The sequence below is a fragment of the Dipodomys spectabilis genome, unplaced genomic scaffold, assembly GCF_019054845.1.
Source record: "Dipodomys spectabilis isolate Male_0828 unplaced genomic scaffold, ASM1905484v1 ptg000366l, whole genome shotgun sequence".
NCBI classification, from domain to species: Eukaryota; Metazoa; Chordata; class Mammalia; order Rodentia; family Heteromyidae; genus Dipodomys; species Dipodomys spectabilis.
In genome coordinates, this window is record NW_024871043.1 from 11589 (window position 1) to 82792 (window position 71204).

General features: G+C 50.0%; 1 protein-coding gene across 1 annotated transcript; it reads right to left on the bottom strand.

The window, feature by feature from the left end:
• Positions 1 to 5347: 5347 nt before the first annotated feature.
• On the bottom strand, positions 5348 to 54885 carry Syt17 (synaptotagmin 17). The gene is made up of 8 exons (XM_042666720.1): positions 54803 to 54885; positions 50102 to 50119; positions 49304 to 49452; positions 42006 to 42154; positions 40521 to 41158; positions 31405 to 31525; positions 30752 to 30907; positions 5348 to 7089 (listed from the first exon to the last, which is right to left on the bottom strand). The coding sequence occupies exons 1-8, from the start codon at positions 54815 to 54817 to the stop codon at positions 6893 to 6895; spliced, it is 1443 nt and encodes a 480-aa protein (XP_042522654.1). The 5' UTR covers positions 54818 to 54885; the 3' UTR covers positions 5348 to 6892.
• Between the last annotated feature and the right edge of the window lie 16319 nt (positions 54886 to 71204).

Sequence of the window (71204 nt, forward strand, 5' to 3'; positions counted from 1 at the left end):
GTTAGGTGAAAAACAGTAGCTGGTGCAAAGGAAGAGAACCAAAATAATCCTGGTCCATTCCCTGGGTCTCAGTATGATGGCTGAAGCCCTGGGTCTCAGTATGATGGCTGAAGGTTTGGTATGTCAGTTCGGGTCTCCTCTCTGCGTGGACGCACACTAGCAATTTACTGTTCCAATCTACGTGTAGTCTACCGACCAGCAGATCCACAGGCCTTGAGAGCTCATTAGAAATGTACAGTCTCAGCCTCATCCAGAGTTACAAAATCAGGAACTGTGTTTCGGTTTTTCCCTATTGGGTTGCATGCATGTTAAAGTTTACAAGACATTGCTTGACACCTTCTGTTAAGAGCCACACAGTAAGTGTTCGAGGCTTTATAGGCCATGGGATCGCTATCATTTTTGGCTTTGCCAGAGATGCAGAAATGGGCCTGACAGTGTTTCAATAAAACTTTATTTATAAGAACAGGCAGTACATCTCAAGCTTACTAGCCAGAGACTGACCACCTGCTCCACTTAACAAGCATGGATATTGAGTAATACTGTAACATACATGCATAGACACCACTCACACACACACACACACACACACACACACACACACACACGCATGCACAATATATACACAGTCAGGACTGTCACATATAAGTACTTAGAAATAATGAAATACCTCAATAATGACCATTAGGTCACCATGGAACCTTTAAAAATACTGGGTGGGCTGGGAAGGTGGCTCAGTGGTAGAGTGCTTGTCTTGCATGCATGAGGCCCTGGATTCAATTCCTCACAACCACATAAGCAGAAAAAGCTGGAAGTTGCGCTGTGGCTCAAGTGGTAGAGCACTACTCTTGAGCTGAAGAGCTGAGGGACAGTGCCCAAACCTATAGTTCAGGCCCCATGACCTACCAAAAAAAAATACTGGGTATAGCCAGGTGCCGGTTGGTACTCTACCACTTGAGTCACAGCACCACTTCTGGCTTTTTCTGAGTAGTTTATTGGAGATAAGAATCTCATAGGTACTGAGCTCGGGTGACTCATGCCTGTAATCCTAGCTATTCAGGAGGCTGAGATCTGAGGATCATGGTTCAAAGCCAGCCTGGACAAGAAAGTCCGTGAAACTCTTATCTCCAATAAACCACCAGAAAACTGGAAGTGGTGCTGTGGCTCAAGTAGTAGAGTGCTAGCCTTTCATTGAAGGGCTCAGGGAGAGTACCCAGACCCAGAGTTCAAGCCCCACGACAACAACAACAAAAAAGTCTCACAGATTTTTCTGCCTGGGCTGGCATTGAACCATGGTCCTTAGATCTCAGCCTCCGGAGTAGCTAGAATGACAGGCACCAGCCTTCAGCTGCGTCAAGCTTTTTGTTATAGTGATGCAAAGCTGACTGATACGCTACTGAAAGATTCACTGCTGCCAACCCCTAGGGCATTGTTCTCCTGTCTTACTTTTTGTTTTTCTAGGCATGAGTTTTTAGTATTTCATTACCAACCACGTTGGAATCATTTCCACAGGTATTTCTGAATGTGCAAAGGGTGGTTATCCCATTCCCAGCAGAAGAAAAGCCATCCAGAAAGGAAAGGAAAACTTCTTCCTGGTAGCGATTCCTGACTTGCTGGGAGAGAAATGCCAGTGCTCCAGAGAGCTGCTCTGGAGCAGGACCTGTCTTCTCTGCACAGGGCAGGCCAGGCTCATGGCTTCTGTCGAGTCCCAGGTTGAGGCTGGAGCCCTCAGGTCCTAGAAAGTCAGTCTAAGCTCAGAACTACAGCTGAAAAGAACCAAGGAGTTGCCAAGACATGTACAGACTTGGAAAAACCAAAGCACACATAGACCGCTGTTGCTCCCAGAAGCTTTCTCTTTGAGCTCAGGTCCCCATCAACAGGGTGTTTAAGTGACCTGTGTCTCTCTTTCCCACCTCCTCCCTCAGGAAGAGAAAGAGGAGGAAGAAGATGCTAATTATGACAAGTGGTAGCCCACCACAAGACGCCTCATGCCTGGTTTCTATAGAAACTCTAGTCCTTCTCTCACCTTTCAACACATCTCTGTGTCCCGACCAACTATTCCTGGAGATGTGGTTGGCTCTGATCTGTACCACCATTGCTCCTCTGCTCTCCCAGCGAGCGCTGCCTGATACGCGCCGGTCGGGTAATAATAGCCGCCGTGCACTGTGTGTGTGCCAAGATTTGTTCCAGCAAATCTTCACTTCCATCCTGTGGGGCTGTCACCCATTTTCCGAGGCGGCAGTACAGAGAGCAAGCTGGCCGTGCCCACTCTGAATTACAGGAATCAGAGGAGCCTTGGTTCCAGGTCTCATACGGACACCAACACCTGTGGATGCTGAAGCCCCTTAGGGAAAATGCCCTGATAGCTGCATAGAAGCCGAACACGTCCCCCAGGTGACTTACCATGCCCAAGACAGTGTCTCATACACAGCTGTTGGCCTGCATTGCTTGTAGAACACTAAGAATAGAATCTGTATGTGGGCCTGCAATCCCAAGTACTTAGGAGGCTGAGCTCTGAGGCTTGAGGTTTAAAGCAAGCCTGGGCAGGAAACTCTAGGAGACTTTTATCTCCAGGTAGCCAGCAAAAAGGTGGAAGTGGAGGTGTGACGCAAATGGTAGAGCACCAGTGTTGAATGAAAAAAACTAAGGGACAGCACCCAGGCCCTAAGTTCAAAGCTCCACACACATCTGTACATGCTTAGTACAGATGCAACTTCTCACAATTGGTTGAATCTGAGGTCACCAAGGCTAACTTTTAGTTTCCTTGGGCTGCCTTGACAAAGCGCCTGGCTGGGCAGCTTAAATCCCAGGAAGCCATTGTGTCCTTGTTCTGAATGGCGAAGGATCAACATCCAGGTGTCCTATCCAGTAGGCAGGGCTGAGGGCTCAAAGCCATGCATGTCTCTCTCCTTCACCTCTCATGGCTTCGCTTCCAATCTCTTCTTTTCTCTCCCCTCCCCTCCCTTCCCTTCCCTTAGTTCTTCCCCTTGTGCATTTCCATCTCTGTGTCCAAACTTCCCGTTGAAAATGGGCCCTGATCATCTTGGATTGGGGCCATGTTCATGACTGTCCTTCCTCCTGATTACTTTTGTTAAGGACTCTGTCTCCAAATAAGATTACATTCTGAGGTACTGAGCTAGAACTGCCGCAAATCTTTCTTGGCAGGGAAGAGGGACCCCATTCAGCCTGTACTAAGTGTAGTCTGACAGGCCTGGGCCGGTCTTCCAGATCTGCCACTTACTCACATTCAACCTCAGTGTCCTTATTTACCAATGCCAATCCTATAGGTGGCTGTGTGGGGCTTAAAGGAGATTTTGGCTCAACCAGTCTTTGGTTATTACTAAAGAGGGGAGCAGAGGTTGAGGGTCCCCTTTACTCCACTCCGGTCACTCAGTTCATCTGAGCTCACTTGTGACTGCCGTGGGCTGCCATCAGACCGTGCATGCGCAAAGCTCACCTTACCAAGCCCACATGCCTCTTTCTCTGCCCAGGGAGACTGATTGAGATGCTTGCAGATTCATCCTTCAGGGCATGCACTCCGTGTCTCCAGCCTTCAAGCCATGAAAGAAGGGGGCTGCAGGATCAAACTCCAGCTTCCCACAATGCTTTTCTTCCTTCCTTGACTTTTACTTCTGCTTCTCCCAATAAGCTATCTGCACCCAAGCCCTGCTCTCTTCAGGGTCTTATTTTGAGGGATCTGACAAGGAAATGAAGGCTTTGAGGTACTATGTGGTTGGTTCAAGGGTACCAGGTTAAGGCATGATGGGCCCAGGATTTGAACTATGGTGTTTTAAGCCAAACTACAAAGCCACATCTCTCTTCCTAATGCCTGTTGTACATCTATACTAGCTTATAGTTTTTGTCCTCCCATGCTTTTTTACCCTTTGTGCTGACATTAGGGCATGAGCTCAGGCCTGGGTGTAATCTCTGAGCTTTTTTTTTTTTGTCGGTCATGGGGCTTGAACTCTGGGCTTGGGCGCTGTCGCTCAGCTCTTCAGCTCAAGTGGAGCACTCTACCACTTGAGCTATAGCACCACTTCCGGTTTTCTGGTGGTTTATTGGAGATAGGAGTCTCACAGTCTTTCCTGCCTGGGCTGGCTTTGAACCACAATCCTCAGATCTCAGCCTCCTGAGTAGCTAGGATTACAGGCATGAGCCACCAGCGCCCGGCTTATCCCTGAACTTTTTCACTCAAGGCTAGTGCTCTATTACTTGAACCCCCAGCTCTACTTCTGGCTTTTTTGGTGGTTAACTGAGGATTAAGAGTCTCAGACTTTCTTTGCTGGTTGGCTTTGAAATGTTGGGGGCTAAGGCAAGAGAATTGTAAGGCCAAGGCCAACCTGGGCTATACAGGGAGGTGCAGGCCAGTCTGAGACCGAGCTGTCTCAAAAACAAAAACAAGAAAGACAAAACAATAACGGCAACAACAGGATGGGAAAATTTAAACTGAGATTTAATATGACTTGCTGTCTAGCAAGCACAGGTCCCTCTCCACACTCACACACACAAAATAAGTGAAAAGAACAAAGGAAAGGAAAAGAAAGGGAAGGGGAGGGGAGGGAAGATTTGGAAATAGTGGGCTGCTGGTAGGGAAAAGATGGAGTGAGAAATGAAGCTTTATGGTCTCACTGAATCCCTAGATTCAGCTATGCCTGAAGCCCAAACTGTATGCTTAAACAAGTTTGCATCAATGTTCTGTTGCTCACAACTGAAGAGACATAACCTAAACCCTTGCCTTCTCTTGCTATGGTCCTTTGACCACCAGTGGGCCAACATGACTGGGTGTCCATCTGTATTACGACAGCAGGTTACATTTTTCCAAAGGCAGTGGTGCTATATTCTATTTGTCCCACAAGCTTTTCCTAAAATGTCACTGCCTTTCCTGGATGTTCCCCCTAAGGTTCAGCAGAGGGTCGTGGTTGCTCTGACCAAGGAGATACGATAGCAATGAGTCTGTGTAACTTGTACAGACAAAGCATAGAAAGCAAGATGGATCTCTTGCTCTGGGGTTATTGTCTTTGGAACCCTGCCAACATGCTATATGCTGTGAGGTAGCCCAAACTGACAGCTGCTCCAACCACCCCATGCGAGAGGGAACAATCCTTCCCAGGGCCCCTCGTGCAGGCCCTCAGGTGCTCCAGGGTGAGGCCCTAGGTATTGTGGAGCAGAGCTGAGCCATTCCAGCTGAATCTGGCCTAAATTACTGACTCACAAAACCCACGAGTATAATAAACATGTCTGCTCTGCTTTGAGTAGCTTCTTAGGCAGCAGTGGCAAGCAGCAAAGCCTCCCCCATCTTTATGTCATGAAGAAAAAGAAGATAACACAAATGCATGGCACAAATAAATAATCTTTAATTTCAATAAATAGCTCCCTAGCACACCAGACAATACACTGTGGAGAAGGACACAGAATCATCCATCGGGAAAAGAGAGTTCTATTGTACCTACACTAAGGTCTTGGCACGTGAGACACAACTGGTTCACACACAAACACCGAACGAGCCTCAGAGTGTGATTAAGGAGGAAATCACCATGGACGGGGGTGGTGGCCATCTTAAACTGGGTGGCAAGGTTCTTGGTGGGTCGCAGCCACCGTGATTCAGTCACTAAATGTTACTGTTGCCCTATCATACCCTATATACGCGATACAAACATATACATATATTATTGTTATCCAAGGTGGAGGGGGGGTCTCTGACAGATGCGAGGACACTGGGTGAACTCTCACTGAAGGCAGAGAGAGAAGTGGGGCCCAAGGTGGAGATCCTAACTCCCCAGAGGACACACACGTTCATCTGTGATGGACACACACACACACACACACACACACACACACACACACACACACACACACACATATGAGGGCATAAACATATGCCCCCACAGGGAGCCCCTGGATTGGAATAAGCTACCACAAAGACACATTCAGTTAAGCTGGGAGAAGTTTCTAACATTGGATTATTTTTTTTTTTTTGTCACCATTTTGTTTCTCCACATAGTCTAATCTATTTAACACCGGTACTAAGGAGAAGACAAAGATACTTATACCTTTGGGGAAAGGTTTCAGGTGTGAAGACCCCCCCTGTTCAGAAGTTGCCCCATTGGCGGTGTGTTTGGGGGCATGAGGGTCCAGGCCTCCCACAGACTGGCCAGACCCTTGGTAGAGTTAGTTAGTCCTTGGACAGTTCTCTTTGGGAGGCCGCCTTTCTGTGGCCTGAGGGTTGAAAGTGCATTTTAGGACAGGGGTGTGAGCGTGAGCAGACCCTGCAAACACATCACACAGCAGAGCCCACCCAGCTCCATGACAGATGAATAGAGCTTCCAGAAAGTTCTTAGGTCTCCTTCAGTGAGGGTAGCCATTTTGTAGTCAATAGTTTCCTCAGAGATGGCGGCCATTTTGTAGTCAATGGTTTCCTCAGAGAGGAAGGCCATCTTGTGGTCAATAGTTTCCTCAGAGAGGAAGGCCATCTTGTGGTCAATAGCTTTCTCTCAGTTCTGACAAGATGCAATGTGTGTGTGTGGGGGGGCGTGTACAAAGGAGTGTCTGGTGTTTGTGAGTTTGTGTGGTTGCATATATAGGTGTATCTACTGTGTATGTACATAGGAGTGTCTGGTATGTGAATAAGAGTGAGAGGGTGTGGACACAGGAGTGTCTGATGTGTGTGGGTGTGTTTGTATGATTGTGTGTATACAGGAGTATCTGCTGTGTGTGTGTTTGTACGATTGTGAATGCGTGTACACAGGAAGGTCGGGTGTGTGTGTACACAGGAGTGTCTGGTGTGTGTTTGCAAGATCGTGTGTGTACACAGGAGAGTCTGGAGCATGACTGTACACACGGCAGTGTCTGTAATTGCACGTCTCCATTGACCAGGGAAGCTGCCCTCTCTGTGGCCTCAGGTCACCTCCAGGGAGGCCGGGGACACGCGATCACACTCGGCCCGGGACCGCAGGCTGTGCCACTGTTCCACGGCTGTGCGGTGGGTGTTCAGCATCCGCCGCCAGTGGTTGGATTCCGAGGGCCCGGATGAGTACTGGCCAATGACGATCCTTCCGATGAAGTCGTTGCTGCTCTTCACATTGTGGCCGAACACTGGGGAGGCAGGTGGAGAGGAGACGGGAGGAAGGAGGCCAGAGAGACAGAAGCTTTTAGTGTTTCTTTTCATGGTGAGAATCAGAAACCACCCCTCCCAATTCCCTCACCTCTGCCTCCCCAAGTCTTTGCAACTGCTGAATAGGGCACCTGCTGTCAATCTCTGTCTCTGTTTCTGTCTCTGTCTCTCTGTCTCTCTGTCTCTCTGTCTTTCTGTCTCTGTCTCTCTGTCTCTGTCTCTGTCTCTGTCTCTGTCTCTCTCTCTCTCTGCCAGTCCTGGAGCTTGAACTCAGGGCCTGGGCACTGTTTCTGAGCATTTCTGCTCAAGGCTGGCACTCTACCACTTGAGACACAGTTCCACTTCTGGATTTGGGATGGTTAACTGGAGCTGGCTTCACACAGAGATCCTCAGATCTCAAACTCCACAGTAGCTGACAGTTGGGGAGCTACTGGCACGTGGCCTGCCGCTGGCCCTTACCATGTCAGCCACGTTTCCTGACAGCCTCTGTCCTGCCCATGGCCGGGCCGCCCGCCACAGGCCTCACAGAGTGGGTGTCACTGCCTCCCACATGGCACACAGACAGTCCTGGTAGAACAAGGAGCCATCACTGCAGTCCAGCTCAGTGCGTCGGCCAGGGGCTCCCCGCGGTGGACGCCATGGGCTACATAATCCTCTGCTGTGCACTGGAGGATGTTTAGCAGCATCTCTGGGCTCTACCCACTAGATACTAATAGTGGGTCTTCCCTTCATATTGGACAGTGACGACTCACAAGTCTCCTAACACAGCTGACTGTCTCCTGGAAGGGGATAATGTGGCCCCATGACAGCCGCTAGGTTTAAGCTATGGGACTCTCAAGCAAACAAAGTAAACTCTCTGAGCCTCAGTTTCCTGGTTGGTTAAAGAATTTTTCTTTTCTGGTCCTGAGGAACTGGGTGCTGTCCCTGAGCTTGTGTGCTCAAAGCTAGGGCTCTACCACTCGGAGCCACTCCAGCTTTTTGGTAGTTAATTGGACATAAGAGTGTCAGAGTCTTTCCTGCCCAGGCTGGCTTTGAACCATGATCCTCAGATCTCAGCCTCCTGAGTAGCTAGGATGACAGGTGTGAGCCTCTGGTGCCTGACTTAAAGAAGATTCTTAATGAGGGAGCGTGAATAACACGGAAATGCACTGCATCCAGGGATGAAGGGAACATGAGAGTTTCACAGAAGCCACTGGATGCTGGGGGAGGGGCAGGGAAAGGGCAGCCTAGGGGGTTACTTTGACTAGCATATAATATAAACCCCCTTGGTGTAACTTGCATACACTTAAAAATAAAATAAAAGAATGTCAGGGAAGTGAAAGATGGTTGGAGGGAGAGAGGCATGGAGAAGATGCATAGGCTCCAGTACTTTATATACATGTATGGGACTAGAATAATGAAACCTGTCGAAACTGGTTTAATAAGAAGTGGGGGACAAGGAAGGGTGGTAAAAGGGGTGAGGATGACGGGATACATTGTATACATTATGAAGATAATGCAACGTGACCCTCATTGTATAATTAATACATGCCAATGAAAACCACGAGCAAAAAGAGGATTCTTAGTAGAACTTATAATCAATATAGAATACATGGTACAGCTCTCAGAAGCAGAGCCTAGTGAATGGTGAGTACACAGTAAACACTGCCATTGCAATTCTATTTTTTTTTTTTTTTTTGCCAGTACTGGGGTTTAAACTCAGGACCTGGGCACTGTCCCTGAGCTTCTTTTTGCTCAAGGCTAGCACTCTACCACCTGAGCCACAGTGCCACTTCCAGCTTTTTCTGTGATTAATTAGAGATAAAAGTCTCATGGGCTTCCTGCCCAGGGTGGCTTTGAACCACAATCTTCCAGATCTCAGCTTCCTGAGTAGTTTAGTATTACAGGCGTGAGCCACTGGCACCTGGCCTCCATTCTATATTTCAGTCTGTTGCCCTTTTATAAAAAGGAACTTCATCCTTCCTCCATTCCACGTAGCAGAGGCAAGCTTGCTGAGGGAATGGCCGCGTGCTCCCCGCCCCTGGCTGTCTGGCATGTATCTCTTCAGAAGGCTTCTCTGTTCACTCCAATGCAAGCTTTGTTTCTGTCTTTCAAGCCTAATGAGATCGTTAGCTTGATTTATCTTCCTGGGCTAGTGCAGCCTCGTTCGTTATCTATGCATGGGTAGTCTAAGCGTGCCATCTCGCTAATGGGGATGCAGGCTGCGTCGGTTATAAATGAAGGACTACAGAATGGGAAACATCACAGATTCGCCCAGCGTGAGCTGAGCAAAGGCAGGCTGGAGCCTAGGAGGGAGGCCAATTCTCAAATACAACAGCAAAAATATGCAGCACCAAACAGAGCTTGAGCGCTAACGAGACTCCTCCACTCTCCCCGGTGGGGTTCACACCAAGAATCCCAAGCGATGAAAAGAGGGGACAGAAAGAAAAGTGGAAAGCCAGGCGCTGGTGGCTCACGCCTGTAATCCTAGCTACTCAGGAGGCTGAGATCTGAGGATCGCGGTTCAAAGCCAGCCCGGGCAGGAGAGACCGTGAGACTCCTATCTCCTTTATTAATAAACCACCAGAAAACCGGAAGTGGCGCTGTAGCTCAAGTGGTAGAGCGCTCGCCTTGAGCTGAAGAGCTGAAGGACAGCGCCCAGGCCCAGAGTTCAAGCCCCACGGCCGACCAAAAAAAAAGAAAAGAAAAGAAAAGTGGAAGAAGAAACACAAGATCTCATTCCAACGCCAAAAATCAAAACCGACCGTAGGACAAATCAAACACGATGTCATCTCTCTCAAGGGTGTCTGGGAATGTGTCACCTCCACAAGGGAAAAAAATGGACCATGTATAATGTTTTGGACATTCAGTAATGTGCTCATCAGGTGCAGGTGGACCTGGAGGACATGAGGATCTGACAATAAAGGGGAATATTAACAATAGAATCTTTGCCTCATCAAGGAAATTACTGAATCAAGTTTTTTCAGTAGGTAACACTCAGAGTCTTTTGACCCATACCTAGTGCCTAATGTAAAGTGTGATCTTAACAAATGAGAGCAAGTTACCCCAGTCAGATCGGCCTTAAATCTAAAGCAAGATTAACAGCATGGGACGATTTCAGGCTCCATTTGGTTTCATTCTCTTAGGCGAAATGTGCTGTTATCTCCTCCCCACCAAAACATGATCATGAGGGATGATGACGACCAGAACTCTTGTATATGGACACGGGGCCTTTGTTATCATTGGAAAACTGGAGATTGAAAGTAGTTCGTGTGATGTTCGTGGAGGACCAAGTGGTTCAATGCTCAAAATAAAAACAACATGACTTTGCCAGGCACCAGCAGCTCACGTCTGTAATCCCAGCTCCTCGGGAGGCTGAGATCTAGAGGACTGAGGTTTCAAAGTCAGTCTGGGTAGAAGAGTCCACTAGAGTCCATCATCAAAATAACCAGCAAAAAGCAGGGCTGGGAAGGAGTGGCACAAGTAATAGAGGGCCAGCCAAGCAAGCCAGCCCAGGGATCGCAAGGTTCTGAATTCAAGCACCAGTATCACCCAAATAACAACAGAACATGACAACTTGTGACCCAGCGCCTCTACTTCTAGATGCATCCTATTGAACTGTCTGCACAAAGACATACATACAAGGTTGTTTTATATAGGCAGAGTTGGCAGAGTAGTGCCTCCAAGCCAAACCTGGCCCACCACTTCTTTTGTAAATAAAGTTTTATTAGAACACAATCAAACCCACTTGTTTACCCCAATTCTGCTTCTGTGCTACAAGGTGGGGTTTATGTCTCAGACTGCTAGGTTGTTTTAACCAAATACCAAAAGCAAAGCGACTGGTTCTAGAGTCTTGGAAGTCTAAGATCAAAGTAAATTTAGTGTCTGGTGAGGGCACTCTTTCTCATAGATGGCGTCTGCTCACTGTGTCCTCCAGGGAGGAAGAGACAAGCTAGCTCCCTGGGTCCCCATCCTGATAATGAGGGCTTTGTGGGATCACCCCACAAAGCCTCCACACCCTCAAACCACCACTTGGGGGCCTTAGGCCTACCACTTCTGATTTGGGGAGATCACAACCACTTAGACCGTAGACATAATTTCTAGAGAAACCATACAGTCCTCGAAGGCTCAAATATTTACCATCTGGCTATTCACAGAAAAGTTTGTCCGCCTGTTCTAGGGCGCACTGTTTGTAAGAAGGAAACCTTGGCACTGCCAAACCCCCCATGAGGCAGTGTGGCTGTGAGTGGCCTTCTCCCACCCCGAGGGTCATCACAGCTTCTGAGGATATCGTTCTACCTGAGCAACTCTCTGCCGGGGGCAATGCTGGCTTGTCTATGCACACAGTGTGCTTTCTGGTAGGGTGTCTTGGGCCACATCATAGTAGCTTGACCTCAGAGGGAGCTGGGGATGAGGGTCAGCCATGTCTGTGTGACTGACCCCCAGGCACCAAAGTTCAAGTGCCCATTCCCACAGTCAGCAGTACGCTTGAGTGTTGCATCTATCAATAACAGGAGAATTAGCCAGGTCACTCACGCCTATGTAATCCTAACTAGGCAGGAGGCTGAGATCTGAGGGATTGTGGTTCAAATCCAGCAGGATTTGGGCAGGAAAGTTCGTGAGACTCTTATCTCCAATTTACCACCAGAAAATCAGAAGTAAAGCTGTGGTTCAAATGGCAGAATGCTAGCCTTGCGTGAAAAGGCTCAGGTACAGCGCCCAGGCCCTGAGTTCAAGCCCCACCACTATATATATGGTAGAATTACACACTGTCCGTTTAACTCGAGTAGAGGAGGACCACAGGACCTGGTGTCTCCCAGACTCTGCCCTGAGTACCTGTTTAGTTTATTTGGACTGCTGTAACACATTACTTACCACAAACTAGGTGGGTTCTTACAGTTCTAGAGGCTGGGAAGTTAAAGGTCAAGTTGGCTAACATAGCCCATGTTAGTTTGGCCAGAGCTGTCTCTCTGTCTCTCTCTCTCTCTGCATCCAAGATGGCGCCCTCTTGCTGCAAGGCAGCTTTCTCTAAGGACATTAGCCCCATCAGGAGACTGGCGCTCCATGCCTGGTCAGCACCCAGCTCTGAACACCCTCTCCTTGGAAAGGAACAAGCATGCAGACCATGGCAGCCACCTCTCACTGGGCTGAGTTGGTACAATCAGCTGTTAGCACCAGGATCGCAGGTCTGCTGAGGCCCTTCTAGTACTGACCTGAGGGTGGAGTGCAGAATCCCGCTCACTGCAGATGCCACTAAGCAAGGCCCTTGGCTTGGCCTGCCTTCCTTTCTCCTCTCATCTTCAGCTCCTTCTTTTTTTTTGGGGGGGGGTCTAGTCATGGGGCCTGAACTCTGGGCCTGGGCACTGTCCCTCAGCTCTTCAGCTCAAGGCTAGCGCTCTACCACTTGAGCCACAGCGCCACTTCTGGCTTTTTCCTTATGTGGTGCTGAGGAATCAAACCCAGGGCCTCATGCATGCAAGGCAAGTGCTCTACCACTGAGCCACCTTCCCAGCCCCTTTCAGCTCCTTCTTGATGCTTACCTCCTTAGTAGTAGTGGGAGATACCTACACCAAGACTAGAAAGAACTAACTACATTTTGGGGAGGGGGCAGAAGGTGCTGGTGTTAGTGCTTGAATTCAAGAGCCTCTTGTTTTCACTTGGCAATTTTCACTCCAGGCTTGTGCTCTACCACTTGAGCCACAGCTATCATTCCAGACTTTTGTTGGTTAATTGGAGCTAAGAGCCTCATGGACTTTTCTTTCTGGGCTGGCTTTGAACCATGATCCTCAAATCTCAGCCTCCTACAGAGCCAGGATTATAGGTGTGAGCCACCAGCGCCCGGCTAATTACATAATTTCTGGTGTAATAATACCATGGGAATCCAATCTCACGGTTAGAAATGAGTCAAAACTACAAATATGGAATGGGGGAGGGAATTCTCTAAGACATATTGCTAGGAGACAAAAGGAACTTGTGAAAGAGTCTATGTAAACATTATCTCTTTTGTCAAAAGAAATGTTCACCTATGCAATGAAAACAATATCTGGGGAAAATATTCCCTTCGCTAAACTGTAGCTCTCTCTAAAGGAAAATTTCCAGTTTCTGTATGACATGAATGTATGCAGTTGGAACTTCTAACAAGTACATATTATTTTGGAAAAGGAAAAAAAAAATTAAGTCGCTCTTAGAGAACCTACATCTAAGTTGCCAGAAGGGAAGAAATTGAAAAGGAAGTCTAATAGTCTCTGTTCCTTATTCCAATTTGCAAAGTAACTTGGCGGGTTGAATCACTGGGCCCTGAGGAGGTGGGAGCTCTTGTGTGATTCAGCCTTTCTGATGGGAAGTGAGTGAACTGGCAGGCATCGGTGCCTGCAAATTGCTTGATAACATTAACCATGTCACCTGGCTAGTGGGTGATTCAAAAACACCCCGCACTGGAGGCAAATTAGCTGCAAAAGCAGCCAATTGCTTATATCTCTATTCCTCAGCTCCTTCTTTTTCTTTCTTTTTTTTTTTTCTTAAACTGATTTTTATTACCTTTAAGTGACTGTACTGAGCAGGTGCCATTCAACAGGGAAGTTTATGTATACAGTGGCATCTTGATCAGCGTCACGGCCCCCTCAATCTCACCCCCCTTCAATCCACCCCTTCCCTTACTTTCCTTAATTTTGAGGTATATACCATGAGTTCTCAACTGCATTCTCTCCCCTGCCCCGCCACCTCCTCCCTTCATTTGCCTACCCCTCTCCCCTTCTTCTTCACAACTAAAAAATCTTATTGTAGACATCCTCTCCCTCTTCCCCTTAAATATTCTTACTGCTTGCTCTGGGGGAATGCAGTGCAAAGAAGACATTAATATGTTATAGGATAGTAGGTATACTCTTAACTATACTCCTTAGTCATCTAGAATAAACTTCCCAACAATCTGTGTAAAACCTAGATGGTGGAAAAATAAACAAACAGATGCCAGAATCCATACACATACCACATCCATCCTTCTTAAACCCAGGTCTTATTCATGGATTTAGACACAATTGGAACACACGGCCATGGTTTGGATGTGGTTTGCCCTCAGAAAGCTGTGTGATGGGGGTGTGGTTTTCGGTGTGGAGGAATGGAGGGGGCAGTTCCTTTAAAAGGTGGAGTCTCATGGGAGGTCTTTAGGTCATTGGAGGTGCTGTTCTCTGAAGAGTTTAAGGCCCTAGTTAGGTCCTGCAGGGTGGGCTGTTATAAAAGAGTAAGACTGGTGGGGTGCTGGTAGCTCACGCCTGTCATCCTAGCTACTCAGGAAGCTGAGATCTGAGGATTACAGTCCAATGCCAGCCTGGGCAGGAAAGTCTGTGAGACTCTTATCTCCAATGAACCACCAGAAAACTGGAAGTAGAGCTGTAGCTCAGAATGGCAGAGCGGAAAAAGCTCAGGGACAGCACCCAGGCTCTGAGATCAACCCCATGACTGGCCAAAAAAAGAAAAGAAAAGAAAAAAGAGTAGAACTGACTCCTTGACCTCTCTGGCTTCTTTTTTTTTTTTTTTTGGTCAGTCCTTGGGCCTGAACTCTGGGCCTGGGCGCTGTCCCTCAGCTCTTTAGCTCAAGATTAGCACTCTACCACTTGAGCCACAGCGCCCACTACCAGCTTTTTCTGTGTATGTGGTGCTGAGGAATCGAACCCAGGGCCTCATACATGCAAGGCAAGCGCTCTACCACTGAGCCACCTTCCCAGCCCCCCTCTCTGGCTTCTTGTCCCACCATGCAATCCTTCCTGCTGTGTTGCTATCCACCACAAAGCTCTCACGAAGGCGGCCACCAAATCTCTTCTGGCTGTGAGCTAAATGAACATCTCTGTACTTTATAAAATCCCCAATCACCAGGTATTTTGTGATAGTGATGGAAATGGATTATTAGACTTGATCACCTGATTTCCCCAACTGGAGTAATTTAACACAGTGGTCTGTGATACATGAACTCAAAGAAGTGTAGTAGAAGGGCTCAATCCTTTCCTTCACAGAATGGAAAGGTGTTTAACCTGTGATCATTTATGATTATTTTGAGACTTATGACTCTCGATCTATTATTGAGAGGGCCAAAGAAGGTGTGACAAGTTTATCTCAAACACAGTCGACATTTTAAGCTTTTTTGTTTTTGTTTTGGTCATGGGTCTTGAACTCTGGGCCTGGGTGCTGTCCCTGAGCTCTTCAGCTTAAGGCGAGCACTCTACCACCTGAGCCACAGCACCACTTCCGGTTTTCTGGTGGTTAATTGGAGATAAGAGTCTCACGCATCTTCCTGCCCGGGCTGGCTTTGAACCACAATCCTCAGATCTCAGCCTCCTGAGTAGCTGGGATGACAGGCGTGAACCACCAGAGCCTGGCACTTCTTTTTTTTTAAGTTTAAGGGTAAAGTGTGTAGTAAGGGCAGTTTTACTCACATGGGAGAGATGTTTGTTGTGCCCTCTCCCCCCAGAGGTTGTAAAATAACCCCCTTCCAGAGATGTTCCTCTACTTCTTTGTCACATTGTTTTCTCTCAGGAATCAGAATGGCTCTCAGGTACCCTGGAGGCCACAATCTCAGAGACTCACTGCCCGTGGAGAGACAAGTACTGGGAAATCTAATATACACACCCCGTCCATTCTACTTTCTGTGTTTTTTGTCTGTCTGTCTGTCTGTTTGTTTGTTTGTTTTTTGGTGCCAGTCCTGGGACCTGAATTCAGAGCCTGGGTACTCCTGAGCTTTTGTGCTCTACACCCTTTAACACCACAGCTCCACTTACAGCTTTTTCTTTCTTTCTTTCTTTCTTTTTGTGGTTCATTGGACATAAGAATTTCAAGGGCTTTCCAGCCCAGGCTGGGTTTGAACCCTGATCCTCAACTCTCAGCCTCCTTAGTAGCTAGGGTGACAGGCGTGAGCCACCACTTTCTGGAGTTGGATGTCCAACTTTTCTCGAAAGAGTATTCAACCTGTTTTGCTTCTAGGATGCTAATGATCATGGCAAATAACATGAGGATGACAAAGCTGGCAAGAGAAAAGATCAATGAGAGGTACATCGTGGGCTCCCAGGTCAGACTTTGAAGGCGCAGTGGGAAGGATCGCTGCTTTACGAAGCACCTGCTATGTGTCTGGTCCAGGGCTGAGTACGCCCCATGCATCAGCGCGCTGAGCCTTCCCATGAGCTCTCTGGAGGGCTTTTCCATGCTCAGCATCACTGGTAGTAACAACCAACATTGGCAGTGGATGGAGAAACAGTGCTCCCAGAAAGTTGTGATGACCTGCCCTTGCTATAGCTAGGAAGACTGAGGTCCACCTCGCTGGACCTCATGAGGGCCCCGAAGCTGGGGGACTGCAAACCTTTCCCATACTGATACTGGCTGTTAAAAAAAAAAAAAAAGAGGCTGGGCACTAGTGGCTCACACCTGAAATCCTAGCTACTCAAGACTGAGATCTGAGGATGGAGGTTCAAAGCCAGCCGGGGCAGGAAAGTCTGTGAGACTCTAATCTCCAATTAATCACCAGAAAACCAGAAGTGGAGCTGTGGCTCAAGTGGTAGGGCGCTCGCTTTGAGCTGAAGAGCTCAGGGACAGCACCCAGGCCCAGAGTTCAAGCCCCACAACCAACCAAAAAAAAAAAAAAAAAGGGAATTTGTTCTTCCCTGTAGGAGCTCAACTCTCTGCGCTGCTAATTTCGTTTGCCAAGGCAGACGGTTCTGGAAGAGAAGCTGGATGACTTTGAATGTGGGTGTAATAAACATCACAAATTAAAAAGAAAAAAAAAAACAGGAGCAGACTCAACACCCCCCCCCTTTTTTTTTCATGCTTGGCTCACAAGATAATAATAGACTCTGATCTGTGCTCCTGGCTCCCACTGACCCCTCCCCCAACTTCGAGCCTCCTGGTAGAGCATAGAAACTTATAGATGACTCTCAGATCCTTAATACCTCCCCACGGTACCTCAAGAGTCAACTCTTGGGTGCTGGGGTGAGTTGTTCCCTGATTTCTAGAAAAGAAATACTTAAATCATCTCTGGCTGTGGCACCGTCCTTCCGGGCTCCTCACGATGGGGAGTCCCCTCACTCCATCAGGATGTTCATCTGGGGGGTGAGGACCCACACAGATGTGCAAACTGCTTCCTCCCCTACTTCCTGCAGGCAGGCTCTCTACACAACCCAGGCATCCCTTCCTCTTCCAACCAGAGTTCCCCATCCTCCTTCTCCTCCTTCACCACCTTCTCTACCTCCTCCTCCTCCTCCTCCTCAGCCTTCTCCTCTTCCTCTTCTCATCTTCTCTTCTCTTCCTTCTCCTCCTCCTTTTCTTCTTTCTTCTTCTCCTCCTCTTCTACCTCCTTCTTCTCCTCCTCCTCTTTCTCCTCTTCCTCCTCCTCTTCTTCTTCCTCTTCTTTTTTCCCTCCTCCTCCTCCTTCTCTTCCTCCTCTTCTTTCTTCTCCTCTTCTTCCTTGACTTCTCCCTCTTATCATCTTTCTGATATTCAGATTAACCCTGTCCCTGGATTACCTCCCCCTGGGCCTCACTTTCCCCATTTAAACAACTAGCAGGCGGCTGGGAAGGTGGCTCAGTGGTAGAGTGCTTGCCTTGCATGCCTGAGGCCCTGGGTTCGATTCCTCAGCACCACATAAGCAGAAAAAAACAGAAGTGGCACTGTGGCTCAAGTGGTAGAGCGCTAGCCTTGAGCTGAAGAACTGAGGGACAGTGCCCAGGCCCAGAGTTCAGGCACCATGACTGGCCCCCAAAAAAAAAAAAAAACACAACTAGCAGGCCTACATGGGCTTAGCACCCCTTCCAGCTCTGCTATTTCTTTGGTCCCCCATGACTTAAGGTGATCTTTTCCCCACTTCCCTGGCTCATTTTGTGATCCACAGCAGCTGCCCAGATGGACCATCTTCCTCCATGATTTCCCTTCCAACAGCCATAATGACAATTTATACAGCTGTATTATAATCACAAAAATCAGAGACGGTAAATCCTGTAGCTCCTCAGTACTACTGGGCATTGAGCAAAACAGTGTGTGTGTGTGTGTGTGTGTGTGTGTGTGTGTGTGTGTGTGTGTGTGTGTGTTTAAACTGAGTCCACAGCACAACCCTATGAGGAAAGATACTGTTTGTTTATATCCTCATTTTTCAGGTGGGAAACAGGTAAAGAGGTTGAGGGCCCAGCCACTGTGTGACTCTGCGTGGTCCAGTGGGAATCTAAGTTCAAAGATGAGCAACAGGCCAGGTGCTGGTGGCTCACGCCTGTAATCCTAGCTGCTCTGGAGGCTGAGATCTGAGGATCTTGGTTCAAAGCCAGCCCAGGCAGGAATGCCTGTGAGTCTCTTATCTTCAATAAACCACTCAAAAACTGAGCAGGAATGCCTGTGAGTCTCTCTCTCTTTTTTTTTTTTTTTTTTTTTGGGTCCGGTCGTGGGGCCTGAACTCTGGGCCTGGGCGCTGTCCCTCAGCTCTTCAGCTCAAGGCTAGCACTCTACCACTTGAGCCACAGCGCCACTTCCGGTTTTTTTCTTATGTGGTGCTGAGGAATCGAACCCAGGACCTCGAGCATGCAAGACAAGTGCTCTACCACTGAGCCACCTTCCCAGCCCGCCTGTGAGTCTCTTATCTCCAATAAACCACTCAAAAACTGGAAGTGGAGCTGTGGCTCAAAGTAGTAGACCACTAACCTTGAGCAAAACAGCTCAAGGGCAGTGCCCAGTCCATGAGTTCAAGCCCCACACCACTGCCAACAACAAAAAAAGATAAGCAACGGCTCCTTTCTCCTTTTCTTATCTCAGAAAGAAAAGTTCCACCCATCACCCATACCCTCTTTCCTCCAGATGAAAATGAGCCGATCAGGAGTCAAGATGCTGGCAGGCACTGATGGCTCACGCCTGCAACCCTAGCTACCTAGGAGGCTGAGATCTGAGGATCACAGTCCAAAGCCAACCCGGGCAGGAAAGTCTATGAGACTAACTCCAATTAACTACCCCAAAGCTGGAAGTGAGCTATGGCTCAAGTGGTAGAGCACCAACCAGCCTTGAATGAAAAGGCTAAGGAACAGGTCCTGAGTTCAAGTCCCAAGACCAGGGGAGGGAAGAAGGGAGAGGGAGAGAAAGACAAGGAGAAAGAGAGAGGGAGGGAGAGAGAGAGAGAGAGAGAGACAGAGACAGAGACAGAGACAGAGAGAGAGAAAGATGAAAAGCTCTTGAAATTCCTTTGGAGCAGTGGGACCACTTCATCATGCCTCTGAGTGGAGCCTGAGCCATGCGGTGCCATGCTCACCAAACAGACATATGGGCTGAAGAAGCCCTTCCAGAGCTGGATGAGTCACACCATCTCAGAGGAAGCATTTAAAGGTGTGACTGTAAAGCAATGTGCTTGTTTTTCCCCCGAGCCACTAAAATTTATACATTGGGATGAAGATGCTCTTTGCACATTTGTTTTGGAGATGTTGGCATGGCTTTGGGAGAAAATGTTCACCACTAAATGTCGCCGGCGCTAGTCACATGACACCTGTTGAAGCTAAGAGGAGACGTGAGTCACACCTTCCCACCAGGCCCCCAGCTTTACCCCGGGGAGGTTCTGTTGGGTGGTGTTGAGGGTGGGGAGGAGGATGGACGACATTTGCAAGTGTTTTTCGGAGGCTCCTCTGGTGTTGTCCTGTGTCTGCTAAGGTTTGAGGCAGAATCAAAACCTCAGCTGGAGTTGTGTGCAGTGGCTCACGCCTGTAATCCTAGCTACTCAGGATCTCGAGATCTGAGGATCTCGGCTCAAAGCCAACCCCAGCAGGAAAGTCCGTGAGACTCTTATCTCCAATGAACCACCAGAAAACCTGAAGTGGCGCTGTGGCTCAAGTGGTAGAGCGCTCGCCTTGCGCTGAAGAGCTCAGGGGCAGCACCCAGGCCCAGAGTTCAAGTCCCACAACTGATCAAAAATAAAATAAAAAGTGGTAGAGAGCTAGCCTTGAGCACAAAGAAGTCAGGGACAGCTCTCAGGCCTCGAGTTCAAGCCCTACCACCAACAATTAAAAAAAAAGACAGTCTAGTGAGGTGATATGCTTTACATGCTAACAAAAGGACAGAGATGCATGCACACACACATATATTCACATACACTCAAATATTCTCACACCCTTACACACAGTATGTATTCACTGACACACTTCACACACATCTATACATACACACACATTCATACATACATCTACACGTGCATATACACAGTGCACACACATACACATTCACACACACTCACGCTCAAACACACCCCCCACACACACACTGGCACACATTGGACCCAGGGCCCTCCTCTGGCTAGGCAAGTGCTCTACCGCTCCAGCCTCATCCCCAGCCCTTCGGCTTTTTGTTCACTTTCCTAGTTAATTACTCATGCTTTTGTCTAGAGGAGCCTTGAAAATTGACCCTCCTATCTTTGCCTCTCTAGTAGCTGGAATTATAAGCACGAGGCACTATCCTCAGTCCAGTGGTTACCTAGTGGTAGGGGAAATTTGGGATTTGTAGTTATTGTTTTACCTCTGCCCTTTTGTGGTTGTGCAGATCGATCGATCTGTCTGTCTGTCTGTCTATCTATCTATCTGATATTTAATGTCATGGAGACACCCATAATATGTAAATATTAATATGAATCATTATCTACCCTTATCGACACTTTAGTAATGATTATTAGTGCATGTATGGCGATATCCTAATAATACACAAGTTATATCTAAATAATACATGTATATGCACGCACACACACACACACACACACACAGTACTTTTTTTTTTTTTTGGGTCCGGTCGTGGGGCCTGAACTCTGGGCCTGGGCACTGTCCCTCAGCTCTTCAGCTCAAGGCGAGCGCTCTACCACTTGAGCCACAGCGCCACTTCCGGCTTTTATCTTTTTGCTTATGTGGTGCTGAGGAATCGAACCCAGGGCCTCAGGCATGCAAGGCAAGCGCTCTACCACTGAGCCACCTTCCCAGCCCACGCACAGTACTTTAAAACAATATTAAAAATCCACCAGGACCCCTTCATGTCATGACACGTGTGACACAATCCCTGGGCGGTAAGGTAGGGTGGAGTAGGGGGCTGAGTTTGAAAAGCCCTGTTTCCCTTCATGAGTGCCTCCCCCTTCTCCCCCCTCCTCTGAGGCCCCGCTGGGTGGGTGGGGGGCTTGTTTACAGAGCAGGTGTTTCTGTTTGCACATGGTGAGTCAGGGAAGGAAGTCTGTGGAGAACTCCCCAGCTGAGCGCTGTGCTCTGCCCCTGCCCTGCTTCTTCAGGCAGGTAGTACAGAGAAACAGCTGGGCATGGATGGGGCCTCTCTCAGGAGAGAGAGCGGCCCCAGACAGGCCAGGGTGGGCAGTGCCCCCTCCCCTTCTCAGCGGGGGGCTGGAGACTGCACCTCTGCACTGGCTCCAGGCCCCCTCTGTGCGGTGGGCCATGCCGGCCACTGCAGGGGGATGGAAGGAAGGGTTCATGGCATCTCTGGTCTCTCCTTGCTAGATGTTAGCAGCCCTCCTGGAGTCCTGACAACCCCAAATTTCCCTTGGGAGGCGAAATCACCCCCTCAGGGAACCACTGGTCTAACGGAGACCCGGAGACTAGCAGCGCCTCCCCCTGTAAGACCTGATCTTGAACTTAGAGCTGGGGGGAGGGGGGGCATGGCTGGCTCTGTTCTTTGCCTGCCTGGGTTCAGGTAGCTGAGGTGGCTGTGTGGCCACAGAGCCCATTCGCTGCTCTCCCTGGAAACACAGCTGGACTACATTTCCCAGGATTCCCTATGACCACATCTATGGCTTCCAGGCCTGGTCCCTGAGATCCTCCCAGAGACCCTGCAGCACTCCTGCTCTCCATCCTTCTCCCTCCCTCTCCCTCTCTCCATCCTTCTTCTTTTCTCCCTGTCTCCATCCCTCTTTCCCTGTCTCTGTTGTTCTCCCTTTTCCCCCCCTCCCATCCACCATATAGAGGCAAAACCCCACAGAGCCTGAGAAGGCCCCAGAGCCACAGGGCAGACGGTGCCTGGATCACCTGTGGAAGGCCACACACAAAACGACTCACAAAAGAGTATTGGACAGAAATAAGCTTCTCTTGGGTGAAACCACAAACACCGCAGTGGCCGAGCTATCACAGCGGCTAGCCTTTCCTTAACAAGTACAACAACTTCGGGCTTTGCACCGAGTCATTTGAATTCCTCCGTCTTGTTCTCTCTTCTGCACAACTGCATAGAAACAAATTGATTGACCAGCCCTGGTCCAAGCCTCCCAAATCCATAAATGCTCTCAAGTCAGGCACATTTTGAGCACAGAGATAATGCCACAGTGGAAAATTTGTTTTATGCAAAACAAAACAAAAAAAAAGATTTAAGGAAAGATTTACAGTGTTGTACAGAATTACCTTCAGGCTCTGTGTATAAAACATAAAGGAAGCCAGACGCTTGTAGCTCACACCTGTCAATCCCAGCTACTCAGGAGGTTGAGATCTGAGGATCCTGGTTCAAAGGCAGCCCCAGCAGGAAAGTCTGTGTGACTCTTATCTCCAATGAACCACCAGGAAACCAGAAGTGGCGCTGTGGCTCAAGTAGTAAAGCACTCGTCTTGAGCTGAAGAGCAGAGGGACAGCGCCCAGGCCCAGAGTTCAAGCCCCATGATTGACAAAATAAATAACTACATAATTAACTAAATAAATAAATAAAAATGGTATGCTTTGGTCTTTTCCAAGATAGCTCATTACGCATACGCAAATACTCCGAAGCGTGGCAAGTCTGCAATGGGAGACCAAATCTGATCCCATGAATTTTGGATGAGACCCTTAGGCTGCACCTGCTGGCACGGCGAAGCTCAGGTGAGACAGTGCTCACCCACCAAGCGTGCGGCCCTTGGGGGACCCAGCTGGTCAGGAAGGTTGGCTACAACTCTCGGAGAGACAACGAGCCAGCCTTGAATTCCTCCTCTTCCCCTGACCTTGAGCAACCACGCTCCCTAACCGGAACAAGTCATCCCTTGCCCTTACAAGCCATAAGAACAGCAGATACCTTACGGGCCCTTTGGCAGATGGGTTAGCGGACAGCTTTCTGCCTCCTGGGCCTGTTTATGGAACAGAAGAGGCCAAGGGTGTGAGGGGCTCCAACGCCCCCACTTCCTGGCCAGGGCAGGGCCCTGCTAGTAAAGACCCAGGGAAGCCCTGTGCTGTCACCCACCTGTGAATAAAGACCTTGCCCATAACTCCTTCCCCCAAAATTATTTCCATGAGGAGCCGATGACATTCTGTGCTGTTCCCAGGAGAGGCCCAAAGAAGCAGTTTTCATGTCAACTTACAAACTGGAAAAGAGAGAAGATTCCACCCACAGAGCATCTGCTGTGTGCTAAGTCTCTGCATGCACGTCATCTCTTCCAGTCCTCCGTGGCGCCAGGAGCCACATCTGTTCCCCAACGCCAAACAGCCGTGGGTAACCACTAGGTGTCTGATAAATACTTATCATCTACACTCTCAACCCGAGCCTCACCCCAGCTTCCTGCTCCAGCCTCACTGCGTAATTCACTCCCTTTGTTAACTTTCACGTGGACACTCTGGCCTTCTGTCCCTCTGAACCAAGCAAGCTCATTCCTGCCCCAGGACCCTTGGGTCTGTCATTTCCTCCTCCTAGACTATTCTGCTCCTCTTTTTTGCACAGGTAGCTCTTTCTCAGCTCATATTGCCCAATTGAAAATCATCATCTTCCCTTGATTGATTTTATTCCAGCCCCTTCTCCCCCAGTATTGGGGGCTCATATTTGTTTGGCTTGGCTTATACTCTACCATTTAAGCCGTCTCTGGGCTTGCTTTTTCTAGTTACCGAGAGATGGAATCTCACAGACTTTATCTCAGTCCCCTGAGAAGCTAGACATGAGCCACCGGTGCCCAGCAAGATTTCCATTGTATCATCCTTTCAATATAATAAAACTTCAGCACTAGCTGGGCACCGGTGGCTCAGGCCTATAATCCTAGCTACTCAGGAGGCTGAGATCTGAGGATTGTGGTTCAAAGCCAGTCGGGGCAGAAAAATCTGTAAGATTCTGATCTCCAATAAACTATTCAGAAAATGCCAGAAGTGACTCTGTGGCTCAAGTGGTAGAACACAAAGAGGCTCAGGGACAGCACCCAGGACCCGCAAAGAAGTGAGCGAGCCCTGATGTTCTTGCAGCACATCACTGATCTGAAGATAGTCATTGGAACCTTGAGTTTGTAGCCAACCAGTCGGAAGGGAGGCAGACCGGGGGACTTGAACTTGCAGCTGGTGTCTGGAAGGACGCCAGTCTTTGTTCTGCCCCTGCCTTTGGCTAAACCCCACTACATTGCCCTTCTCTGAGTTCCCATTTCTCCAGCTGGAAACAAAAAAAGCCGTCAAATAAAACATCCCTTCTACATGTATCTATTCAATGAACATGCACAGGAGGTTCATGGACACATGCCTCCCTCCCAACCCCAACTTTCTGACCTCGCTGTCTGGACAAAGGAAACAGGTAAGACGCCAAGCAACTTGTGCTCAGCCACACAGGAGCCAGGTCTGGCTGATCAGGGCGTCCCTTGGCATCCTCTGGAGTCACTAATATTTTCTAGGAAGAGGGGAAGCCTGGAGGCTGGGGATTGAGCAAGGGGCTCAGCACTCTGGTGAAGACATGGCTCCCCACTCCATACCCACACTTCCTGCTGTCTCTTCTCTTCACAGCCAAGAGTGACCAGACATGCTTGACACGCTTGAGTCTAGATCTCTCCCCAGAGGCCTCTCCCGCCTCCCACCCAGTTCCTCTCTCCCATCCCCTCCCACCACCAAGATCTACGTAGTGCATAGTCAAGGCTACAAAACTTCTCTTCTTCTGTCATCGCTCTTCTGCTATCAAGCCCATCCGGTGAGGGTCTTACTTCACTTGTGATACGTTGTCGCTTCCTAAAATGTCCACCTTACCCTTTGCCACCTTGCCATTCTTCTCAAGCAGGTTGACCTGTATTGCTGGTGATCATGCTCGAACACTTGCCCCCCTCTTTTTTCTCCCTTCCTGGTTCTTCAGAAATCCAGTCTCTTTTGGAACTGCACCTGGACACCTGAAATCCTTGTTATACGAGCCCAGGGGTCCACGTGTAGGCTGATGGGGGGGGGTCTCATCCTTCAGTGCGTCCCCTCTGCCTGCTTCCTCATGCTGTGGTGTTCCAAGGGCATGCTTCGAGGTCCTCTGGCTGGACAGTGTGTGTGTTGTGGGGGGTGGAGGGAGATCACGCTCCTCAGTCAGCCATTTACGTCCTATGAGGGGCTGGGAGGGAACTCAGGCTTCTAGTAGCTCTGGCTTGACCCATCTCTCATGCTGCCAAACCATAGGACCGTAAGAGCCCAAACCCGCCTGGCTCTCCAGCTGGGTTTGCATGTGTCATGTGTCAATTCCAGCTTCCCGGGCACTGTGCCAGCTGAGAGAGCTCTGTGGTGATGGCGGTTAGGTGAAGGAGAGAGGCTGGCAGCAGAAATCCACAGGCAGCTGGGCTGGGCTGTGAACCTCTGCGTGCCAGCCCTCCAAGTCCCCTCTCATCACCTTGATAGGAGCCAAACCAACAGCTGGGATTTTCCTAGTGGTCACTTGTGGCTGGATGGGTCCACACAGTGCTGTACCTTTAATTCCCATATGCCTGTGAACATTTGCCCAAGAGGGTACACAGAGCTCTGAGAGGTGAAGTCACTTGCTTAAGGTCCCACAGCTGATTAATGGGGAGGCCAAGATATAAACCTAAGTGGATGTGATTGCAGGCTTTGCTCCTCTTGGAGACTATCCATCATCGGTATCAGCATCGCTTCATCTAGTGGTGCCTGATCACTGATCATCGTGAGAGGCAAGCTAAGGCTAATGATCTTCAGGCTTGGGATGGGAAGCTCAGAGCAGAAGAGAAACTGTTCACCCAAGGCCGTGTACTGAAGACACACTGTAGCTTGAGCCCAACAATCCACGGTCCATGTGACCCCTAGGAGGCAGAGCTGAGGCGGGGGTCCACTAAGCCAGGCTGGGAGGGGAGGGACGGGGACCACTGGATGGCCCCAGAGAGGAGTGGGTTGCGGCAGGGATTTGGGGAGACAGGTCACAGAGCACCCCCACAGCTTCTCTCTCCCCTGAGACCAGCAGTGCTCCTCGAAATTGCTTCCCTCCTTTCTGTCTCCTGGACATGCTCGGCGTGACCTCTGCCTGCTCCCCAGGCCTCTCTCCCCCACATTTCAGGCTAGCTCTCTTCATGCCTCCCCTCCCCCAGGACTAGGGGTCTTTCCAGGGGAGCAGGTGGCTGCTTGTCTACCCTGTGGTACCGCCCTGCTCATCTCAGTCAGTGAGCAGGGTTGCTGCTCCAACTGCAGAAGGCCAAGTCATTATGGAAAACAGACCAGGTGCCTTGGCACCCGTGGCAGGGCCTGGCAGGACTCCTAAGCCAGAGTGGGTGGGCAGGCAATCACAGCGGAGCAGGCAAAGGCTGGCCAAGCCAGGCCGTGGAGGATAGCCTCTGTGGAGCTCTGAAAAATCCAGCGGCCAGGCTGCCTTCCTTCCTGTGGACTGGGGTCCAGGTGTCAGGATTTGGTGGTGGTGAAACTGGGGATTGAATTTGGGGGCCTCACGGTTGCTAAGCAGGTGCTCTACCACTTGAACCATGCCTCAGCCACCTTTGGGGCTAAGCTCTCTATACTCAGGCAGGCCTGGACTACAGATCCTCCTATTTGTGCCTCCCTGTGGCACTGGCTGAGGAGGACAGTCACAGGCCGCAGTGCCTAGTCATTCTGGGGACTCTGCGTGTGTGTGGAAGCCTGAAGCCAGCCATGTTCCCTACACCTTGCCTGGGAAAGAGCAAGCCATGCACACTTGGCTGGCTCCCTTTCTCCAGGGTTCCAGCACTGGCGATCGCCAATGGGTCCCTGGAAGCCTATGCCCAGGTCAGCTGTCAGAGCAGCTGCGGGGGTGGGGGGACGGCGGACAGGGTGGGCAGGCAGCGGGGTGCTCCTCCAGGCTGACTCCCAGCACCCCATCTACTCCTAGTAAAGAAAGCGCTGTCTCTAACCAACCGCCATGCGGCCCTGACTCCCAGGGGCCTCTCAGGGAGACATCAACCCACCAGGAGTCTTGTGCTGCTTCTATCTCCCTCCTTCCTTCCCTCCCTCCCTCCTTCTCCTGTCCTTCTTCTCTCCCTCCCTCCTTCTCCCTTCCCTTCCTCCTTCTCCCTTCCCTTCCTCCTGTTCTCCCTCCTTCCTTCCCCTCCTCCTCTCTCCCCCTCCCTCCATTTCCTCCCTTCTCCCTCTATAGCCAAACTCTACTTAAATTAATCTCCCAGAATGTTCTGGAAGCCTCTGGATCGTGTGTTATACCACTGAAAACCAACTTTCCCCTCTCTTCCTTTTTTGAAGCTTGAATCACTGAAGCCACCTGTGGAGAGCGGTCTTCCTCCTCCCTTCGCCCAGGGAAAGCCCAGCCCACAGGCTCATTACCGGCTTGGCCTAGGGATTAAAATGCCCATCAAGCTGACTTGTGTTAGGAAGTGTTTGGAAACCCAGGCCTGGGCTGGGCTTCAGATCAGCAGGCTAGAGGTGAGAGCTCCTTTTCTCAGTCACCAAATCATGCCAGTTAGAATTTCAGGGACTTTATACTCAAGAACAGGGCAGCTCAGCCTAGATGGCTACCACCTATTTCTGCCTTCCAAGTAGCTGGTGTTACAGGTGTGAACCAGTGTGCCTGGCTCACCAACAGCACTTTTTTTTTTTGTCAGTTGTGGGGCTTGAACTCAGAGCTTGGGTGCTGTCTCTGAGCTCTTCTGCTCAAGGCTAGTGCTCTACCACTTTGAGCCACAGCTCGCTTCTGGGTTTTTGGTGGTTCACTGGAGATAAGAGTCCCATGGACTTTTGCTGCCTCTGCTGGTTTTGAACCATGATCCTCAGATCCCAGCCTCCTGAGTAGCTAGGATTACAGGCGTGAGCCGCTGGCACCTGGCTTCTCAAATAGCTCTGGAAAAGGCCAAATCCTCTCCATGTGGGTAATTTTGTTCTTGCCAAGGGGGTAACAAAAAGTGTCTGTGGGGTATGTGTGGGGAGGAGAGGAGAGAGATACACACCAGAATGCCAAAGGCAGTGACTTCTGGGAGGAAGGACTGGGAAGGAGAGGAGGAAGGGAGGAAGGTGTCCTGAGGCCGTTGTTATAAAGTGCCTTTTTCTGTGCGAGGCAGAAAGCTCAGCACTGCCTCGGTGTTGCTCTCATTTAATCTACTTAAGCAAGAGGCTCTTGTTTATTATTCCCACTTCCTGGCACCCGGATCTTGCCCAGGGCCACCAAGGCAGAGGAGGTGGAGTCAGGACCCAGGCTGGCTCCCCGCCCCCACTCTTCTGCTCTGCTCTTTGTCTCTGTGCACCTTGCTGTGTGTCACTCAGCCACAACCAACATCAGCCATGGTGGTCCTAAAGTTTGGGGGGGGGGGAGATGTATGCAACTGTTAGGGCTTCCCAAATGTGCTCTCAGACACAACAGGAACTCCTTGGTGTCTAGGAAGACTGGGAGATAGCCAGTTCACGCTGTGACCTGTGTTGGTTCATACAGTCCCGCTGCCCGCCTTGCCCGCCATTTAAGGATTCTGTACTCGCTGTCTTGTCCTAGAAGCATGGAGCGTGGCCCTGGGCTGTGTGTAACAGGATCCGGAGAGCAGCTGTCACAGCCTGCCAGGATCCCTGTGCCCACACGGGAAGGTGTCCTCTGATGGGAAGCAGACTCTGCGGGCGACAGGCCCTGAGAGAGTCCAGAACCATCCAGAGATGGAGGGGCCTGCTTGGTGGAAGTGACAAGACACTGTCAGTTCATCAGAAGACGCCTCAGCCATGGCTCAGGTTAGTGGCAGGCCAGGGACCAGGAGTCTAGACCCTGTCCACAGAGGACAGTTCCAGGTGCCCTGACATGGGACTGTTCAGAGCGTCCTGTTGGGTGCCCATGGACAGCAGTGCTTGAAGAAACCCAGGATGGTGACACTGAGTGGACAGGGTGGGTGATGGTGAGGATTAGCAATGATACACAGGAGATACCTGCCATGATTAGGTCACATGACAGGATAACCAGTTACTCCCGTCGTGGGGGCAGTTTCTAAGATGTCTCCCTTCACCCTCACCTCCCACTACCCACGCTCTTGATAGATCCCTTCCTCCTGAGCACTGGCTGGACGGAGATGTCAGCTGGCTCTCCACACTGCTGTGAGTGACAAGGCACCCAAGAGAAGCAACTTAACAGAGGAAGGACTGATCTTTGGCTCATGGTTTGGTCTAGGTTTGCCTGGACACACACGTATGTGGGAAGAACAACATGGTGGTGAGAGTGGTGTGCGGTGGAGGCTGTTCACCTCATGGTGGACAGGAAGGAGAGAGGGAAAGGAAGAGGGAGGGGCTGGGGGAGGAGCCAGGAAGACAGAGAGGGAGAGAGACAGGAAGGAGCCAGGGACAAGATGCTCTGAAGGACCCACCCCCTCAGTGATCTACTTCCTCCAGCTGGGCCCCACTTCCAGGAGTTTTCACCCCCTCCCAAAATAGTGCCATCAGCTGGAGACCAAGCGTATGACATGTAACCCTTTTGCCGATACACTTTATACCCAAACCATCACACCCAGTGAGTTACTTCAAATGAGCAGAATAGGGGGAAAAGAATGATAGAAGGTCATTTCTGATACTAGATTACAAAACGACCCTTTCTTGCCCTCTCTTGTTCCCATGGTTGACCAAACAGGTAGAAATTACCTGTCATCCCATGAAGCAGCCTGGGGTTGGAGGGGGGGCGGCGCAAGGAATCAAGGAAGGTCATTAAAAGCCACGAATCAAAAAGAACTGAGATGACCCACTTCCTGGTCCACAGCTTCCAAAGTTTCTGCCAACAGCTACACAAGAGAGCTTACAAACAGCTCCTCCCAATATGAGTCTTCAAATGAGGCTGCAGCCCCTAGCCAACACCTTCACAGGAACCTGGTCAGAGATACGCAGCCACAACCACACAGCAATGCTATGGCTAGGCTCCTAAGCCACAGGCAATATGAGAGCAAATGCGTATTGATTTAAGACACTGCATTGTAGGGTGATTTGTTACTCAAGTGATAGACAACTAAAGCATCCTGAAAACAAAGGACAACATGGACAACCTACCAATTCTACCAGACAGTGGCACATGATGGCTCTACTTAAGTATCATGAATTCTTTTCTGAGTGAGGTAACCCTGTTTTCTCATGTGCGTCTATTAAACTAAGCAACTTCAATTATCTTCATCACCACTACCATCATCATCATCACCCCCACTATCATCACCATCGTCATAGCTGACCAGATAGTCAGTTCTTGCTACCCAGCTGGGACTATTTCATCATGGTACAGAACACTTACTGTTCACATTTTATAGAGAGGGAAACCGAGGCTCTGAAGGCGTGAACTTGCCAAAGCCCTCAGTCACTATGAAGCAACTGTGGGAAATCTAGCTCAAGAGTTAAGATGTGTAGCAACTTTGCTCCTATGGCTCTGTGAGTCTTGCACAAATTCACAGATGGTGAGTAGACTCAACCCCAGGTAGCTGGACATCAGACGTGAGGTTCTCAGCTGTCTAGAAGCTTCTCTTCTCTAGAGCAATGAGCTGCACGTACTTCACCTGGGCCGATGAGGGACTAGAACGCTGCCTACCTGTGAACACCAGGCTGGCATTCTCCAGTTCTTCCTGGGGAACTTTGAAGCTGAAGGACTCATTGTAGAAAGGATCAATGGTACCTCTTAAGAAGGAGGTCTTCTTGGTTTTCACCAGCTTCAGTCCATGTACCAGCTGGACTTTCACAAATGGGTCTAAGAAAATGGACACAGCGGTACAGGGTATTGGAAACTGTGACACCCGATATATCCACCATTCATTCATTCAACTTCCCAACCCTTCCCTCTCTCTCCACCTGGCCATTCCTCCCTTCAACTCCCTATCTCTGCTTCTTCTCACCCATCTAGTCTTCTCTCCATCCAGCCATTCAACCCTCCTTACATCTATCTCTCAGTCCATCTCTCCATCTCTCCACCCATCCATCTCTCCATCCATCCATCCATCCATCCATCCATCCATCCATCCATCCATCCATCCATCCATCCATCCATTCATCTCTCCATTTCCCATCCACCTGTCAAGTCACTAGCCCACTCAGCATTTATCATCTATCCTCCTAAAGTGTTTGGAAAGACAAGGGGGTGGGGTGGGTAGAATCAAGACAGAAAAGCCACATGTCCCAAACCCATGCAGATGCACAGACGTCCCATTAAGGGAGAAGAGGGGAGGGCAGGAGGGAAGCACACTGTACCTGAACCTTGGCTCACATCTGTCTGAAGAAGCTGCTTGGCTCGAATGATGTCAACGTTCAGTCTTCCAGCACTTGGGAGATAATTCAGAGACAGAAGCAGCTCCCCCAGCTCCACTTCATTCTGCAGAGAATGAAAATGGTCAGAAAGCTGCAGTTAGCTTTTATCCCTCTGGCACCCACCAGGCAGGACGCCGATTCCAGCAGCCCACAAATGGTTGCTGCGGGCAGGGAACTAGGGGACAAGGGAGCCTTCTTCTAGCTTTCCAACTAGTTTCTTCATTCTGTCTCAGGAAAGTTGTTAGCACGGCGCCTATCCTAGCTACTCAGGAGGCTGAGATCTGAGGATCACGGTTCAAGGCCAGACGGGGCAGGAAAGTCTGTGAGATTCTTATCTCCAATAAACTACCAGAAAACCAGAAGTGGCGCTGTGGCTCAAGGGTGGAGCACTCGCCTTGAGATAAGAGCTGAGGGACAGCGCCCAGGCCCAGAGTTCAAGCCCCATGACAGACAAAAATAAAAATAAAAAAATTCAGTCTCAGGAGAGTTGATATTCCCCCCAGCTCTTAGAAGACTTAAAAGTCACAGCCACAATGAAAGTGTGGGTCACAGAAGAATAAGTGTAATATGCCGTCTGTAAGCTAATCGCTTTGTGTGCAATAACTGCTGTAGGTGCTATAATGAGCCTGTGATGTATTTGTATATGAACTCAGGGTAACAGATGAGGAGACTGAGGCCCAGGGCGGGTTAAATAACACATCCAAGGCAACCCAGCTAAGAATTGGCAGAGCTAGCCTTCAGACCTGATCTACAACAGGACCCAGGCTTCTCGCATTACCATGGCAACGCTTGGCAAGGGCCTTTCCTATAGAACAGTAGGGTTTTCTTGAATGCCAACTCTATCCACCAGGAAAGAGCTGTCAGTACTCAAGTGCATGATATCAAACTGCCAAAGTGCTAGAACCCAGGAGTCCTTACTTTTCTTTTTTTTTTTGTCGGTCGTGGGGCTTGAACTCTGGGCCTGGGCGCTGTCCCTCAGCTCTTCAGCTCAAGGCGAGCGCTCTACCACTTGAGCTACAGCGCCACTTCCAGTTTTCTGGTGGTTTATTGGAGATAGGAATCTCACGGTCTCTCCTGCCCGGGCTGGCTTTGAACCACGATCCTCAGATCTCAGCCTCCTGAGTAGCTAGGATTACAGGCGTGAGCCACCAGCGCCCGGCTTACTTTTCTTTTTTGTTGTGGTTGTCGGTGGTGGGGCTTGAACTCAGGGCCTGGGAGCATGCTACCACATTGAGCTACAACTCCACTTCCAGTTTTCTGGTGGGTAATTGCAGTTAAAAGTTTCACAGGGGAGGGAAGAGATGGTAGGGGGAAAACAAAGGAGGGGGTAACAATGCTCTATAGGAAATGTACTCATTACCTTATTCATGTAACTGTAACCCCTTTAAACAGTATCTTTACAGTAAAAATATATTTTAAAAAAAGTCGCACTTTCCTGCCCAGACTGGCTTCAAATGGTGATCCTCAGATCTCAACCTCCTAAGTAGCTAGGATTCCAGGCAAAAGCCACCAGCCCCTCACCTCTGTGTTCCTTTTAACATCATTGTAGAAAATAAAACCATTTTAAATAAATAGACTGGCATAACCAATCTCCATCCCCACTTGACCCAATTGCAACAGTATCAACATTCTGTCAAATGATATTTCTTCAGGATGAGCCTCTAGTGGATCTGGACATTAACTCCAATGTTCCATGGTAGGGGGTGATTATGATCAAAGAACTTTGTCTGTGTGTACGAAAACAGAATAATGAAGCCTCTTAAAACTGCTTTAAAACAGAGGAGGTAAATTGACCAAACTTCATTACACGCATTTATAGAAATATCACAATGAAGTCTTTCTGGGCTACTAGTATACATTAATAAGAAAAACATCTGAGCCAGGAGCCGGTGGCTCACACCTGTAATCCTAGCTACTCAGGAGGCTGAGATCTGAGGATCATGGTTCAAAGCCAACCCGTGCAGGAAAATCTGTGAGACTCTTATCTCCAATTAACAACCAGAAAAATGGAAGTGGCGCTATGGCTCACGTGGTAGAGCGCTCGCCTTGAGCCCAAGAGCTGAGGGACAACGCCCAGGCCCAGAGTTCAAGCCCCATGACCGATCCCTCCCGCCCAAAAACAAAATCTGGAAAACTCAGTCAGAAGGAAGAAAAGCACATGGAACCACTCACCCCCCCCCCCATACCCTCACTCAGCTTCAAAAACCATTTCATGGTCTACCTCCATTAACCTATACCTTCATTCAATCCCATACACTACTTCCTCCTAGACATCAGATTATTTTATCTGCAATATTTCAGTGTATATATCTCCAAAGAATAAGATCATCCATCTCCTCCACCCACCCAAATGTTCATCTGTTCATTCATCCTCTCATCCATCCCCCATCCACCCATTCAACTATCTACAGATCCACACACCCATCTCTCTCCACCCATTGACCTATCCATCCATTAATCTATTCATTCATCCATTTACCCATCCATCCACCTGCCCATTCAGCTCACCCACCATCCATCCATCCATTCACCCATCAAGCCTTGAATAGGTATGCATGCATACATATATCTACCAACCCAACTCTTCTATCATATCAGCAAATTATTGCCAAATGGCAGCTCTGGAATAATGCTTGGCATGAAGTAAATAGTCAATAAACATTCGTTGACAGGATGAGCAGTCAAACCAAAAGATAACCAATACGGGAGCAAGTTAGTCCCCAAACAAGAAACAGTGTCCCACATTAACTCAGGGCTGTGAATTGGCAACTTACAGATGTGTTTTGTGTGGCCTGCATCATGCTTAAACAGATAATTACTCTTAATTAGAATGTAATTCAAGAGTCAAGATGTTTCACATTTTGAAAACAATCTGGATTTGTTGCCTTGTTTGAAAACCAGGAAGGCAATGTTGGGTTTATGTTCCCACCTGACAACTGACAAAGATTCATTGCTTGGCTAAGCTTCAGTCAGGTGTGGAACCTTCTTCTAGGCCCACCTGTACACTTTCCTGTGCAATCCAGGTTTAGCAAGAACTCTGCTCAGTCAGCTTAGTAAGAATGCTTACCCATGATGTCTGCTCACCCTGAGTAATTGAGGCAGGCCTCTCCTTCTCCTCTCCTCCCTAACTCGCCCTCCCTGCCCCCAGTGATGTCTGCTCATCCTGGCCTGGCTTCAGGAAGAATCCCATAAGCTCAGTCTAGCAGAATCCCCACCCCCCACTTCACCCCTCCTGCTTCCTCTTAGTCATTTGGATCTACTGAGCCCCGGTTGCCTCTTGTTCTGGACGCTGGCTTCCCCAGGCCACATTTGGAGTGGAGCGCCAGCCCTCCCCCTGGCAAAATCCCATTGCCTTAGTCCTCATACCATACCCTGACGACAGTCTGATCACCACGCTTTAACATGATTCATCTAATTAGTTTTTTTCTTCAACAGAGAAATAGATACTATTGCTAGAATCATTTGATAGTGGAGGAAACAGTGTGGCGGCGTGCACGCCTGTAATCTCAGCATTGAGGAGGTTGAGCGAGGAGGATCTGAACTTCAAGGGACAAACTGGACTACATGGTAAGACCCTGCCTCAAACAATACAAAACCGAAAAAGTCATTGAGGAGCCCGGAGTCATCAAGAGAATAGTCTCAGGAGTGTTCATACACTGTTCTTCCTCTCTATAATGTCGCTCTTTTCCTGGGCTAGTGAGCTGTGGTTCCAGCCCTCTCTTGCAATGCTGGACAGCAGCAGTGAGCTCAGCTCCCAGGTAACTACAATCACAGAACTTGGCAGGTGAGGTGGTGTGCTAGGCAGCTTTCTATGCCTGTAATAAAATGACTGCAGTTGTCAGCTCACAGAAAGAAAAGGCTTGTGTTGGTTCACAGTTAGGGAGTCTTCTTTCCATCATGGATAGTCTCTGTGCTATAGCTGGGAGGTGAAAGAGAAAAGAGGAAGGCCCTAGAATTCCTTCCAGGGCATGGTCCTGAGGATCTCTTAGAAGACCTCATCCCTTAAAGACACCACCACCTCTCCCAAATAGTGCCATGTTGGGGACTCAGCCTTTACCACACAGACTATTGATGCAGCATGAAGATCAAAGCCATAGCGGGTGATTAAATCCACTTTTGCCTGAGGGCATTTTCCATTTATGACAGAACAGGCCTGCACCTGTCTTCCTAGTCTCTGAATCCAGGTGACCCTGAACATGCCAGTCCCAGAGGGGACCTCCGCGTGACATTCTGTCTCCCGCTCTGTCCAGCCTCCAGAGGCTCAGACTGATATGGCAGGAGGAACAGGGGGCGGGTACCACGGCTCCCCACTGAGGAGGTGTCACCAATAAATAAGCCTTGTTTCCTTTTTTATAAGAGCCTGATGAGCTTAATTTGGTGGAACCACGTGGGTTGGCCCCCAGGAGAACCAAAATAGACTGTCTGTAAATTACTCAAATGAATCCCGAAGCCACTGGGCAGCCAGCTCTAAAGCTGCTCCGACTCCTCCCAGCAAAGCCCCTGGCCCCTGCAGCTCTTCAATACAGCTCAAATCTAATCTGGGACCAAAGGCATTGTTCTGGGGAAAACAAGAGATTGGCTCTCCTGCCAGCAGGCTCCCTCTGCCTGGGCAGAGGGCTTCAGAGGTGGGCACACACCAACTTCTACTGGAGCGCAAAGCCAGCTGTCCATGCTCAACTGCTACCCCTGTCCACACCTGCTGGGGAAACCCTTTGGTCTCTTCATTTACCAAACACACACAATGGGAATGGGTGTTTAAATAAAGAAAACTCAACCCACAATCTAAGCCTGCATTTCCCACACTTTTGTCAGATGCTTGTTTGCTTGTCTTCCTTCCTTCCTTCCTTCCTTCCTCCCTCCCTCCCTCCCGCCCTCCTTCCTTCCTCCTTTCCTTCCCTCCTTCCTTCCTTCCCTCTTTCCTTCTTTTTCTCTTTCCCTCCTTCCCTCCCTCCCTCTCTCTCTCTCTTTCTTTCTTTCCTTCTTTCTTTCCTATCTTTCTTTTTGTATTTCCCCCATTTTTGTCAATATGCCATCACAGATTTGCAAAATAGTATGACAACACACATTATTTAGTGCCACAGCTGCGGCTTAACTGTATCACATACTTCATATGTACTATAAATGTGTATGTACACACACACACACACACACACACACACACACACACACCTCTAAATGGGCTAATCCACAATAGTTATGAGAATTTAGTGGAACAGAAAAAAATTTCACACTAGTATTTTTTAATAGATTATACATGGAAATGATTCTATGAGACAATGTTCAACAAATTTTACTTCTTTCTTTTTTCTTTTCTTTTCTTTCTTTTTTTTTTTGTTGTTGTTGGTGGTGGTCATGGAACTTGAACTCAGGGCCTTGGTACTATCCCTGAGCTTTTTTGCTCAAGGCTAGCACCTTACCACTTTAAACCACAGCTCCAGTTCCAATTTTCTGGTGGAGATAAGAGTCTCACAGACTTTCCTGCTCAGGCTGGCTTTGAACCGTGATCCTCAGATCTCAGCCTCCTGAGTAGCTAAGATCATAGATGTGAGCCACAGTGCCCAGCTTCTTTTGAGTCTTTTATGGAAGATGCTCCCAAATCTGAATTTCTCTTACACAGTACTGTTCTGAAGAGAAATCCAGAGTTGTGCTCAAGAGTAGCTCAAAGTAGTTCCATTCCCCTCTCCACCCCCCCCCCCCCCCCCCCCCCCCCCCCCCGCCACCAGCTGTGTCAATTTCATGGCCAGGAAAGATTCCTGTGAAATCATTGGGGAATGACTGTTACATTATAGCAGTGAGTTGACACGGAGCCAGGCCTTGGCCCTTACAGGGTGTGGGCACACCTCAGGAATTGTCAGCCGACAGTAGAGACAACCCTTGATTGTTGAACTTGGTCTTTCCTGCCATTTTGCAAAGAAAGAAGCCGAGCCTGACTCCAATCCAGGGGGTCGAAGGCAAAATCACTGGCTCTGGGGCTTGCATGTAGACTCCTTCTATAGCTAATGCCAAGACAAGGCCTTGGGAACGGCCCCAAACTTCCTAGGCCTCAGTTTCTCTAAGTCGGAGACCGTAAGGGTCTGGGAGTGGTTTCCAAACTTAAGTGTCACCACTGACAACACCGACTTAAGTGGCTGATTGGAATCAGCCAGGATCCCATTGGCTTTGCCAAATTGCTTGTACTCTGAGCCAGGGCTTGCTGGTGTATGCTCCTCCCAGGACAGGCCAGGAAAATAAGGCTGGGAGAGGAACAGGAATCACCTCAGCCCACGCCTCTAGTGAGTGGCAAAGCTAGGACTTGAACCTAGGTCGGTGTGGCTCGCAGGTCTGTATTCTTAGCCATCGCCAGTTCATAACCACTGTGGATTGTAAAGCAGGGGCGCTCGTAGCGAGACCCGCCTGGAAGTCAGGCAACCAAACTCTCTAATCTTGATTCTGCCACTGGGAGCTGGGTGACATGGACAAGCCACTCAACCTCTCTGTGCTTTTTTTTTTTTTTTAAATCTTCACAAGAGAGAAGTTGATCCGAGTTGTTTCTTGTCCCTCTCCTCGTTCACGTTGTAACTCGCCACGTAACAGCTCACGTGGGTGTCTAAAGCGTGAAATCCATGTTGACTTAAAGAAGAGAGGAACAAGGAAGACGCTGTGGAAAGAAACTTGGAGTCCCTGGCTGCTTTGTTAAAGGCTCTGGCCTGGCTCCAGTGCTGGCTCTCGGGCCTGGCTGGCTGACAGAACTGAACAGAGACTGGAAGGAGGCAGAGGCTGACGGCAGCAAGGGGGTAAGTTAAAGCAGAGACATCATTAAAACCTGCCTTCCCAGGGCTCAGCCATGACAGTGCCCGTGGGGGAAACGATTGATTTCAACATCTAAACCATGGCCAGAGGTGTCTGTATATCCGGCTGGTTTTAGCAGCCAGCTGAGAAGGCAGGCCGGGGACCATCCGGAACTGCAGGGGGCTACCAAGTAGACCGCTAAGCCAGCAGCGGTCTCCAAGCCTCTCCACCAAGTGATTTCCGCTTTCAAAACAAGCCCCAGGGGCTGGGAAGGTGGCTTAGTGGTAGACTGCTTGCCTAGCATGCATGAGGTCTTGGGTTCGATTCCTCACTACCACATAGATAAACAAAAATAATAAAATTGCCTGGCACTGGTGGCTCAAGCCTATAATCCTAGCTACTCAGGAGGCTGAGAGCTGATTATCACAGTCCAGTGCCAGCCCAGCAAAAAGGTCCCCATGAGACACTTATCTCCAATTAACTACATAAAAACTGGAAGTGGCACTGTGGCTCAAGTGGTAGAGTGCTAGCCTTGAGCAAAAGAGCTCAGGGATAGTGCCAGGCACTGAGTTCAAGCCCCACGATTGACACAAAAAGATAAAATAAACTAAAACAAGCCCCAGAAAGGCAAATGTGCATGACACCCAACATTCATCCCAACCTATAGAATGCACCTCACTGCAAGCTGTGGGTGCTGGGTAATAATGATGACAGCCTGGTCTGGCCAGATGTACTCCTGTGTGTGTGTGTGTGTGTGTGTGTGTGTGTGTGCAAGTGTCCAAGAGAAAACTCTGATCTCCTTCTTGATTCTTTTGTGAGCCTTTAAAACAGAAGATTTGAAAAACTAATTCAGCTCCTATCTACTGTCTGCTCACTGCATAACTGAGACAGCAGAATTTGCATTGGTGACTCACGCCTGTCATCCTAGCTGCTCAGGAGACTGAGATCTGAGAATCATACTTCAAAGCCAGCCTGGGTAAGAGACATGATACTCTCATCTCCAGTTAACCACCAAAAAAAACCCTGAAAATGGAGCTGTGGCTTTTTTAGTAAAACAGCAAAGGAACAGTGCCCAGGCTCTGAGTTCAAGCCTCAGTATTCTCTCTCTCTCTCTCTCTCTCTCTCTCTCTCACACACACACACACACACACACACACACACAGATACACCACAAATCTGTGAGACTCCATCTCCAATTAACCAGCAAAAAGCAGAGATGGGGTGTGGCTCAAGAGGAAGAGCACCAGCCAAGCACACAAGCTGAATGAGAATGTAAGGCCCAGAGTTCAAGCCCCAATACTGCCAAATAACAACAACAACAACAATAATAATAACTTGCCGAGCATGCACAAAGCCCTGGTTCCATCCCTAGAACTGGAAAAAAAGAAAAAAAGAAATGAAAAAAGCTAATGCTCTATACACACTATTATTCCACTCAAAAAGCTTCTACTGAGTCCTCCAAAGTGCGGCAGACCCTGAGAATAAATGACAACTCGGGCTGGCTTGGCTCCTCTGGGATGGTGGGGACATTTCCTGTTGACCCTGGAACTCAGGACCAGGTCCAAAGCTGGAAGCTATGGAGCTGTAGCAAGAAGCCAGCAACAAGTGAGGTCCACCATCTCTCCTGGGGTTTGTGAGAGGTGGAGGCCTAGCCCCTTCCCTGTCCCAGAGGCATGGGGGTGGGGGTGGGAAGGGACGGACACCTCCTGAGTGGGTGCCCCTTCATTGGTTTAAACTCCAGGTCTCAAGCTCAAGCTCTCATTTGACTTGTTTTTTTCTCTTTTCTTTTCATTTTAATGGCTGATGCTCATGAGCTTTTGTGCCTAGACTGGCCTCTAACCTTGATCCTCAAATCTCAGCCTCCTGAGCAGGTAGGATTACAAGCATGACCCAAGGTCACTTGGCCAAAATGCTATTCTTAGGAGAATAACAGATGAAGAACATTCCAAAATCTTTTCAATATTAAAACAACACAACACAACACATAGGATCCAGGCACAGGTGGCTCACGCCTCTACTCCTAGCTACTCAGGAGGCTGAGATCTGAGGATCGTGGTTCGAAGCCAGCCTGTGTAGGAAAGTCCAGGAGACTCTTATCTCCAATGAACCACCAGAAAACCAGAATCAGTGCTGTGGCTCAAAGTGGTAGAGTGCTTGCCTTGAGCAAAAGAGCTCAGGGACAGCGCACAGGCCCAGAGTTCAAGCCCTACGCAAAAACAACCACCACAACAACAGTGAGATACCCTCAAATATGAAAATCACAAAGTAACCCTTGTATGAAGCACCCTCACCTGCGAACTGGGGATGAGTGCCTTCCACCAATGCCCGCCCTTGACCAGGTCCACATCGCACAGGGGTACGGACACTTTCCCGATGACACAGTGGCGGGAAAACTTATCAAAATCCAGGGCCGTGAGGAGCAGGGTCCTCCGCTGGGCTTCCAGGAAGGGGATGTCGAAGGTGTACCGCTCCTCGAACACGGGGTTTTGGGTCTTGCGTTTGACCCCCGTCTGCTTGGAGTTCTTCTGGTCGGGCAGGAGGCAGATCTTAACGTAGGGGTTGGAGTGGGCCATGTCCTGGCGAGATCCGTCGTGGGAGATGGGGAGAGGCAGGTCCCGGGCCTCGATCACCCGCACGGTGAGGTGGTTGTGCAGAAGGTCATACTGCGTGCTGAAGTGGAGTTTCCCCAGCTGGTACTTGGACAGGATCTCCTCATCTGTCAGCGAGTCCATATCATCCCCGCCACCATCGCCGCCACCGCTGGAGTCCAGGGAGTACAGGCGGGGCTCGAACTTGCGGAAGTAATCATCCGGGGTGTAAGTCCGGCGGAGCACCGAGGGCTGGATGGGTTCCTTCTTGGCGCTGAGCACCCCAAACTCGATGGGTTTGATGTCGATGAGTGGGGAGCTTGGGCGTCTGGAATCCAGATCTACACGATGATCACAGAAACAGCCATGAGGACCCCGGACCCCGGTGACTCACGCCTGTCATCCTAGCCACTCAGGAGGCTGCTGAGATCTGAGGATCTAGGTTTGAAGCCAGCCCGGGCAGGAAAGTCCATGAGACTCTTATTTCCACTTAACCACCAAAAAGACAAAAATGGAGGTGCGGTTTAAGTGGTAGAGTGGCAGCCTCAAGTGAAAAAGCTCAGGGACAGCACCCGGGCCTGCCAGAGGGTGATTTGGGTTTTGTCCAATCCTCTGTACCCAGCCACTGACACAGGCCCAGAGCCCTCGAGGTCCCCCAAATGGGCAAGCCCCACTCTGTAACACAGTAACCCTTAAATGATCAATTCAATTGACTCAGAAAACCTAATCAGCCGGGCGCTGATCAGGAAGGAGGCTGAGATCTGAGGATCATGGTTCAAAGTCAGCCTGGGCAGGAAAGTCCATGAAACTCTTATCTCCGATAAACCACCAGAAAACCAGAATTGCACTGTGGCTCTTCAGCTCAAGGCTGAAGAGCTGAGGAACAGCGCCCAGGCCCAGAGTTCAAACCCCATGAGCAAAAACAACAAAGGAAAGAAAAGAAAGAAAAAAAACAACCTGATCAAACTTGTGATCAGTGGAAGTGGCCATGTCCCACCAAACTCAGTGGGACAGGTGAAGTGTGAGCCCATCCTCTGCCATATTGTCATCTCTGCTGCCCTGGGCTCTAGACGCCACCTCCCTCTGCCTCCTCCACAACAGCCCCGCCCTTGCCATTTCTGCTCCAGGACACGGAGGGGTGTCTGGGAAGGCCAGTCTCGACGCCCACCCTCCCCGAGATGGACTCACTGGAAATCCTCCTGGTCAAGCTGTATGTGGATCGGGATGTGTCAGACGAGGAGCGGCGCCCATCGGGGGAATTGGTCCGTGGGGTCAGCAGGACGTCGCTGGCTGTGTGGACAGAGTCGCCATCTTTGTCACTGCTCCGGCTGGCCACCCTGCAGGAGGGGGACAAGATTCCGGTGGTTGTTGAAGAACCCTCAGGGGTCCCCCCTGTGTCTCCCTGCTAGTTCATCTGTTATCTGCCCTGCTCACAGACTAGAGAAGGAAGCCAGCAGAGGTGCAAGCTGAGCGCAGGGCTCTGCAGCCACAGATAGACCAGCTCTCTCACCTGCTTCACACCTCTTGCAATGAGACAGCCTTGAACGAGTGTTGTATACAGAAACCCTCAACAATGCATTGATCTTTGCACAAAATAGGAACTGTGGCAAAGGGTTTATTCCCCAACATAGAACACTCTGGCAAACACTGGTGTCATTTCAGGCTTGGGTATGTATGGGGGTTCATGCTTGTAATCTCAGTTCCAGAGGGAAGTCCATGAGACTCTTCTTTCCAATGAACCACCAGAAAACCAGAAGTGGCTCTGTGGCTCAAAGTGGTAGAGTCAAAGCCTGGAGTAAAAGAGCTCAGGGACAGTGCCCAAGCCTGAGTTCAAGCCCCACTACACACCAAAAGAAAAAAGAAGGAAAAAAAAAGCCCTCTATCCCAAGCCAGGAGTGGTGCTGTATGCATGTAATCCCAGCACTTTGAGGTCGAGGCAGGAGAGTCTCAGATTGAGATTAGCATGGGCTCTACAGGTGTCTCAACACACACACACACACACAGAAATACACAAAAAGATAGATAGATAGATAGATAGATAGATAGGCAGATGGATAGGCAGATGACATATATAGATAGATGATAAATATGCTAAAGAAAGATAGATGATATAGAATGGGTGGATAGATAGAGACGATGGATTGATGATCGGATGCACAGACTGATACTATATCTAGGTGAGGTGAGAGAGAGAGAGAGAGAGAGAGAGAGATGGATGACTACGGCAAGCCTCCAGCTGTGCAGGGTGCCGGGGGGAGTCTGGCAATGGGGTGGAAGATGGTGCTCTAAGGCCTTGATCCTTAATTGACGCAGATTTCTTCCTTCCCTGCTTGCATTGCGCATCAGCCTGACATTTAAGGCTGCAGGCAAACTCAGCTTTGAGTTCCAGGAGGTCTTTGGATCATCTTACACGATGAGAGGGTCAGATGGCCGCCCAGTGCCCTGCAGGGTCAGGACAAGAGGACACTGCCAGAAGCGGGGGAACTCACAGGCTTCCCGCTCCCCCGCTGCCGGCAAGGGGAGGGGGGACTTGGAGGGCCGTGGCTATGGGTCAAATCACTGCAGTGTCTCTCCTCTGCCCCTTGAACAAAAGCAGCCACCCTCTCTTTGGTGGGCTGGCCCAGATGCCATGACCCTGGAACCTGTCCTTCTGGGTAGCCCTGCTTCCCAGCTCCCTCCCTTCAGTCTCTCAGACCCAGCTGCCCACGCGTCCACCCCAGCCCCCGCTGCCCTTCCCCCAGCCACCAAGCCCCTGTCCTCTGCCAGGCGCCAGCCCTCACACCTGTGAAGCTCCTCCCCGAGAGGGTCTGGCTACCAGGACACCTGCTCAGAGGGCCAAGGACCCCTCCTGGCCGCTCACTCCTCTCTGGGACTGCTCTGCCCTTTAGCTGACACTAAGTGGTGACTCCTCTCACTAGATGGACACTGCCCAGCTGGCCCTGAGCACTCAGTCCAGGCATGGGGGAGTCTGCTGTGCCACTTTCCAAGGAAGGAAAGAAGGGAGGGAGGGAGAGGGAGAAAAAAGAAAGGAGTGGGGGGAGGGAGAGAGAGAGGAGAAGAGAGAGAAGGAGAAGGAAGGAAGGAGAAAGGAAGAGAAGAATGGAAGGAAGAAAAAATGAGGAAGAAAGGGGGAATGGAGAGGAAGGGAAGAAGGGAAAGAAGGAGGGAGAGGAGGAGGGGGACAGAAAAGGAGAAAAAAATGAAAAAAGAAAGAGCTGGGAGCTGGTGGCTCACGCCTGTAATCCTAGCTACTCAGGAGGCTGAGATCTGAGGATTGCGGTTCAGAGCCAGCTGGGGTAGGAACATCAGTGAGACTCTTATCTCCAATTAACCACCAGAAAACCAGAAGTGACGCTGTGGCTCAAGTGGTAGAGTGTTCACCTTGAGCTGAAGAACTGAGGGACAACGCCCAGGCCTAGAGTTCAAGCTCCACAACCAACAAAAAGAAAGAAAGAAAGAAAGAAAGAAAGAAAGAAAGAAAGAAAGAAAGGAAGGAAGGAAGGAAGGAAGGAAGGAAGGAAGGAAGGAAGGAAGGAAGGAAGGAAGGAAGGAAGGAAGGAAGGAAGGAGAAAAAGAAAGAGAAAAAGGAAAAGAAGAGAAGGTAGGATGGGAGGAAAGGGAGAGAAGGAGGAAGGAGGAGGGAAGGGAAGGAGGGAGTCAGGGAAGGAGGAAGAAAGGAAAAGAGAAAGGAAGGTGGGAGAGAAGGAAGGGAAAGGAAGAGAGAGAAGAAGAAAGAAGAAAAGGAGGAAAGAAGGAATGGAGGGAGGGAAGGAAGGAGGGCGTACCCTTCTTGTATGTGGTTTTTTTGTTTTGTTTTGCCAGTCCTGGGGCTTGAGCTCAGGACCTGGGCACTGTCCCTGAGCTGCTTTTGCTCAAGGCTAGCGCTCTACCACTTGAGCCACAGTGCCACTTCTGACTTTTTCTGCATATGTGGTACTGAGGAATCAAGCCCAGGGCTTCATGCATGCTAGACAAGCACTCTACCACTGAGCCCCATTCCCAGTCTCCTTTCTTGTGGTTCTTATCTGGTTCATTTTGTCCCTGTCTTTTGCCCCTGTCATGACAGACACCCCCCCCCCCCCCAACACACACACAGCAGGATCTGTATATGGCAAAGATCAAAGGAAGCAGTTGGTGGTACTCAAATCTCCACTGCCTGCCATGCCCAGCTATGGGCGCTGCCGCCGCTGGCTAGGCTAGGTATTCCCTGCAAGGCCTGTAAGAGCCTTGGGCACTGACTCATGGGCTGAACAAGTGAACCATTTCACTTCCATTCATTTTTATAAGAGGCCTCTTGGCATTGCTCCCAAAGGAGACAATCAAATTGTACAACTGGCCCCAAGCTGGCCAGCCCCAGCCCCAGGGTCCCTGTGATACAGTACATGTGACAATGCCACATCCCCAAGATCACACTCACAGCGCACACAAGGACCAGCGCATCCAACACACTGCAGAGATGAGCCAGAGGGTCCTCCACTCTGGTGCTATGGCAGGAACAGCGCCACAAGGCCCATGCACTTGACATTTCCACTGCCTGCCTGTTTGATAACACCCAACTGCCTGCCTGGTAAATAAATCTGTGGGGAACACAAGCTGCAAATCTGTTTTGTGAAGCCAGACACTGGGCACCAGTGGCTCACGCCTGTCATCCCAGTCACTCAGGAGGCTGAGATCTGAGGATTACGGTTCCAAGGCAGTGAGACGTCGGTGAGACTCTTATCTCCAATTAACCAGCAAAAAGCAAGAAGTAGAGCTGTGGCTCCAGTAGTAGAGCACCGGCCTGGAATGAAAAAGTTAAGGGAGAGCACATGATCCTGAGTTCAAGCCCTAGTATCAGTGCGTGCACGCGCACCCGCAAACACACGCACACACACAAATTGCTTTTGAATGATTTAATCTCACCTCCCCTTTACAGATTTCCCTTAACCATTTTGCATTATATCAAATACCAAAAGAAAAAAAAAATGAGATCAGTGCAGCTCAAGGGTTCAGAAAGACCTGGCTGGCCTTGGGAAAGCAGGGAGGACCTGAATGGTTGCTCACACTGAAGACTGCACAACTCTGCAGGGTGCCATTCACACTCATAGCAACCACCACCACATCGATGGTGCTGCCATTCGTGGTTACATGGGGCGCTACCCATGCTGCAGAACTCCAGCCTGCTTCTCTGCTTGTGGCAAAACCCAAACAAGAATCTCTCAAGAGGACCAAACCTCTCCAGTGCTGGTGGTTCATGCCTATAATCCTAGCAACTCAGGAGGCTGAGATCTGAGGACTGTGGTTCAAAGCCAGCCCCGGGCAGGATGGTCTGTGATACTCTACCTCCAATGAACCACTAGAAAGCCGGACATGTCTGTTGATTCAAAGTGGTAGAGCGCTGCTAGCCTTCAGTGACAGCGTCCACATCCCCAGTTCAAGCCCCACGACCAACAAAAACGAAACAAAGAAACAAAGAAACAAACAAACAAACAAAAAACAGCATCCTTAACCCAGGCTGTGACACCCAGCTTCCGGGGATCTGGTGGCAGATGGAGAGTCCCCAAATTCCTTAACTGATCTTCAAGACCTGACAGGATCTGAGCCTGCGGGGCCCATTCCCCACTTTGCCCAAGCTCAGTGCCCATTCTAGGCGTCTCCCGACAGGATCTTCCCCCTCCTGTCTGGGCACATCACTCCTACTCCGCCACAGAGCCACACCCACGACTACAGGGCCACACCCACTGGCTGGGCTTTGGAGCGTCGTCATTGGAGCATAGGAGTGACGTCACTGGGGTATAGCCACGCCCACACCCACTCCTGCTTGCTCTGTGCACCTGACTCAGGTCTGGAGAGCTTAACACACGCCAGACTAGCTTTGTCCACAGGACTGACCTCCACCCTGACTCCGGAGTGGACAGTTTCTAGCTGGGACAAGTGATCGGTACAGGCGAGTGACAGTCTTTCATAGTGGTTGTTGTTTCTCTGCAAAGCTACCATGTAAATCTCAGGCTGCCACATCTGAAGAAAGCAGGCTTAAAATCGAGGCCAATTTAGAAAAGCACTAGAGAGAGGGGGCATATCATGTGAGCTGCAGGAGCCAGCACACCAGAGCCATTGTCCCTGGGTTTTTCCGTAAGATGTTGTCACATAGGATGTGCGGGAGGTGGATCCACAGCTTTGAGAGTTAACTAGACTTCCATCCCTGCTTTAGAGACTGGTAAGGGGACTGGATCTGGCATGTGGGCTACTGTGCCTGCCACAGTGTCCTTAAGAAATAACTACCAAAGAGAGTCACACGACTTTCCAATGGTACCAATGGCATGTTAAGGATTCAGTTTCTGCCTGGAGCTTAGTTAACAGCTGGGTTTTAATTTTAATTTATTTTGGTCAGTTTTGGAGCTTGAACTCAGAGCCTGGGCTCTGTCCTGACCTTTTTTGCTCAAGGCTAGCGCTCCACCACTTTGAGCCACTTCCAGTTTTCTGGTGGTTCATTGGAGATAAATGTCTCACAGATGTTCCTGCCCGGGCTGGCTTTGAACCATGCTTCTCAGATCTCAGTCTCCTGAGTAGCTAAGATGACAGGCGTGAGCCACCAGTGTCCAGCATTTTGCTTTGTTCTTTCTTGATCAGATCAGACAAGGATCCCTGCCTTTCTTAGGTGTCCTTGTGAGCAGCTTTAAAGATACCACATGTACTGAGTGGCTCTGCCTCACCAATCCTGTGCCAATGGGAATTAGTTCTTGGTTAATTTGCCTCCCTTCCTCCCACAACAACACCTGAGCAATCAGTGTACCTGCTGGATTCAAGCTTCAAGAAATTCCTGAACATCTCTTTACATAGGTCAAGACCAGATGAAAACAGATGTGATTTGCAGAGCTCTTTCTAATGTGCTAAGCATGTTCTGTGCATGTCATTTACCTGTGGGGTGTGTGTGTGTGTGTGTGTGTGTGTGTGTGTGTGTGTGTGTGTGTGTGTGTGTGTTTGCTGGTATTGAGTCTTGGACTCAGGGCCTCATCCTCTCCCTTAGCTTTTTCTTTTCTTTTCTATCAGCCTGGGTGCTGTCCCTGAATGGTAGCTTTGCTCAAGGCGAGTGCTCTGCCACTTTGAGTTCACCTTCTGGTTTTCAGGTGGTTAACTGGAGATAAGAGTCTCACAAACTTTCCTGCCTGGGCTGGCTTTGACCCATGATCCTCAGATCTCAGCCTCTTGAGTAGCTAAGATTACAGGTGTAAACCACCAGCACCCTGCTCCCTTAGCTTTTTTAAATCAAGGCTGGTGCTCTACCACATGGGCCATACCTCCACGTCTAGCTTTTTGCTGGAGATAAAAATCTCAGGTAGTGGTTTAGGACCACTACCCTCAGAGCTAGCTAGGATTACAGGTATGAGGCATCAGTGCACCTGGCTTTACCACTTTGGAGTTGTTGGGGTTTTTTTTTTTTTTTTCTTTCATTTGTTTGTTTGAGACAGAGTCTCACTATGTGGCTCAGCTTAGCCCCAAACTCCTGACCCCCAACTTGGAGGGAAAGACAGGGCACTGAAGGTCACGCTCATGCCAGCCCAAGGATTTAACTGGAACAACCTGGTGGGAGGGGACCCCAACATTCACCCTGGCGCTGTCTCCTTGCTGGATTTCCTCCTTGAGCTTTGAGAACTACCGTTGATAATTTCCAGACCTTTCTCAGCGCAGGCCTCCCAGTCTCTCTCCACCATCTGACCACATCCCTCTCCCCAGTCCCCGAGAGGGAGACCAGACACGTGGCTAGGAAGCTTCAAAACGGCCTTCCCAAAATATCCGAGGGACTGGCAGATGGAGATGCTGGATGCAGGCGCGGGAGGGGAGAGAAGCAGAAATCAAATGAAAGCTGCCAGAGCGCGCAGAAAGCGTGTTGGAGGGCAGGGTGGGGCTGGAAGTGTTTCCTGCCTCCTCTCCTCCCTGTCTGCAGATCATGCTCTGAATTGCAGCAGGCCACTGCGCCTGCTGTCCGTCCACCCATCCGTGCCGCAGGTGTCCACCGAACTCCTACCTCCCTGGGTAGGTTAGGACAGCCCACTGCACGTGCTAGATCAGGAACTCCCAGCATCTGGCCGCATCTGGCCACTCTGGAGAGCACCCAGAGTCCCCCGATCTCCCCCCCCACACACACACACACTTGGAATGCCACTCATTGTGACACCCAAGTGCCACAGGACTAACTGCCAGGCTGGCATCTCCAAAGCCTGATGGGAAACTCACTGAAATGAAAGCCACAGCCAGCTGGTCTCAGCAGCTTGCCAAATCAAATGAAGGGTGCAAACACACACACACACACACACACACACACACACACACACACACACCTCCTTAGCCACAATGCCCATGGAAACTCAGCCTCTTCTTCTGCCCCATCCCCTGCCTCCCTCCCTCCTGTGGGGAGGGCTAATGAGAGAGACAGAGACAGAGACAGAGAGACAGAGAGACAGCGATGGCTCATTTGTTTGGAGGTGAATTTCCAAACAGATACTCACAGCCAGGGAGGCGTCTGGGCAGGGAAAGGTCCCAGGATTTCAACTTCATCCTCGTTGGACTGGCAGCAGCTGGATTCGTAACATTTCTGACAGCAAAGCCGCCAGGTCCATCTGCACAGCAGCACATCAGAGATTCTAGAAAGAAAACCCTGAGGCCAGGGGGGCAAGGAGGCGGGCGAGGAGGAGGAGGAAGAGGAGGAACAACATCCCAAATTACAAGCAGCCCGTGTCTCTCCCAGGACACAGTCATTCAGAGTTCTGTCCCTGTGAGTGAACGTTCAGGACAACATACATCCCGTGTCTATTTACCCACGAGGCTGGCAAACAAGAGCACCCAGCAAAAGTATTTGCAGGTCTCTCTCTCTCTCTCTCTCTCTCTCTCTCTCTCTCTCTCTCTCTCTCTCTCTCTCTCTCGTTTATATGAATTCCTTTTCTTGCCACGTGGTTGGTTCTACACAACATCAGGAGAGCTAGACAATATGTTCTCCAAGCAGAATGCCTGAGACTCTCCTCTTGCAAGCAGAGAAGAGATATTTTCCAGAAATCGAGTCATCTGGGAAGCAGGGAGGAGGGCATGAAACTACATTGGCCATTGGGGTGCGGGTGGGGAAACCAAAAAAGTTGCTAATGTCCCTTTTACCCGGCTCTCTTTTCAGGAGAAAGGACCAGAAACGGTGTCTTGCCAACATCCGATAATTCTGGTTTCGGTCCCCAGTCCCACAGACTCCACACAACCCGTCTCCAGAATAAAAGGTTCCGGATTAGAACTCAGACCCAAGCCTCAGCACAGTGACCCACCTCGTTTAATGGTTCCAACTGCCCTTTGATATATCCATGATGAAAGCCAAAGGAGGAGGTAAAGAGAGGAGAGAGAGAGAGAGAGAGAGAGAGAGAGAGAGAGAGAGAGAGAGAGAGAACCTGTTTAGCATTATTCCAGCAACTCAAAAACCAAAACACAACAAATCACAAAACACAAGCATGGCTTCCCCTTCACACTCACCATCCTGGGCCAGGAGCGAACTTGCTAACCTGCTATGGCTATTCTCAGCTCTGCTAGGAGCCTCTGCCTTAGCTAACAGGGAATGCAAGGGAAACTCTAGCATTTCGATTCGATTTGCACTGTGCCTGCTATGATGAATCAAAGCGGGTGGAAAGAGTCATGCTATCCAATACAGCCACGCTGCACGGCGGGGAATCAAACCCTTCCTAATGCAGAAATAACCAGGAAACCAACCCGAAGGACACGATCAGCTACCACGCAGGCAGGCTCCCCGCCCTCCCCAGGGCCGGCTTCCAATCCAGCGTCAGGGATGGGGGGGGGGGGAGTTTCCTATGGCCACCCACTAATGGGGGGGGTGTGTTGGAAAGAAAGCCATGAGTTCTTCTTTTGGTCCCGCCCCATCTTTTTTCCTCCTAGGTTCAAAGCTCTACCTTCTCTCCTCCTTTTCCAGCTGGTTCTTCCAAAGAGTCAAATAAACCAGGCAGGTTTGGAGTTCTGTAGCCCAGAGATGAACGGAGGAGGGGAAAGTGTGTGTGTGTGTGTGTGTGTGTGTGTGTGTGTGTGTTCTCTCCCAGATCTTTTATAAGGATGTCAATATCTTTCTGACACTTGTTCATTCTCCATCCTTCCTTGCAAACAAAGGAAGCAAAGGCCAGCTCAGAACCCTGCAGTAGCCCAGTCCAGCTGGAATTTAATAATGTGACATTACTCTCCTTCTGTTTATCTTTCCAGCTGCCTTCTGGGTCTGTCATGTGACCCTGGTTTTCTCTTACAGCCATAACACACATGTTAACTTTGCATATGACTTCTTTAAGTTAAAAAATATATGAATGAATCCACTTATTATAGGGAAAAAATTTAAGTTAGCATGTGTAGTGGCTCACATCTGTAATCCCAGCCACCTGGGAGGCAGAGAGGGGGAGGAGCAGGGTTCAAGGCTAGTCCAGATAAGACTCCCATCTCAACCAATAAGCTGGTCATGCTGGTAAGTATCTATAGCCCCAGATAAACTGGAATCTGTAGGTAAGAGGGTCTCAATCCAAGGCTGCTCTGGGCAAAAATAAAAGACTCAACTAAAGAAAAAAAATAACATAAAGCCAAAAGGGACTAGAGGTATGGCTCAAGTGGCAGAGAATTTGTCTAGCAAACGAAAGGCTCTGAGTTTAGACCCCCAAAATTACCAAAGAGTGAATAAAAGAAAAAAAAGTACTAACACTAAAATTCAAAATCCTTGTAGTGACATGAATTATTGCAGCCTGGGAAACAGAAAAAGGCACTAAGCACAAACACTTTCAAAATCCAAAGCCAATCCACACAGAGAACAGAATCTGGAGGACCCAGTAGACCCTGCTAGACATCTGGAATCATCCTGGCAGATGCAGCTGTGCCCTGTCTGCTGAACGCTGGGTCTTTCCGAGTCTTTCAGCAAATTGAAAAAAAAAAAAAAAAGTCTGAAATGTTTGACAGAGGCTGGGTGTGGTGGTCCATGCCTGTAGTTCCAGCTGCTTAGAGGCAGAGGTTGGAGGACTAGGATCCAAAGTTGAGTTGGGTAAAAGTGAAGAGACCTTATCTGAAAAAGCCACTAAAAGCAACAAGGGCTAGAGGTGTAAATTAGGTGACAGAGCCATGGCCTAATAAGTACCAGGGTCCTGAGTTCAAATTCCAGGCTCCACTAAGGGTTTAAAGAAAAAAAACAAGTTTGATATAAAGGGCTTCTTCCGACAAGACCCCAGGCACGTTCTCTCAGTTTAAGGGGTAGAGTATTCCCTGGACATGGGGCGGTCAAAGAGAATCATTTACAAAGCTATGGAGAACAACACACCCTGCTCGGGTACCTAGGTGTGGGAGCAAAGAGAACCAGGAAGAGGACCCAAGGGGGCAGGAAGATGCTCTGAGGGCACCGGCTTGCAGAGCCCTTCCTCACATCGGACCCTCTGAGTTCATAGGTTTGAGACCCATAGGGCACGCTAGAAGATAAAATGCCAACGATAAGTAAGGCTTGTGGACCAAACCCAGCCCCGAACCTGCTCCTACACAGCCCACCAGCTAGGAGTGACTGGTGTACTTTTAAGTGGTTGACAAGAAGCAACCAAAAGGTTAGTTAATTCCTCCACAGCATCATGAAGGCTTCTTGACATGTTCTCAAAACACAAAGCGTAGACTATAAAAGTCAAACTTCGGAAGTGGCGCTGTGGCTCAAGTGGTAGAGCGCTCGCCTTGAGCTGAAGAGCTGAGGGACAGCGCCCAGGCCCAGAGTTCAAGCTCCAAGACTGACAAAAAAAATATACAGAAAAGTCAAACTTCATGTTCACAACAAATGTTATTGGAACACAGCCACGCTGACTCCATCACCAATGGCTGCCTTAGTAATACAATCAGGGACCCTGTGGATCTTGAAGGGGAAATATATATATATTCATACACATGTATATATATATTCATATACGTGTATATATATTCATATATATATATGTATATATATATATATATACACACACACACACACACACACACAAGATCTGGAACTTTCCTGAAAAAGTTCAGCCACTTGTTCTAGAAGGAAAGTCAGGATCACGGAGCCATTCACCTATGAGATGCTTAATGATGCACCCCCACACCCTCCACTCTGCATTCGAGATCTCACCTGTGCCTCTAAGCAGCTGTGTGGCCTTGGGCAAATCATTCCGTATCTCTGTATTAAAAACAGTTGTCAAGAACCATAGAATCAAGCCAAGCACCAGTGGCTCACGCCTGTAATCCTGGCTACTCAGGAGGCTGAGATCTGAGGATCACAGTTCAAAGCCAGCCCGGGCAGGAAAGTCTGTGAAACTCTTATCTCCAATAAACTCTTATCTCTCGCCTTGAGCTGAAGAGCTGAGGGACAGTGCCCAGGCCCAGAGTTCAAGCCCCATGGCCGACAAAAAAAAAAAAAAGAACCATAGAATCCCTGAGTTCGGTTCTTCAGCACCACATAAGCAGAAAAAAGCCAAAGTAGATTCAGTCAGGCACCGGTGGCTCACATCTGTAAACCTGGGTGAGATCTGAGGACCACCTGGGCACAAAAGCACAAGAGATGCTTATCTCTGATGAACCAGCAAAAAGCTGGAAGTAGAGGAGCATGGGGCTCAGGCTGCAGAATGCCGGCCTTAAGTGAAAAAGCCAAGCATAACCACAAGGGCCCTGAGTTCAAACCCCAGAACCAGTACAAAAGAGAAAAGCAGAAAGAATAGATACCACTTGTAACGTTCCTTGCCTCTGTGTGTGTGTGTGTGTGTGTGTGTGTGTGTGTGTGTGTGTGTGTGTGGTCAGAGGGGCAGGGATTCCCAGTGGTGTCTCACACACACACACACACACACACACACACACACACACACACACACACAGTGGCCACCAAATGTTTATTGGGGATTATTCAAGAATACCCCCCCCCTCCACTTTCCACCACAGCATGCAGTAGATGCACAGCAAATGTGACCTTCATTGAACTTGAAAGGAGGACCTGGGGAATCCCGTGAAAGGGAAACCGAGCCAGAAAATCCAAGCCAGGAGAGATGGGTGAGGCTGTGCCAGCGAGAGACCATAGAGTTCCGGGCTGCTGCCAGCCAGAGGACAAGGCAAGCCCCCACCCACCCAGTGAGCCCCCCCAGCTGTGACCGAGGGGACAAGCTGTGGGAGTCCCGGCCCGGGGGTGGGGTGGAGGGGGGGCTGTGGGGTTCACCGCAGCTCCACGGGCGGGCGTGTCTGCGGGTCTCACTCCATGACCTTGGTGCTGACCTGTCTCCACTTCCCTCCCTGCGGGAGAAAACGTCCCTTTCTCCAAGCACCCATCCCGCCCTCAGCCCCCACCGCACCCCCCCCCCAATAAAACAACCCGGGGTGCTAGGAAGTTAATTCACGATGAAGATTCTTGGGGGAGCTTGGAGAATCGGTAAGAGGGGAGTGTCCCCAACTTCCAGAACCCCCTACGCAAAGGAATAAGTGACGGGCCCGGCCATCCAGTGCGCTCAGGTCTCTGTGCCCCCCCCCACACGCCCTCACCCCACAATACACATCCTCCACGCCCAGCGCCCCACGGACGCGCCCCATCCTTGTCCCTCCCCGGCCGGCGGGAGCCCAGGCCTCGGGCTCGCTCCACCGGCCGCTTAGCCGGAGCCGTCACCACGGCAACCGCAGCTGGCGCGCCCCGCGGCCCCTCCCCGGGGTGGGGTGCGGGGTGAGGGGGACCCGAGGTGGTGGGGGGAGCCCGCCCACCCCACCCCGCCCCGGGAAGGGGACATCGGCGCAGAGCCCCCGGGCTTCGCGGGGGAGGATGGGGGGGGATCGGTCCCCTGCCTCTCCTCCTCCCGGGGCGCACCCCGAGCCTGCCTGCCACCCAGCACCCTCGTCCTCCCCGCAAGTTCGTGGGAGCCGGGCCGTGCGCGCCCCTCCCGTGCGCGCACCCGGGGTGAAGGGCCGCGCCCCCCGCCCCCCGGGCCTCGCCCCCCGAGCCCCAGCCCTACCTGGATGTACGCCATCTTCGCCCGCGCGCTCACTCCGGCCCGGGCATGGCGCCGCCGCCGCGGCCACTTTGCCCTCGCCGGCCGGGGAGGGGGCAGCCGGCGCGGGGGGCAGGAAGCCGAGGACAGCCGGGCGGTCCCAGACGTGACCGGCGTGGCGGATGAGCGGCGCCCGCCCCCCTGCCGGCCGCCCCGTCCTGGCCTGGCCCTGCGCGCCCGCGGCGGGAATCGGGGCTGCGTCCTCCCCGCCCCCGCCCGGATCGCACAGCGGGGCTGCCCGGGGTCTCCGCCTCGGCCTATCCCTCGGGGTCGCACCCCAACGCCAGGGTGCTCCCCGGGCTGGAAGAAGGCCCGGGCGCCTGGGCAGATCGCCCGGGGCAGCCGCGGGGACGGCGGCGACGCTGGGGCCCGGGCGCGCGGCGGGCGGGCGGGGAGGGGACTGGGGCCGGGGAAGCGGGGTGGGCGGGGGCGGCGCTCGGGTCAGCCCAGCCGGCTGGTACCGGGGCGGACACCCGGCCGGCCGCAGAGCCCCGGGGACGGCCGTGCAGACAAGGGGCGCCCGGCCCGGCCGGTCGTGGTGATGGGGGTGGGGGAGACCGGAGCTGGGAGGGTCCTGGCCGGCCAGCCCTTGTCCCCAGAACGCCTTGGAAAAACTTTGTTCCTGCCCCACCCCCATCCATTGCGCCTAAGACGGTGGCGACCACAGTGTGCCGAGGCTGGAAGATGGGCGGCGCCGAGTTAAGGTGGGTTTAAGGCACTCGGAGTGGGGACTGCGAACGCGGCGTGGGGAGGGGCACAAGGGCGCGCACCACACAACGCCCCTCTTTACTCTGCACCTGCCGGAGTTGCGCCCTGGATGCAACAGGTCCAGCGCGGGGCGACCCGGCAGCGCCACCCAGCGTCGCGCGCGGAGAGTGCGCGCCTGCCCCGGAGCGTGCGCCCTGGGGCGTGTCCGCCGCGGGCGCGTCCACCTTGGGGCGTGCCCACATCTGGGGGACTCCATCTCCCAGCCCTCAAGTCTCCAGCCCAAGGCCACGGAGCACGGTGTGGCTCTCGGCTGCAGGATGGAAGAAGGATCCGGGTGGAACGTGGCCCGCCCCTGGTTTCTTTCTAAATAAATGCTCAGCGTCCCTGGTTGCTTGGTGGCCAGCTTACCAGGGTGATGATGTGAGCCCCCAAAATCTCCTCTTTTTATCTCTAAAGACGAAATCAGGTCTCTGTCTTGCCGAATTTCCAGCGCTGTTGGGGGAAGAGATGAATGTCGGGGGGGGGGGGGGGGGGGGGAGATGTAATTCATACAAAGTGTAGTGTGTGTGTGTGTGTGTGTGTGTGTGCTAGAACTCAGGGTCTGGGTGTTGTCCCTTTGCTTTTTTACTTGAGCCAGAGTCCCACTTCTGACTTTTGGCTGGTTATTCTCAGATAAGAATCACACAGCTGGGCGCTGGTGGCTCATGCCTGTAATCCTAGCTACTCAGGAGGCTGAGATCTGAGGATCGCGGTTCAAAGCCAGCCCGGGCAGGAGAGACCGTGTCAGACTTGAGCTGAGGAGCTGAGGGACAGTGCCCAGGCCCAGAGTTCAAGCCACACAGCCGACCAAAAAAAAAAAAAAAAAGAATCACACAGATTTGTTTTTCTTAGCTGGTGCTGAACCTCGATCCTCGGATCTCAGCCTCTTGAGCAGCTAGGTTTATGCATTGTTTTATGGTTTGTGCATCAAAGGACTTCATTTTAAGCCTTATAGAGACTTCTGAGATCCTGATTATGACACATGTGGACCACACCTGGAGGTCCCAGCCCTCTGCTTGAGTAGGCCCGGACAGGTGTCTGGATGTGTGGGTCTCAGCCAGGATGGGGAGTGAAGGGGGAGGGGGTTAAGGAGGAAGGACCACACAGACAGTGAGAGAAACACAACAAACTCACAAGGTGGGACCATCATACATCCTGGTAGAGATGGATGGTTTGGAGTTCTGTCTCTCCTAGGAAAGAATGACACTTGGAGCTGATGATCAGGGAATGTGGCCTGGGCTCCCTCCTGTGATGCTTCTCTCTCGAACAGAGTCAGCCACCTCTCTTTCAGCTCCTAGTCCTGGGTGGCAGACACAGGCACATAATAATGGTCTTCAGACAGTCGTTAGAGGTAGAAATGGGAACCCAGAATGCCAATTAAACCTTACTATTCCAATTGTAATTAAAAAGCGCCAGGATGGCAAGAAACACTACTGGCTCCTCTATGGGCAGCAAGACTCTCCAAGGTGACTGTCTATTTGTGCCATTCTGGCTGAGGGCACTGTCCTCTACGTCACTAGTAATTATCTACCCCAGTCCATGCTATTTGGGTCCCAGTTTTGGAACCCTGGGCTATCAATCAGGATGTCAGGGCAACCCTCAGGCTAATGAAATAGCTAGTTGGAAATAAGAGGGGTGGCAGGATCTTCAGTGTGACCCCAGAGTCCAAGCTACCCTGAACAGGCGTCTGACTCTCTCCTCTCCATCCTCCTTATCTGGGGAGCAATAATAGCTTCATGGCAGGAGATCTGGATTTCTAGTCCTTTGCCACCTGTGAGCCTCAGTTTCCCTTATATATACAATGGATGCCCTTCCTAGGGGAGGGACTAGAGATGGGTAGAATGCAAGAACAGAGTATGCAAGGGTCCACATCACAATGACAATATCAATACAGTTCCAAGGGACGAGCAATGTGCTTTAATAAACCTTCTAGAAGCTTCTGATCCAGCTAACATGAGAACTGCTGCGGTACACACACACACACACACTTCACAGTGCATTAGTCACTTGTGGATGGATACCATTTGCAGCCGGGCCTCACATCTCACATTTTTAGTAAGTGCTACGTGGTGCTGTTCTCTGTCCTTTCCCAGGAAGTCCACTGTGCTTCCCTGCTGAATTTGTCTCCATAGTCCCATGTGACCTATGTGACATTTTTTGTTGTCCTGGCTGGTGGTCTATCTCCCCACCTAGGAGTAAACTCCAAGATCATGGGAAGGCTTTATCTATTTCATTCACAAGTGTGTCCTCAAGACCTAAGCCAGTGCCCAGAATGAAGAAACATCACTCGGTAATATTATTGAATGTGAATGGATGAATGAATGAACACATTATAAATGAATGAATGCCGCTGACAGTCTCCCTCCACACGTGGGCAAGCATCCCTCATGGGCGTCAACTTTACATTTTCACACATCCTTCTACATCCGGCCAAGGAAGGGTCACTGGTCCACTCCTCCAGCCTTAGGTGCTGTCCTTCCTCGTTCAGGGCACCATGGGAAATCTACACGGATCCTGAGGTCTCCTATAACGACTTTGTCTTCTCAGAGGAAGATGGTGGTCCTAACCCTCTCTTGAGCCACTGGCTTTCAAGCAAGGTTTGCTGAGAGCTATGTGTGTTTTCAGGAAAGAGCCTGCATCTCTGTGTTGAGGAGGAAGGCCACAGGGTCTAAAGACCCAATGACTCACAGTTTGACTTATTTGCAGATGTTGACAGCAAAATGGAAACAGCCCAAATGTCCATGGACAGATGAAGGTTAAACGAAATTTGGCATGACTGAGTGTGGAACACTTTTCTGCAAAACTATTAATATCCTACAACACGGGTGACCTCACATGCATTGTACTAAGGGAAAGAAACAAGACAAAGAAGACCCCATGTTATGATTCTGTTCAGATGAAGCATCAGAAGTAGAAACACTATAGAGTTGGACGGAGGCTGACAAGTGTCCTAAGCTGAGGGTTCAGGATGGGGGACAATGCACAGACATAGAAGATTTGGTGTGGGTGGGTGGGTAATGAAAATGTCCTAGAACTGTGTTATAGTGGTGTTTTCATGACTCTGAAGTACTAGGAAATCATTCAATTGTACACTTAAAATGTTGTTATACACATTTTACATCAATAAAGCTGCTTTAAAAAAAAAAAAAAAGTAAGCTCACGCCTGTAATCATATTTATGCAGGAGGCTGAGATCTGAGGATCTACATTCAAAGCCAGCCCAGGCAGGAAAGTCTGGGAGACTCTTGTCTCCAATTAACCACCAGAAAACCAGAAGTGGCGCTGTGGCTCAAGTGGTAGAGTGCTCGCCTTGAGCTGAAGAGCTGAGGGACAGTGCTCACGCCCAGAGTTCAAGCCCCACGAGGGACCAAAACAAACAAACAAATAAATAAGTAGAGGCTGGGAATGTGACTTAGTGGTAAAACTGCCTAGCATGTATGAAGCCCTGGGTTCAATTCCTCAGTACCACATAAACAGAAAAAAAGCCAGAAGGGGGTGCTGTAGCTCAAGTGGTAGAGCACTAGCCTTGAGCAAAAAAATCTCAGACCCTAAGTTCAAGCTCCAGAAATGGCCAAAAATATAATAATAATAATAATAATAATAAGAAGAAGAAGAAGAAGAAGAAGAAGAAGAGGCCAAAGAGCAGATGGCTCACCTTGTAATCCCAGCTACTCAGGAAGCTGAGATTTGAGGATCAAAGTTCAAAGCCAGCCTGAGTATAAAAGCCTGTGAGACTCTTATGTCCAACTAAGTGCGTGCGCACACACACACACACACACACACACACACACACACACACACACACATGCCAGAAGTGGATCTGTGGCTCAAGTCCTAGCGTGCTAGCTTTGAGTAGTAAAGCTCAGGAGCAGTACTCAGGCCCTGAGCTCAAGCCCCAGGACTGGCAAAAAGAAAAATAAGAAGAGGGCCAGCTTAACAAGTGAAGACTCTGACTTCAAATCCCAGCATTGCCCTCCTGTGTTCCCCTCCCCGCCCCTCCCATACCCTAAAAGACTTTGTTAAAAGTGCTTTTAGCTCCATGTGTCAAGGGCCTCTTGTCACATTTTGCTAGAGAATTCTGTTTCCTCTCTTGTTAAAGATCTGATGAAAAGTCGATGAAAATCTGCCATCAGCATCCCAAATAATATCAAGCATGTACTAAATAAATTAGTGTACTAAATTGGTCTGCTTTTTATTTTCCCCTGACGAAAGCAATAAAAGGGTCATAGCATTCCGACCTTTTGAGCCAGCTTTCTGGTGGTGTTCACAGAACCTCTGCTGTCTGACCTTGTCCCTGACCAGTTCCAGGGGCTCCTGCCTGCCACAGCAATGGACACATGCTGTCTTCACACAGCGGCACCAGAAGACTACAGGGGAGAGAGCAAGAGTGAAAGACACTGATTAGCCTGTCTTTTGGGGACCCGCAATTTCCATTTCAATGCAATCAACGCAGGATGAAAGGAAATTCAATTGTGGTAGGCCCTAAAGCTCCGCCTAGATCAGCTGGCAGTGCGAGGATGAAAGGGAATAGAGCACTCTGATTGGCCTAGCCAGAGCCATGGGCCCATGGGTGGAGTTGAGGCTGTGCACCACGATTGACAGTCTGGTTGGAAACATACTGGAGAAGAAAAGGACAGTTCCTATAGGGAAATAAGATGTGAACAGTTACCAGGTGGCTTTAATTATTCCCATGTACAAAAAGAAAACATAAGGAATCCAGATAACCTGTAGTTAAGAGTAGTTTACATCATAACCAGAAGTATGATAGGTGCTCATGGAAAAAACAAACTCTACTTATGGCTTATAGTTTGATTTCTTCTGGAAGCCATTTCTGTGCACACTTAGGTCTGCTCTCTAGTCAAGGAGATTTGCAAGTGCTAAAGGTCCTGGTCACTGTCTGGCCCACACAAAGGCTTAACACCAAATACCTTCTGCTTCTAACCTTTGTGCTCAGGCAGAACAAGCAACCTCAGATTTGCAGTCCCTATAAAATAAAAATGTAAGCTCCTTCATTCACTATTAAGCATATTCAGCCTTAGCTGGGCGCTGGTGGCTCACGCCTGTAATCCTAGCTACTCAGGAGGCTGAGATCTGAGGATCACGGTTCAAAGCCAGCCCAGGCAGGAAAGACCATGAGACTCCTATCTCCAATAAACCACCAGAAAACCGGAAGTGGTGCTGTAGCTCAAGTGGTAGAGCGCTCGCCTTGAGCTGAAGAGCTGAGGGACAGCACCCAGGCCCAGAGTTCAAGCCCCACTACCGACAAAAAAAAAAAAAAGAATATTCAGCCTTGTGCTGGTGTTTCTCATGCCTGTAATCCTGGCTACTCAGGATGCTAAGATCTGAGGACAGAGGTTCAAAGATAGCCAGCGCTGGCAGGAAAGTCCATGAAACTCATCTCCAAAAAGCCAGAAGTAGAGCTGTGGCTCAAGTGGTAGAACGCTAGCCTAGAGTGAAAAAGCCATGTAAGAGCATGAGGCACTGAGTTCAAGTCCCAGTACTAGCACGCGCGCGCACACACACACACACACACACACACGCACACGCACGCGCACGCGCACGCGCACGCGCACACGCACACGCACACGCACACACACACACACACACACACACATTTTTTTTTCAGATAATAGCCATTCATTAAAGCAAGCACAAGAACCCTTTTCTTTCATTCCCACACTCTATTCTGTCTTCCTCAGTCCCTTCTTATCCAGTATTGAAAATTGAAATGCAAAAGAAACAAACACTCTATCTCTCTCTGCAGTTCAAGTCTAAGGCTAGCACAGCCAGAGAGCTCTTCAAGGAGACAGGGAGCCACACTTTCAAGAGTTTTATCCTTTAAGTGTGTATCATACTAGGGGGAAAATACAGTTGTAACCAGAGTGCTAGTCTAGAAGCCCAATATTTTGAGGGGGGAAGGGAAAGGGGAGTTTCCAACAAGTCAAGTCTAGCCGCTTACCCCATTATGTCAGTAGTAGTGAAGGGCAGAGAAGGGAGATTTATTTAACTCAGCACAACACGGAGAGAGAGGGAGAGTAAGCATTTTAACCCATCTCTAGCTTATGACATGAACTTTAGGTTTAAAGAAAGATAGAACCGGGCTGGATATAATCAATCACACGTGTGAGCCACCGGTGCCCAGCTCCAGAAACACCATCTTGGACCACATGCATGACAGAGAATTTGAGATTCTAAGGCCTATCATTTGGAGGTTCATTCCAAGATCCTCTGTTAGGACAGACCACATGTCTTCAGGAAGAAGAGGAAGACATAACCAAGAGCATAATCAGTTCTTGTGGTGATGGTGATGGTGGTTGTAAAACACCCTTGTCAACAATCTAAAACATGCAGGTCTTGCTGCCATGAGGAACAAAATAAAGAAATATTCCCCTCATTTTCAACAAGCAGGGCATTGGTTTTTGAAGGACATTGTTTAAGGACACTCCGGCCCCCCCCTCCCCTTTTCTCTCCTGAGTGGCTGTGACCTTTCCCCCTGTCTGTCTCCTCCCTGGAGAGAGAGAGGCCCTTATTACATTTTCCCAGCCTGGGGTTTAGCTCCATAGCCACCTCCTGTCATTTGTTTGTCTGATGGGTTCTTATTTCTTCTAAGAATCTAATTAGGATCTTTTCAAGAGTTCAGCCTGGGAGCAAGAGAATTAAAACTATGAGTCAGAGCAGGAGCTGCCCAAAGCCAGGCAAATGCGAGGTGATTGTCCGTTGATTTATGCATTTACCCATCATGTCCGTGTGTCCCCACGATGTGTCACTTTGGTGACAGCCTCTGCTGGGAGGTGAAGTCTGTGCATAGAAATGCAGGGCCTCTCTCCAGGGTTTAATCACATAGCCCAAGTTGGGTTCCGTGAAAGAGTCACCAGGGCCACATCCACAAGCTGCTTTTCACTTTCCTCTTTCTTAGGGGGTCAAAGGAAAACTGTCACAGCTTCCTGGCAGGTATTGAAGCTCTACAACTGGTTCTAACTGAGAGAATATAGCACCAGGGAGTGCTGTATTTAAGCTGCCAGGTTCTGGTGGCTCACGCCTGTAATCTTAGCTACTCAGGAGGCTGATATCTGAGGATCCATGTTCAAAGCCAGCTCCAGAAAAGGAAGTGTGTGAGACTCTTAGTTCCAATTAAGCAGTAAAATGCCACAGGTGGAGGTGTGATTCAAGGGACAGACTTAAGTGAAAAGCTAAGGGACCACATCCAGGCCCTCAGTTCAGACTCCAGAACTGGCATTTTTAAAGAAAAAGAGAAGAAAAGGACAATCAAAGTTACCCCATGCAGTGTGGTACCCTGGACCAGATTCTGGACCCAAACCAGGACATTCATTGGTGGAAGGGTGTGGAGAATCCAGATCAAGCCTGGTGTTCAGTGAGTAGTGCTGCAGGAATGCACATTCCACCGTTTTCACAAGTTCCACATGGTTCTGTAGAATGTTAAAGCTAGGACAACCAGGAGAAGAATGTCATAAAACTGTTGCCTGTGCATCTTTTCTATAAGGCTCAAATGAATCCAAAATAAAAGGTTGTTTAGATCTCCCTCTCTTTCTTTCCTTTTTTATCTTTTCCTTCTTTTTCTTCCTTCCTTCCTTTCTTTCTCCCTCCCTCCCTCCCTTCCTCCCCCTCCCCTCTCCTCTCTCTTCTTTCTTTCTTTTCTTTCTCTTTCTATTCTAGGATTTGCACTCAGGACCCTGTGCTCGTCTTGTCCAGCAGGTGCTCTGCCACTCGGCAGCTCCGAGCTTTCTAAGGCTGCTTCTTGTCTATTAAAAGCAATTATTGGCTGGGCACCAGTGGCTCACACCTGTAATCCTAGCTGCTTGGAGGTAGAGATCTGAGGACCAAGATTCAAAGCCAGACCAAGCAGGAAAGTTCATGAGACTCTTATCTCCAATAACCACACACACACACACACACACACACACAATACTGGAGTGAAAAAGGCCAGGGGAAGGGAGGGGAAGAGAGGGAAGGACAGGCAGGGGATGAATGACAAGTGGAAGAATCTGACACGTGTTGTTTTCCAGTTCCCTTCTGGCCATTTTGACATATTTTCCCAGCTCTGGCTCTGAACTATTTCTGGTTGCAGTTTTGTTAGCTGCTGGCCTACATCAGGATGTGGCAGAGAAAACCCTTGAACTTGGAGCCTGCAAACCCAGGTCACCAACTGGCTGGCTGACCTTATGAAAGTCATATCATTCCCTCTTTGAACCTCCTTGTTTTTTTTTCTCACCTCTCAAATGAAATGGGAGCCCCTTCACAGAACTGCTGGAGAAGCTGGGGGCAGTTACTGGCAGGCAGATGAAGGCTTCGTAAATGGGGAAATGTAATACAAATAAAGACGTAAGTTGAAGCAAGAGAGCTAGGGCTGGGTTGGGGATCTTCCAGCCATTACACAGGTGTTTGTTTATGAGGACCCAGCTGCTGCCCTGGTCCATTCTTTTTAGCCCCCTGGATGCAGGGCTGGGGAGAAGGAAGGCCTGCACAGGCGGCCAGAGCCGGATCCTTTGTTGGTGCACAGAGCTGGAAGCTCCCAGGTACCCCAGACAGTAACTCATTCACTCACAACACTCCCAGATGTCCTAGCTTTTGTGTTCCCATCTTGCCAGTGAAGAAGCTAAGACTCAGTGGAGTTAAGTCACTGCTTAAGGCCATATGGCCATCAAGAGGCAAAAGGCAGCCCTGTGCTGCTGGTCACCCCTGTAATCCTAGCTACTCAGGAAGCTGAGATCGGAGGATCCTCGTTTAAGGCCAGCCTCAGGCAGGAAAGTCAGTGAGACTCTTACCTCCAATGAACCACCAAAAAGCCAGAAGTGGAGCTGTGGCTCAAGTGGTAGAGTGCTAGCCTTGAACAAAACAGCTAAGGGACAGTGCCCAGGTGCTGAGTTCAACCCCCCAGTACCAGCACAGAAAGAAGAAAGAAAAGAAGGGAGGGAGGGAGAGGGAGGAAGGAAGGATGAAGGAAGGAAGGAAGGGTCACTATCATAGAAAACAATGAATGCCTAACCTGAAGTGACCATCATAAAAGTGATGACTCAGTAACCCGTAGTGACCATTTAAAATGGTACATTGAGAGTCAAGCGTTAGTGGAACTTGAAGTTTACACAAGGACAAGGGGCATGGATATGCCTGGAGTTCATTTCCAAGTGGAATTAGTCCATAGTTAAGGGGGGGGGGCGGCTACACTACTCTACAGTGCCTCCCCCGAGCTGGCCAGGAAGGTCTGTCAGCAAGGGTGCCCAGCCCCAGTACTCTGTTCCCTCCAAGGCTAGCACTGGGCTTTTGAATACCAGCTTTGCAAGGACTAGAAGTCTTCCTATCTTCCCAAGCTGGGAGGGACTTCTTGTTTGTCCATCCAGCTTCATATCCATGTACACAGGATGAGATCCCCAGCAGACAAGAACTCTTACTGTAAAACAATCCTATGCTAAGTGGCGCAGGGAGGGGGGCAAACTGACATTTAAATTCAATTTCCATCACGTTCCCATTGTCTGGTGTCTCCAGGAAATTTAACTGTTTGTGTGCTCATAGCCAGATGACAGCATTCAGTTTAGAGTCTCTTCTTACAAGCATTTTCATTTGATGCTGGGACAGTGGCCAGAGGAAGGTGCAGCGGTTCACACCTGTAGTCCCAGCTACTGGGGAGGCAAAGATCCAGAGGATTGCCTCTCGAGGCCAGCTGGGGGTATAAAAATTCACAAGATCCTCATCTCAACCAGCAGATGGTCGAGGGGGCATAGGCCTGTCACCCTGAGCTGACAAATAAGAAAGCTAGGATCTGATCCTCAAGTCAGTTTAAATCCAAAGCAGCTCTGTACTGGCAGAGGTGGCCATGTGGACAGGTAGGAGGGGTGGCCGAGGCAGGAATAATGTGGCCAGGAATGGCAGGTGACATCTCAAAGACCCCTCCATCTAGACTTCAGCAATGTCAAATCCAGTGGTAGCTCAGTGTACCCCAGTTGCTCCTCCATTTTCCTTTCCCATCAGCCCTTTGTTTTGTCAACCCTTCCACAGCTCAGCTAGACTACATATAGAGGCTTTAAAAACACAGGCCCATATGCTGTTCTGAGCATTGTGCCAGCCATGTGGCTCTGGTATCCTATCTCTTCAAGCTCCAGCCCTGGCTCTGCTGCTCACTAGCTGTGTGACCTTGGGCAAGTTAGTTTTCCTCTCTGAACCTGCTTCCTCTTCTGTAAGGAGACCAGGATGGATGGTACCTGCATCCATCAGCCTTTTATGGCTGTTAACAAACACCTGACATCATCAACCTTATAAACAAGAAAGGTTTTCCTTGCCCCCACATTTGGAGGCCATGGTTCGTGGTCAGTGGACCTTTGTCTTTGGACCTGTGGTGAGGCAGCCTGTGTGAGTAGGGCCAAACTACTTACATAGTAGGAACTTGAAAAGAGAGAAAGCAGAAAGGGAATGTAACCTTCCCTTCCAAGGCCACGCCCCCCAAAGACCAGAAGACCTCCCACGAGGCCCCCCTCTCCTCCTAAAAGTTCTTCCACCTCCAATAGTTCCTGTCTGGGCCTTTGAGGGGAACTCCAGATCCAGATTATGGCAGTACCTTGATGCCTATAGCATCAAGGGGATTCTGAGGAGTTTGCCTTTTGAGAGATGCTAAATGATGGATGGATGGCTGGAAACTTGGCCCACAGAAACTAATACTGGCAGTCACTCCAGGCCCAGTGGCTCCTCCCTGAGAGCCTAGCCAGGACCTCTTGACTCCAGGCCAAGTCCTTTCCAAGGAGGCTGATGTCAGAGGGCTAGGCCGGAAGTCCACATCCTGCCATTGTCCCCCACACCCCGAGCCAAAGCCAGCCATGATGTCATGTTGTGGAAACTGAAGCACTTATCTTGAAGGGGTGGGTGAGGGTGGGTGGGGGCTGGCCCTCATGGGTGCCCCTTCTAGCCACTTGGGTAGGTCAAATGGAGAAAGCTTTGACCTGAGTTTTTAGGGGGTGTATAAAGATCTTTATTCTCTCTCTCTCTCTCTCTCTGGCTGATTTTAGTAAGCATATGATATCACATAATAAGAAAGCTATTTCCATGATAAAAGAAAACAAAAACCTATCCGAGGCTGGTTTAGAGACTTCCAGATTCCTGCTGCTGAGGTCAACTCCTGAACTATCTAGGTCACTTCTTTTTACCTCTGAAAACATTCTAAGGAATCCACATGCCCTCCTGCGAAGCTTTTACCAGCAAATACTCTGAAAACCACGATGCCAGCCCCTCCTAGACCCAAACAGCCACAGATGCCTGGCTCTGCAGCAGCGCCTCCCACATAAGCGGCCTCCATGAATAGCCCATTATTATTATTACTATTATTAATGAGCGCTAATTACGTTCTGCTTTGCCAAATGCCCTGCAGGCTGTATTTTATTTAGCCACAGAATGGTTCGAGAAAGAGCTTTCATTTCATAGATGAGGAAACCAAGGCTGGAGAACTGAAAGGACTTCCCTAAAGTTCTGAAGGCCAACCACACATAGGCATCTTCCCACTGGCCCTCGCCTTCTCCAGAATTGTCTGCCGTCACCCAATTTCACCCAGCTGCCCCCCCTTCCTTCCCCCCCCCGGCCCCACTTTGCCTTGCTGGGACTCTTTGCCCTATGGGCCTGACTTAACTTTCTTAACAGAAAAGCCCAAGCAAGGTGACCACATATCTGGCTTGCCTGGAGCTCAGGGGCTTCCAGGGACAAGGAGGCTCTCAGAGCTCTAATGTAGAATGTTCTGGATGGACTGAGATGTGGAGGGCACCTTGGCTAAAGCCAGTCCCCACTGGAAGCAAAATCCAATGTTCCTGGGTTCCAGGCCAGTTATGACATGATCAGAGTGGCCTGGGGAAGGCTGCACAGAAAGCCAACTCGAACCCAGGGCCTCCAGCTCCACTGCAAACCATGGATGAGCAGGGTAGAGCTGTGCAAGCATACCTGCCTGTTTTGAACTTGCAACAGACAACCTTCACCTCCCGCTCTGCAGGGCCCCCCCTCCCCCCCACTGCCAGCAGTCATCTTCCTACAATAGGGTCTGCAGAGACCCAGCAGGTCGAAAGCTAAGTGCTCATTTAAACCAGCTGGGGCCTTGAGCAAATCCTGGGTTCAGGAAGAAAGAAAACTTCCTAAGCATCTTCATCTTGCTGCTAAAACCAAATGCCCCAGCTTCGATCTCTCCTTCCCCTCCCCTCCTCTCTTTCCCTCCATCTCATCTCTCTTCCATCTGCCCTGCCTGACTTCACTTTTTCTGCCTAATATTTAAAGAAGCCCTGATGGTAAGAAGGGGAGCATTTCTAGTTCAGCCCCGCAGAAGGGGACTTAGTTGCCCTTTCCATGTTTTCCTCCTGAATTAAACTTGGTCTGTAGAGTTGACTCTTTCTGCTTTTTTTTTTTTGGGGGGGGGGGGGAGGATCGGTTGTGGGCCTTGAACCTAGGGCCTGGGCTCTGTCCTTGAGCTCTTTTGTTCAAGGCTAGCCCTCTACCACTTTGAGCCACAGAGGGGTTAACTGGAGATATGAGACTCACAGGGACCTTTTTGCCGGGGCTGGTTTTGAACTGCCATCCTCAGACCTCAGCCTCCTGAGTAGCTAGAATTACAGGCGCGATCTTTTTCTTATAGTCACACGATTCGCTCTGATTGCAGTATCACAATAATAGCCACAGATAATATGTGAAGAAATGAGTGGCGCTGTGTTTCCAATAAAACTTTATGTATACAAACAGATGACAGGCTAGATCTAGCCCACACATTCTGACCTGGGATCCCATGCTAGCTACCAGTGGATGTGCAGAGTTCATGAGTGCACACTCATACACACACACACACACACACACACACACACACACACACACACACACACACACAGTCTCCATGTAATGCCTGTCCCAAATGCATCCTCTGTCATGGGTCCTCTGTAAAGATGAAGCTACAAGCTTATTCCAGACAATTTCAACACAGCCATCCTGGGACTTCCTGTTTCTATTCTGGGAAGAAAAGGGAAGTCTGAGAACAAACCCAGAGAAGAAGGAGCTGGTGAGTCCTTGTCATTAGCAGCTGGCTTAAGTTTGGAGGGAAGCCAGGGTCTGGGGCTGGGCCATCTCCTGGGAGGGAGACTGAGGCTGGAGCTTTTAAGGGAAGGATGGGAGCAAGGGGGGGGGGGGGGGAGTTGTGCCCCCTCCCACATAGTGGGAGGCTTTTCCAGGCAGCTTGTGCACATTTTGACCTTCCCTCTGGGACTCCTGAGGGGGCTGCTTCCGGCCTGCCTGGCCTCCTGGCCTGGATTTAAAGGGCCAGGAGCACGGCTGGAGCTGCTGTGGGCTCGGTTCTGTTTTCACATCCTTTGGGCGAAATGAGCTCATCCCGCCCCACCTCTACTTCCTCATCGGGTAAGAGGGGGTTGAGCACAGAGTCCCCGAGTCCCCTCCTAGGCCTATGGCAATGAGAATGGGGGGGGGGGGGTGTCCAGGTTTGGTACCGTTGTTTCCTGGCACCATGACACACACTGTAGAGAGTGCTGGGATTCCAGGTTTGAGGCCCACCTTCCCTGATCCCACCCTTACTGCCACCCCTAGGCTGTGCAAAACACATTTCCTTGCCAGCCTCATAACGAACTGATTTCTTTATCTCAGAGCACTCCCTTCTGTCAGTTCTCCAAGGAGACAGGCCTGGTTCCCCGTGGCCAGCTGTCCAGCCCCATGGCCAGCACAAGGCCCCCCCCCCATGTAGTTGATGGTGCCCAGTGGTTATGTACTGGCTCCCCAGGGGGCTCTTCCCACACAGGGTAAGGACCGGAGCCCTGGCCAGCGGCTGGCATTGGTCAGGTTAGGCTTAGTTCTGCCTCAAAAACAAAAAGCCCTCCCCCGCCCCATCTCATGTGGCTGCAGAGGCCTAAAGGGGGGAAGGGGGACATCCAGTCTAAACCAGGAGCCAGCAGCACGGCTCTGCTTTGGGAGGCGGCCTCAGGGCCTTGTGGTCTTCGCTGCCCTTAGGGGACTGAGCATGGCCTCGCTTCTGCTGATCAGAGCCCCCACTGGGCCCTGCCTCGCTTCGGGGGTCCCGGAAGGTGGATGGCTCAAGGACACTCAGCGTCCAGAAGCATCTGGGCTGAGAGTAATTAGGGCTCCAGTCCGCGTCTGGTTTCAGGGCAAGGAGTGGGTAAAAGGATGCCTGCATACAGACTGAAGACCAGGAGGCTGGGGATGCGTGGCTCCATCAGGAGGGGCGTGGCTCTACCCGCAAGGGGCGTGGCTTTCCCATGGAAGGGGCGTGGCCCCGCCGGAGGGGCGTGGCTAACGTGCTAACATCCAAGTCCAAAGACCCTAAATTCAACCTCCAGTACCACCAAAAAATAAATAAATGGAAGACTCGAAAAGTGGTAACTCCTACCCACAAGACTGCTTTAGAAAGTTAGGCATAATACTCACACCTGGGGGACTCTGAAGGGATTAGCCTCGGACCCCCCAGGAATACAAAACTGTGGATGCTGAAGTCCCTCACCCCGCATGACTGTGTCTGTGTAGGGTCCTGTGCATAGCCTCTCACACACTTGAAACATGAGTTTCAAGACCTACCTTGGTGCAAATGCTATTGGAACGGTTGTCACACTGCTTTAGAGGATAATGAGAAGCAAAACGTCTGCACACGTTCAGCACCAATGCATTTTTTTAAAGATTATTTTCCATCTGCAGTTGGCTGAATGCACAGATGAAGAACCCACGGCTATGGAGAGTTGACTGCATTTATCAGAGAAAAATAATAAGCACCAGCACACATCCTTTGCTTAGTGGAAGAATGGGTTGGGTGAGGTGGCTCAGGCTCATAATCCTGGCTATTCTGCATGAGGAAATGGGGAGGGTTGCAGTTAGAGGCTGGGGTGGGGAGAGGGGAAGTAGTGAAACTCCATCTCAACAAACAAACCAGTCATGGCAGAATACATCTGGGATCCCAGTTACATGGAATTTAGTCCAAGGTTAACCCCTGAGGCAAAACTTAGAGAAGGAACCTGAAAAATAACTAAAGTAAAAAGGGCTGAGGGAGGTGGGTGTTGCTCAAGTGGTAGCGTACCCGCCTAGCAAGTGCAACACCCTGAGTTTAACCAAAATAAGAAGAAAAAGAGGCAAAAAAAAAGAAAGAGCAATTTTTCAGCCTGCAATTTCTTACCATGCAATGTTCTTAAGGCATCTCAACTCCAAATGCCACAACCATTTGTCTCCATGGCTGACTCAGGTTTAAAGGTTCCATTTTGATAAGGATCGACAGAAGCTCAGCAGAGAAATCGCTCCTAACTCAAGAAGGCCAATGATTAAATAAAACAGGAAGACAAAAATGCTTTGAGAAACCAGGTGCCTGTGGCTCTTGCCTGTAATTCTAGCTACTCAGAAGGCTGAGGTAGGAGGATTCTGGTTCAAAGCCAGCCAGGACAGGAAAACCTATGAAAAAGCAGGAAGTGGAGCTGTGGTTTAAGTGATAGAGCACCAGCCTTGAGAAGGAAAAAAAAAAAAAGCTCAAGGACAGTGCCCAGGACTTGAGTTCAAACCCCAGGACACACACACACACACACACACACACACACACACACACACACACACACACACACACACACACGCACGCACACACACACAGAGCA

What these genes read in the sequence shown, in the direction of transcription:
- Syt17 (XM_042666720.1), bottom strand. An exon ending in GCCCAGACGCCTCCCTGGCT is followed by an intron (nt 42,155 to 49,303) that starts GTGAGTATCTGT and finishes CCCCTCCTGCAG; the next exon opens with GGTGGCCAGCCGGAGCAGTG. An exon ending in CACTCATCCCCAGTTCGCAG is followed by an intron (nt 31,526 to 40,520) that starts GTGAGGGTGCTT and finishes CATTCTCTGCAG; the next exon opens with AATGAAGTGGAGCTGGGGGA.